The 59,046-nt window shown below is 39.3% G+C and overlaps 4 protein-coding genes and 1 long non-coding RNA gene across 7 annotated transcripts; 3 read left to right on the plus strand and 2 right to left on the minus strand.

Annotated features, from left to right (window-relative positions):
* The first annotated feature begins 6,348 nt into the window (after nt 1–6,348).
* On the plus strand, nt 6,349–12,310 carry LOC115690617 (ERBB-3 BINDING PROTEIN 1). Its single transcript, XM_030617032.2, has 8 exons — nt 6,349–6,512; nt 6,776–6,860; nt 6,992–7,141; nt 7,287–7,440; nt 10,978–11,193; nt 11,290–11,426; nt 11,546–11,637; nt 11,847–12,310. Exons 1-8 carry the CDS (start codon nt 6,422–6,424, stop codon nt 12,098–12,100), a joined length of 1,179 nt encoding a protein of 392 aa, XP_030472892.1. The 5' UTR covers nt 6,349–6,421; the 3' UTR covers nt 12,101–12,310.
* A 9,295-nt stretch (nt 12,311–21,605) lies between these two features.
* Nucleotides 21,606–24,272, plus strand: LOC115692381 (pyruvate decarboxylase 1-like). The gene is made up of 5 exons (XM_030619220.2): nt 21,606–22,250; nt 22,473–23,287; nt 23,396–23,513; nt 23,797–23,985; nt 24,093–24,272. Exons 1-5 carry the CDS (start codon nt 21,609–21,611, stop codon nt 24,270–24,272), a joined length of 1,944 nt encoding a protein of 647 aa, XP_030475080.2. The 5' UTR covers nt 21,606–21,608.
* Nucleotides 24,273–26,361: 2,089 nt separating this feature from the next.
* Nucleotides 26,362–32,382, plus strand: LOC115690654 (BAG family molecular chaperone regulator 4). The gene is made up of 4 exons (XM_030617088.2): nt 26,362–26,844; nt 28,550–28,806; nt 28,916–29,062; nt 31,925–32,382. Exons 1-4 carry the CDS (start codon nt 26,622–26,624, stop codon nt 32,120–32,122), a joined length of 825 nt encoding a protein of 274 aa, XP_030472948.2. The 5' UTR covers nt 26,362–26,621; the 3' UTR covers nt 32,123–32,382.
* Nucleotides 32,031–32,827, minus strand: LOC130139014 (uncharacterized). Its single transcript, XR_008817255.1, has 2 exons — nt 32,718–32,827; nt 32,031–32,589 (listed from the first exon to the last, which is right to left on the minus strand). It is a non-coding gene; the product is annotated as an uncharacterized LOC130139014 (long non-coding RNA).
* A 4,831-nt stretch (nt 32,828–37,658) lies between these two features.
* LOC115690626 (uncharacterized) lies at nt 37,659–40,595 on the minus strand. 3 transcript variants are annotated; one of them, XM_030617059.2, is made up of 6 exons: nt 40,509–40,595; nt 39,984–40,295; nt 39,669–39,745; nt 39,441–39,477; nt 39,231–39,339; nt 37,659–38,361 (listed from the first exon to the last, which is right to left on the minus strand). In XM_030617059.2, the coding sequence occupies exons 2-6, from the start codon at nt 40,273–40,275 to the stop codon at nt 37,782–37,784; spliced, it is 1,095 nt and encodes a 364-aa protein (XP_030472919.1). In that variant the 5' UTR covers nt 40,276–40,295; nt 40,509–40,595; the 3' UTR covers nt 37,659–37,781. The 3 variants fall into 3 exon arrangements, with proteins under 3 accessions (XP_030472919.1, XP_056170750.1, XP_030472903.1); XM_056314775.1 differs by having other exon boundaries at nt 40,449–40,587; XM_030617043.2 differs by having other exon boundaries at nt 39,984–40,354; nt 40,509–40,579.
* Between the last annotated feature and the right edge of the window lie 18,451 nt (nt 40,596–59,046).

Below are 59,046 nucleotides of genomic sequence, written 5' to 3' on the forward strand. Positions count from 1 at the left end.
TTCTTGACTGAAGCAGCAGCGACGTCGTGCGTTGCAAACATCCGGTTCTTGAAAAGCTCGTCCATCCAGCACTCAGTTCGATCAAAAGAATGCACTCTAATGCGATTTAGGATGCCAATCCTCTCCCGCAAATTGTCAAGCAGGTGATACGCAGTGATCCCAGAATGCGATTCGTGATCTTTTTCTATAAATATTTCTCTACTTCTGATGGTTGGAAAGCACTTGAATGTCAAAACATAACGGAGAAAATGTGTGCTCGCCGAATGTTCGCTTAATTGTCTGAATCACTGTTGAAAATTTTCTGTCCTTTACGAGCAATCAATGGCCTGTTTGTGTTCTTGTGCGAAACCTAAGGTGACTGTGAGAGAGAGACTTCACGGTAGGATCACTTTGTTGCAGTTTCAGCACGATGTGTTATCTTGTGGACAAGGACATTGTGGTAACGGTGCATGGAATAGAGGTCACCTGCATGGAGGCAGGCAATATCTGCTCGTGCATCTCACTAACCTTGTTGTACCAAGGCATTTAAGCATTTTAACAAATTAAAACTTATAAAGAACATGATTTATTTTAAGTATAGGTTTTGAAAAACAAGATTACATCTTGAGGTATCAAATTAAAAGTCAACGTAATAATCACTTATGCATGGTTTGTGATTATACGTCTTACCCATCTAAATCGTGATTTTTAAGAGACCATACACAAATTATACTACATTGATCATAGCAAATCTTTGAGTGTGTTTTGCCAAAATTGATCCCGCAACGAAATACTTTTTACCAAAAGTCGTTCTTTGATTTTTAATTAGAGGAGACAAGGTCCAATGGCAACTTCGGACATGAAATATTATAGGTAAATAAGGAAATCAACATCTTCACTTCAGATAGAACTGGACAAATACGAACTGTGCTGGAATTTAATAGACGAATAAGCTTGGAAAATACAGCCACTATAACGGAACCGAACGTAAACAAATCCTGCCGGAATTTAATCGACAATAAAGCTTGAGAACGCGAAGATGTTACATCAGAATTTAATCGACGACATAACACCCACAATAGAGATACACAGCAGAATTTAATCGACGACGCGGATATGAAAACTACAGCTAAAAAACACGTTTGAATTTAATCGACGACGCGAGTCTGGAAACTAAAATTACACTATAGGAAAGTAAAGATAATTGAAAGATTATAGTTTTGTTTGTTTGTGCGGGAGAGTCTATGAAGAGTACAATATGGCTTTGTAAAGCCTACAATCAACGATTGTCAATGATGGTTACGGTTACATCAATAGTTATGTTGTCTCTGCTACCTTAATGGTTTTTTCGACTCCATTACTTTGACATTTGTTTTATTCCACTACGTTGACGGTTACTCCTTTGATTGCTTTATTCCACTACATTGACAGTTACTTCCTTGATTATTGCATTCGAGATTATCAACTCCACTTTTTGTCGATTCCTTCAAGCTATTGATTCATCAAGTTATCGATAATTCTGTCCATAAATTATCAAACTCTATTCTCATTGACTAGTCTATCATATGTTGATAATAACCAAAATTGGTCATTTTTTAGTGCAAACAAATGTCCCATTTAAAAGAATTGAATGATTCATCGATCATTCGATTCTTTTAAATTAGATCATTTAAGAGTCATCATGTTCCCCCTTGTCATCGGCCAATTTGATTTTTTTCTTGCAAAATATTATCTTGGTCAGATTCATCATATGGCTTATATCTTTTCCACGAAAGGCACGTTTTGTGTAAAGTCTTCATGTGGCCCTCTATCTATGTCCTTAAGTAATTGTTCATACATAGATACTCTCGTTACCAATTAAAATAAATTGGCAAAATTTAGGCCTTCTAATTTTTCTTTAAGATTGAATTTTAATTCACTGAAAGCCAAATTTGTGAAATCTTTCTATGAGAGTGAAGTATGACATCTATTTCCAACCTTGTTGAATTGAGCAACTAACTAATCGGCTAACTCATTATTGTATTGATAGATTCTAACCAAATCAGAATGGAGACGTTATCGTTTTATACAATTGAGAATGAAATTGTCTTCCATCTTAGCCCAAGTATGGATTGAATTAGAAGATAAATTCATATACCAAGTAAATGCAGTTTTTGATAAAGACATAGGGAACAACGTAAGTATCAGGAATTCATTTGTTCCTGCCTTTCACATTAGGCAATATTGTTCGATAATCGACTGGTTATCTTCGCCAGCGAAAAGAGCGAAGTCAGGAGTTTTGAATTTTCTTGGGTAAGGTGTAGTATCAACCCAATTAGGATGCGACTTCCTATATATTGGCCTGATCGTTCCTCCGTCGACACCTAATTGTTGTAATACGAGTTTACCACTTGATTAGGATTTGCAAGTTGACATCGTTCCCGCCCCCTAGGTTCATGGTAGATAGGTTGATAGACTTGACCTTCTTGCCCCTTAGGTTTAGGGTTAATAGGATTTTCAAGCCTTTGTAAAATCCTTACTAGTGGTGGGATCACTTGGCCTAAATTGTTTCCATCGTTCAATTGACTAAGAGTTGGAGGAGCATACTCGGAAATCGCCATATTGAGTTGAATCGGTATGAATTGATTCGATGTATTGGGCCTGGAGATGACATCGTTGATTGCATTGACGACCATTGGCCTGATCACATTTGAGACGTGTCTCACTATGTGATTTGCCATCTTATTTCATTGTTCCTTGAGTAACCTCTTCATGGTAGCCAATAATACATGACTTAGCTCCAACTGTCTTCTTTGCTCATCGATGAGTTGTCTTAAGATGTCGACATCTCCACCTTGTTCTTGCTCTGCCATTGGTTGTGCAGTCGATGACTCAAAATGTCTTGTCCTGTCATTATGAGCTGCGATGACAGATTGTTACCGCTAGCATCATTAGGTCAAGTTGATCCATTGTTCTCACCATCGTGTCTCCTTATATCAACCACATTAATCTCATCGAGTGTATCAAAAAGATGTTTCACTGGAATTGATCCGACGACGAAATATGTTTCACTGAAATTGTTCTTTGGTTTTTAATTAGAGAAGACAAGGTCTTATTGCGACTTCGGATAGGAAATATCACAAGTAAATAAGAAATCCACAACTTTACTTCAGATAGAACTGTATAAACACAAACCGTGCCGAAATTAAATTGACGACAAAGCTTGGAAAATATAGCCATTACAACAGAACCATATGTAAATAAACCGTACTGGAATTTAATCAACGACAAAACTTGAGAAAGCAAAGATGCTAAGCCAGAATTTGACCGACGATGTAACACTCATGATAGAGATACACGCCGTAATGTAATCGACGATGCGAGTTTAGAAACTAAAAGTAGAGTGCAAGAAAGTAAAGATAATTGAAGGATTGCATTTTTATTTGTTTGTACAGGGATTCTCCGACGAGTATGATGTGGCTATTCAAAGCCTACAATCAACGGTTATCAATTGAGGTTACATATAGATGTTACAAACAGATGTTACAAATGATTACATCGACGGTTACGTTGTCTCCACTACCTTTATGGTTTCTTCGACTACACTATCTTGACGGTTGCTTTATTCTACCACGTTGACGATTACTTCCTTGACCGTTGCATCCGAAATTGTTGACTCCATTTTTTATCGATTCCTTCACGCTCTAGATTCGTCAAGTTGTGGTAATTCTGTTCATAAATGACCAAACTTTGTTTTTATCGACCAAGTCTATCACATGTCGATAATAACCAAAATTGATCATTCTTTTGGTGCAAACAGAGTGTCTAAATATGCATCTTTAGAAAGTTTCTCTAAGTGGCTGGTAGGTAGGTAAGGTTTCGGAAGTTACTAAGAGGAAGGAGAAATGAGAAACGAAATTCTTTTGAACATGAGCAGGGATGCCAAATGGCACTCAATCTAGTATATATTTAAAGTACGACATGGAAGCCAATATAGCTCAAGGACTGTTGTTAGTCAAGACTAGACAACAAACATTTGAACTTATTCGTAGTTCTTGTTTTTACGTCGACTTGGAGACTAACAAGTGGACCTAGCTTAAGAGCTTAGAGAACCTATCTCTTTTCATGGGTTTTAACTCGTCTTTTCCTACGGCTAGTGTCAAACACCTAAGTTGGACCTCAAGCCAAATCTCAACCAAGCATATGGTGGATGTAAAGACATGAAAATATACCCTCCAATGCAAGATGGTCGTTTCTTAAAATGAAATCTTTTTAATGTAGCTACAAGTGTGTAGTTGTCATGTGCCACCATTGATCTACAGACATCCATTTAGGCCAACTTGAGAAAAGTTGTTCTAGAATTTCACATGAAATTGTCAAATCATTAGAAGTAGACCTTTGTTGTAGACAATGTCCTGATACGCACGTGTTTCCTTGCTATGGGGATGAGTTAATATTGCACACAAGTTCTATCAATGAGCGAAAAAAAGTTGAGAGCGCATGAACGGATGGGCGAACATTTCAGCCAACGTGAACGCGAGGGAGCATGCAAAAAATTGTTAGGTTGATGAAAGATGTGTGTAAAGCAGTACCCAAGCTGTTATAACTCACAATGACTAAGGCCCCCTCTATTTCCAAAAGCTCTCAAATGAATTATTTCCAATAAGACCTTACGACGTGGAAATCTAGGTTTAGTGGAAATCAACGGTTGGTTAATTTTCTCTGGAAGGACGATCATCTTCTTCTTCTAGAGAGGCTGGACACAGCTTATACTAGCAGTCCACATCCCAGTAACAGTGTCCTTTAACTAGGTCTTTAAAGTAGTAAATATGATTACCATTTACGTCAAATGGAGGGCCTATTCGGAGTCTGTCTTCCTCAATTTTTTTTTGTGGTCTTGAACACATTGGACCATAAGAAGAGTAGAGAAAATAGGGCTCGACGCTTCATGAGGACGTGAGCCAAAAAAGTTTTGAGGGTAGATTGTAACGCCCTGCAACATTATCCTGTTGAATTCTGCCGTTGTGAAATGTGATCCAAACGCGAATATTTCAAAATAGGAAAAGCCAGAGAGGTCAAATAGAAATTTAGTAAAATGGGTCGCTTCTCATTCATATACTAAAGCGCAATTTTTTTTTTCTCTTTACACATGCGGGATTAGGATCGTCCAATTATTAAATTTCCTTCTATACAAGCCTTGTAACAAAATGTCTTATAAGTAAAACATATCTCAATTTTAATAGAATTAATATCACAAAAAACCCTAAACTAGTACATCTATGATAAGTTTACCTCAAACTAGTGGTCAAAATCCCTAACTAGTACACACGTGATAAATTTGGCCCCCGTTAGTTTCCGTTAAATTTTACCGTCGAATTGTTGAATTGGATAACACGTGACAGTTGACGGATGTACCAATTCAGGGTTTTACCCCTCAATTTGTCACAGATTTATTGGTTTGTAGTTTTTCTTGGTATTAATCCAATTTAATGAAGGGTAAATTTGTCACAAGTGCAATAATTTGGGGGGTTTTGGTGGCCAAAAAATTAGTTTGGGGTAAATTTGTCGCATGTGTACCAGTTTAGGATTTTTGGTAGTCAAAAAATTAGTTTGGGGTAAATTTGTCACGAATGTACCAGCTTGAGATTTTTCGTGGTATCAATCCATTTTAATAAACCCAAATTGTGATTCTTTAGTTTGCCGATACAATAATGATAACCGGTTCACATTTCCAAATCAAAATATTATCGGGTACAAAGCCCGCTTTAAAAAAAAAAAAAAAGAAGAAAAGTTACGCATTCGCCGTTCGAACAAACGACACGCGCGTTTGGTATTTACTCTCGCAACAAATTCTTCCGTATCCCAAATATCCGATGGCGAATGTGCACGTCATATGCCGGCCCCCCGGCCGCGAACCTAATAAGAATATCTTCAAATTTCCCGAAACTCAAAAACAGCTCGATCGGTTTCAGCACAAGCAAAAATTAAATTAATTTTTTTTTTTCCAAACACCATGCTTCATTTGCTTCCAAAGAGGCCAAAAAAATTAGGCAACAAATCGGGGGGTCGGGACGCGCCCGGAAGTGGGAAAACGAGCCGGTGTTGGAGCGCTTCGGAAACGAGACAAAACCCTAACACACAGAAACACTGTTTTTGCTTTGCGCACACCCCCTACCCCATCTCCTCCTCTCACTATATAAACCCAGCTGATCTCTGCGCCTCTATCCAGAGCACCCCCCGCCGAAAACCCTAATCCCGCTTCCTCCGTTTCTTTCATCTTCTTCTTCTTCTTCTTCTTCTTCTTCCTCGCTTCCGCCGAGTCTCTCTTCCGGTGAGTCTGGCCTTCGGCTGTCGTTCTCGACCCGTCTCTGGGTTAGGCTAATCTTGACTCGTTTTGCATGTGCTCGTGCTGCGGTTTCAGGGGGGGGAAAGAAGGAGGGTCCGTGCTAGCCGCGCCGCAGCGATGTCGGACGACGAGAGGGAGGAGAAGGAGCTGGATCTCACTTCCCCTGATGTCGTCACCAAGTACAAGAGCGCCGCTGAGATCGTCAACAGTCAGTGCCTCTCATTTCGTCTTTTCGTTTCGAGTTGTGTTTTCCCCCTGTGTGGGCGGTTATCACCTGATGTGCCGGTGGGTTTTGAGGACGACGATAAGAGGGCCTGCGTGTTTGTGAGGGATGTTTAGTGTGACTGATGAGGGTCAAACTGTGTTTGGTTTTTCCTTTTTGTTCTCCTTGCGATGGTTACCCTTTTGTCATTCTCGTTTTTTGATACTTACCCTTTTGAAAATTATCTGCGGTACGCTCGATGCTTGCAGAGGCCTTGCAGCTAGTCGTTTCGGAATGTAAACCGAAGGCTAAGGTTGTGGACGTTTGTGAAAAGGGCGACTCCTTTATCAGAGAGTAAGTCTATTCGTTTGAGGTTTTCGCCGAATTCGCTTGTCGTGTATGTCCTTAGTTTCTTTTCACTTCCTCTGCCTCCTTTCGAAAATGGGCAAAATGGTTTCTCAATAAGTGCTTTATTCTATATGCAGGCAAACGGGAAACATGTACAAGAATGTCAAGAAAAAGATCGAAAGGGGTGTTGCGTTTCCAACTTGTATTTCTGTTAACAACACCGTCTGCCATTTTTCTCCCTTGGCGAGTGACGAGACAGTTTTTGAAGAAGGTGATATATTGAAAATGTAAGCTCTATTTACTCTTCTCGAAGCTTCGGCGTTCTAATAATTTTACATTTTTTCTGATATGTTGCTGAATCCTCGAATTGTTGAATCGAAAAGTGTGCCTGTGTTCTTTAACTAATTCGTGTTGGTTTTGATGTTGATACAGTGATATGGGGTGCCATATAGATGGTTTCATTGCTGTAGTGGCGCACACACATGTTCTTCAAGAAGGACCACTAACGGGTCGAGCAGCAGATGTAATTGCTGCGGCAAATACCGCTGCAGAAGTTGCTTTGAGGCTTGTTAGACCGGGAAAAAACGTAAGTCACCTGCTTTTCATGACATGTGTGCATGTAGTTATTCCTTGCACTTTGTTATTAAGTTTTGCTCAGGGAATGCTGAAAAATTTCTGTCTCTACTTTTGTTGTAGTGTCATTAGCCTTGTCTTTGAGTTGATGTGTTGGTTCTTGGCAGCCATTTGTGTAACTGCATCCTGGTTTAGGTCAAACTTATGGTAGGCAATACATGCCTGTCATTTTATGCAACTATGCATTATTTTAACTATGTATTTTATTTTACGAGTCTTATATATAGTGGAGTTTGTGCGGTGAAAATGGAGGGAAATGGTCTGCTAATGACGTGCTATGTGATCCTTATACAACTGTTTTACCCTCATATTTTTTGCCTCCTCTGCTAAGGGCAAGCATGTCGATTTTATGATGATTGATTGAGAGTAGGATCTTGGCTCCATATAATTTGTTTGCCTTGAAATTACAAGTTCTAAAAGATTGCCACTGACAAGTATTATGTTTAAATGACCTGGCAGCTTACAACTCTTGGCTTGGATCTTCAAATGTTGATATATTGAGATGTTTCAATATATTAGCGTAGTTTTGTTTCCAGGCCAGGTTGAATTAAATGCAATCTTTTTGTTTGCACTTTTAGGGTTATTCATACAGTTTTGAAACCTCCTCAATGTCTGCCCGGGCTTATTGTACTTTTTGTAAAGGAAAGTAGGCTTACGATGCCTCTTGGATGATTAAATCCTTTTAATGCAAAATATATTCTGTGATAATTCTGTGCACATTTGGTTTTCTCATATCTCATTCTTTTATTAGAATGAATTATGATAGGATGTCAACTTTATCTTTCTTTTTCGTCAAATGCGTTGCCCCCTAAAGGATGAATCTTTGTAATAAGCTATGGACTAACATCCAAATGAAGCTGTTGTCATAGTTACACTGACAGGGGAATTTCTGTGCACCTTAAGCATGTGTCTTCTTGTTCTGGCTTAGCTAAAATGTACTTTTCATTTTTAGCGGAAGTGTATCCATTGTAAGACTGTTAAACAATCTGTTGACAGCTTACAGGTATTTGAGGAAATTTGTATATATAGAGAGAGATAGATAATGTGGACTACATAACTTTGTTGATTGAATTTTATGGCAACTTTGCCGAGGTGATCAATGACTTCTTGATTTCCTCTTTTTCCCTGTTGCCAATATTATGTGTGGCTGTAGCTGGGATATTTGAGATCGATTGGAATGATATAGATTGATCCATACCCCTCTGGGCCAACATTTTCTCATTGATTAATTAGTTCGGGTTGAATTCGGATTTTGCATTTTTATTTCCAGTTGGGATGATAATTAGGTGCTGCCATTCTGTTCTGCTTTTTTGTGTGATCATACCTTTAACGTGGACTACATAACTCTGTTGATTGAATATTCATGGCAACTTTGCCGAGGTGATCAATGATTTCTTGATTTCCTCTTTTTCCCTGTTGCCAATATTATGTTTGGCCGTAGCTGGGATACTTGAGATTGATTGGAATGATGTAGATCGATCCATACCCCTCTGGGCCAACATTTATCATTGATTAGTTAGTTTGGGTTGCATTCGGATTTTGCATTTTTATTTCCTGTTGGGATGAAGGTTAGTGGCTGCCATTTTGTTCTCCTTTTTGGTGTGATCATACCTTTAATGGGACACATATGCCAACTTCAGCTTAGTGTCGCTGAGATAGTCTCTACTTGATGATGAGTACAATGAATCCGAAATCAAGTCCCTAGACTCCCTGCAATTCCTTGTTTTGTTGATAGTTCTTTTTTAAAGAATCGCTTGCTTTATTCTCTCATGTTTTTTAGTGTCCCAACGTCGCTTTGTATATTTGGAAGCTTTAAATTTTAAATGTTGATGGACGCTGACTATCGGAGCATAGCATCTTGAGCTCTCCCTGTATAGTGGATGCCATTTTCTCCCTCCTAGATTTTTGCATATGTTATTTTCAGTTTCTGCTAACCCGTGGAGGTGTCTACTTTTTCGGGGGAAGCATGGAAAACCCTGGGTGTGCACTGTGTTGGCGGTACCCCTGTGTGATGAATACTTTCAAAAGCTATGGACCAAATATCCACATGATGCTTTTGTCATAGTTACTCTGATGGGAAATCTGCAGCAACCGCTGAATGCCTCTCTCCCTGGCAGTTTAAATGGGGAAGGATGCAAGACAATAGTGTATATCATGCAATCCTTTAGTTGCTAGTTATTCTTGCTGGTCTGCTCTGCCGCAGCAACTTTCTTTTGTAGGGATAGTTAATTCTTAGCTGTCAGTTATAAACACTGTTCACTAGCGCGCATGTGTCTATCAGCAGATTTGTTACTTATTCCCGATTTGTTGGGTACCTGCTCTTTATGATCCATTCCTTGACCAGCCCTTTACATACTTCTTTTTTAGGTTTTGAAGTAGTGGAACACATATTGTTGTTTCCTTTGTGAGATAATCCCTTTTAATCCTTTTGGCTTGCTTCTTGTGCTGGACTTTGAAATCCCTTGAAGGAGATAAATCTAATGTCAACAGTTTGATGATGATGTAATTTCTAATTCTGTGTTATGGGAATATAGTGGTGAGTCATGATATATCAGTATGGGTGATAATCGTGTAGCAATATTTTCTAGAGAAGAAATTCGAAAGAAAGTCATAATGGACATGGGATCCATGTTAAAAGCAAAGTTTGCTTTTCATGCCTCATTCAGTTCAAGTTGAGGAAATCATCTAGACGCTTTGTCCATTTAATATGGTAGCAAATGTTTTAAAGAAACTTGTGACCCAGGTGGCAACTTTACTTTGGATACAATCTTGCTGAGATAGACCATTCTGTATTGGTCTCCTCCATGCATATCTCTCTTAAGGCTGCATTTCATACTGTGAAGTATGTATGTACTAATTTGACACACATTGTGGGAAGCTGTTTGCCTTTAGAATTAGCGAAGAGGCAGATGCATGAGATGCATTTTCATTAAGAGGGTTTCTAGGGATAATAGATAATGTTAGCTGGACCTTTTTTTTAATAGTTACTGTTCAAGAGCCATGATAGTTTGTTTGGAGCTGCTTCTGTAGCGATGGACCTGTTTTGCATGTTCTCCAGAATGTTAATAGAGACCAAGATGGGGAAATTTTGTTGAGGAGCCTAATTATAAGCTTAGATTTTAATTTATTCAAGTGGAGGTAGGTGTTATGCTGGACCATGGCTTTTATTCACTCCATCTTGGTTCTGCAGAATATTCTACAATCAGCATCGTACTTCTAGATTTGATATGAAGTACTGCTCTTACATATTCAACTATTGTTAAACTAGAGCACCCAAAAGAAGTTGGCTTTACGTTGTTTGAATACCAGGAGCTTCATTTGTCATATTATTCTGTAGGAAGTTGCAACAGCATTTATCAAGGAAGCAATCCAATATTTTGTTATTGAAGCAAAAAATTTGTTCCTGTTGTTTTTCTGTATCTTTATTTCAGTCTACATTTAGATTTGTGTTGGAATTTTTAAGTGAATTCTATTTTCTTTCTTATGGCAGAACAAAGATGTAACAGAAGCAATCAATAAAGTTGCAGCTGCATATGACTGCAAGATTGTCGAAGGTGTGCTTAGTCACCAGCTGAAGCAGTTTGTGATAGATGGCAACAAGGTTATCATAAGCGTCTCAAATCCAGACACAAAAGTTGATGAGTTTGAATTTGAGGAGAATGAAGTTTATGCAATAGATATTGTCACAAGTACAGGCGAGGGGAAGGTAAGTTTTCCATCTGCAATACAGTGGATACATGAAAGGTTGCAGTATCTAATCTTCTGCATAGTAGCTTCACCTGATTATGTGTCATGTATGCAGCCTAAACTGTTGGATGAGAAGCAGACGACTGTATATAAGAGAGCTGTGGACAAGAATTATCACTTGAAGATGAAGGCCTCTAGGTTTATTTTCAGTGAAATAAACCAGAAATTTCCCATCCTACCATTCAGTGCAAGGTTGTTTATGCTTTAGAATGCATTTTTTAATGTGCCATGGAAGTTTTGCTGGTATTATTATAATCAGTGTTGGAAGTTCTCTGGTATTATTGTAATCAGTGTTCTCGCTAATTCCTCAGGGCACTAGAAGAGAAAAGGGCCCGGCTGGGATTAGTTGAATGTGTAAATCATGAGCTCTTGCAACCTTATCCTGTACTTCATGAGAAGCCTGGTATGATATCTATATTTCGGGAGGCATTATTGGATATTTCTAGAGTTTATTTCCTAATAGCAGCTGCCAGGTTGATTTAACCTCAAGAGGGAAATGCCCAGTTTATCTAATAATTTCAGTTCATTGAGAGATTGGCATAAATCTTAATGGCACATGTTGCTACCCATTTTACATTGCTCAATTCAGAAACTAAATTGGCTGTTTTGCAGGTGATTTTGTTGCCCGTATCAAATTCACTGTCTTATTAATGCCGAATGGGTCAGATAGGATTACATCCCATTCGCTGCAGGAGCTTCAGCCGACAAAGACGATAGACGATCCCGAGATCAAGGCTTGGTTGGCTTTGGGGACCAAAACCAAGAAGAAAGGTGGAGGGAAGAAGAAGAAAGGTAAGAAAGGTACTGAATCAGCAGAGGCCGAGCCAATGGATGCGACAACAAACGGCGCCCAATCTCAAGAATGATCTCCTTTGTTTTTCGGTTGTTCCTTTTCTCCAATTTTGATACCCTAAACCATGTTAGCATGATTGTGTATTGTGACTTATCATGGCATGCAGTCGAGCTGTTTAAGGGTTGTCGAATTCAACATATTTCATATCGACACTTTTCGACTGCCATCCATCTTTATAAAGGAAGTGACGACGCCTAATGCTGTCTAGTCAGTCTTTCCCAAATCTCATGCGGCCGTTGCATTATGATGCGGTGAAGCTTTACTCTTTAGGTGAGGTTTGGATACTTGAATATTCCCTACGATAATGATAATATACCTTTTTCAATCAATGGCATTATGGCATTGTTCCCGTGTATGGAAGAAATTACAAGCTACTGAGCAACGATTAGAAGATTGCCTGCCAGAGGGTTATAATCAGCTATTCGTATAAATGTTTTTAATGAAATAATTATGCGGAATAGATTGAAAAGGGGTGGCTCATTCTTGCTAACCAAACTGGATGTGAGGTAAAACTGGATTCCACGGAATTGTGCAAGATACGTGCACAATTTTTGAGGTGAGGTAACAAGCTTGTAGTTTAATACTTACAATTGTGATTTTGGTCATTGGCAGAAGATAAGGCATGTTTTTGGAAAAAGTGCCAAAAAAGTTCAAAACCTTTTGCATTTGTGTCAATTTAATCATAAACCTTTTTTTGGTGCCAATTTAGTCCTAAATCTTTTGTATTTGTGCCAATTTAGTTATAAATTTTTTTTTGTGCTAATTCAATCCTAAACTTTTTATATTTATGCCAATTCAGTCCTAAATCTTTTTATCTTTGTGCCAATTTAGTCATTCCGGCCAATTTTCGGCAGATTTTGCTAACGTGGATGCCGGCGGCCAATCACCGGCGTTGACGTGGACAATTTTTAATAATATTTTAATATTTTTTTGAATTTTTATTTATTTTTTCTTTTTTTCCCCTCCCCTCCCTCCCTCCTTCCTCCAGCCGGTTGTCGGACCAGCAACAGACTAGAGGCCACCTCGCCGGCCACTAGCGCGACCTCGCTGGCGACGGCAAAGGCGAGCCTCGCCCAGCCGCCGGCGACGGTGAAGGCGAGCCTCGCCATGGCTGGGTGAGGCACGACCTCGCCGGAGGCTGCGCCAACGAGGGCGAACCTACGACGAGGGCTCGAGCCTTGTCGGTGGCTGGGCGAGGCATGACCTCGCCAGATCCGGCGAGGTCGTGCCTCACCTAGCCTTAGTGAGGGTTGCCTTCGCCGTCACCGGTGAGGGCGAGCCTCGCTGGCCGGTCACCGGTCTAGCGACTGGCTAGAGGAAGGAGGGAGGGGAGGGAAAAAAAAAGAAAAAAAGAAATAAAAATTCAAAAAAATATTAAAATATTATTAGAAGTTATTCACATCAGCGCTAGTGACCGGCTAACGTTCACGTCAGTAAAATCCGGCCAAAATTGACCGGAAAGACTGAATTGACACAAAGACAAAAAGGTTTAGGACTGAATTGACACCAATGCAAAAGGTTTAGGACTTAATTGACACCAAAAAAAGGTTTAGGACTAAATTAGCACAAATGCAAAAGGTTTAGGACTTTTTTGACACTTTTTCCCATGTTTTCTGGTAGTTCTCCTTTTTCCTATAATTTGAAGATAAGAGCGTAGATGACCGGTTATCTGAAGGTCCACAGAATATCATGCAAACTTCATAGACCTGCTAAAATCAACTATGCTAACAGTGTACAACAGCTAACAACAAATACAGAGGATTCATTCCTATTTTGACTGTACAACTGTTATTACAAGCAAAGATAATATACAAATCAAAAAAATATAATTAAGGCAATCGATTGGCCTCCAAAAATGTTGTACCGCCGTATGTGAGGTTGCAAATCAGCGTGAGGATCTTGAGAATGACCTATACGCCTCTGACGCTTAAGTGCCTTTTGGAATTTTTGGGCCATGAACAGTTTGGTTTAGAACATTCTTACCCGACCATTTGGTAAGAACGGGTATTGCTATGATACTGATCGTCGTATCATACCATGCAACATTACGACGCACCCATCACAAAGAACAAGAAGTCGTATGATGCGTTTTTTCGGTTTTCCAAATACACCAGCTGACAGCAGCAAAGATACCCCCAGGACTCTTCCAGGTTTCTCTAAAGCGGTGGATTCATTTGCAAGATGAGTGTGCAATTTATTCTCCAGTCGCCACTAGCAAGTTGATGTAGCGAAGATGGTGATGATAAGAGCAACATCCGAAATTAGCAGAGTTAGTATTATGACAGAGTGAATCTTTGGCTATATAGATATAAAACCCAATTATGAACACTAACAACTCAGTTAGCATTACTAGTCGAATGCGCACCAAATTTATCTGCACTGTCGATTGTGTGAGTCGCATGGTGAGGCCCACATGATGAATAGTTGATATGACGTCGATCCACATAGATTATAGACCATGAAAGAATTATTGTACCGTCTCTAAATCATGTGGACCAAATTCATTAGCACTGTCAATCATGTGGGCTCTATAGAGAATCTACCTAATTGGTAACTTCTCAAAGCAAAAGATTGATTGGTCTACATGGTCTGTGCACCACACAATAACTTCCTGAAGAAAAAATTATTACATGGTCTAATCAAGTCCGTCTAATTGTCATGATTTATAGATCATGTAGCAACTTTTCAAAATAAACAAAAAAATTACATGATCTGTTGATCATGTAAACTAAGTCCATCCATGCCGCTGATTATGTGAGCCCCATACCGAGATCCACACAACCAATAATTCGGATGATATTGATCCGCATGGTAAATGCAATTTCTTCTTCCCTTCAAAGGTTAAAAACGCTGTCCCACTCATGTACTGGTTGAGCCAGTTCAGTACCATGATTACTCCGTGATCAATGGTTTGCAACTTTGCATGTCGTCTCACCAATAATAGGACATGACCCGTGACAATTCATGAATTGGGAATCATGCGTCACACCGGCATCTTTCCGCAAACGTTGGCTTTTCTAATGGTTCAAATCGCGACGCTTTTCACAATTATAGCGTTCGATAAAGTTGCATTAGTGAAAAAAGAAAGAAGAAAGAAAAAAAGCTTTCTGAGAGGCAAGAGCGTGTTGGAGCTTGGAGGCGAGAGCGACAAACGAGAGAACGAGCGTGAATGGTCGAGAGCTTTCCGAGGAGGGAAAACAAGAAAAACGACGGATGTGTCATGTTATATGAGAGAAAGGAGAGGTATGGGAGAAGGTGGATTGTGAACAGGAGGGCAAAACAGCACTTCAGTCATCAATCGTTAGTTTCAGACTACATTCTAAGTGGAAAAATGGAGATATGGCTTTCGATAGTTTCCGTGAGTTTTATTTAATTTTTAATGAGTGATTGACGATAAATAATCTTAGGGTTAATATTACGAAAAATCTTAAATTGGTATATCTATGACAAATTTATCCAAAATTAATTTTTTGATCACGAAAAATCCCAAACTGGTATACTCGTGACAAATTTTTACCCACCGTTAATTTCGGTTAAATTTTACCGTCAAATTATTGAGTTGGATGACACGTGGCAATTGACGAGTGTACTGATTTAGAGTTTAACCCTCCGTTTGTCATACGTGTACCCGTTTTGTGGTATTAATCTAATTTAATGAGGGATAAATTTATCACAAATGTACCAGTTTGAGATTTTTGGTGGTAAAAAAATCAGTTTGGGTGTACCATTTTGGGATTTTCTGTGATCAAAATATTAGTTTGGGGTAAGTGGAGTTAGTATAATTAGGGGTGAGCATGGTATGGGTAGGCAATTCCCACCCTAAAATTGAGAACTGCCTACTAAGAATCGGTTTAGAAAAATTAAAACCGGGAACTATCCGTTGGTTCCATGGATCCACTTGAGAACTGGACCGTCGGTCCTGTTCCTGAGTGGATTCATGGAGCCGATCCCACTAGTCAAGGATGGAGATGGAAAGACGGAGACGGAGATAGAGAGTCGGAGACAGTGAGGTGAGCATCGACTGAGAAAAGTGAGAGAGTGAGAGTGAGCGTGAGGCGAAAGCGAAAGGAGGTATTTTTCGGCTCAATGTGAGGTTGTGAACTTCGAGCAAGTTAGGTTTAGTTTAAGGATTTCGGATTTTTATTTTTTTTTAAAAAAAATTAAAACTTAAATAAATATATTATATTTATTATTATATTACCGGTCCGGTGCGGGTGGGCGAGTGAGCGGGCGGTTCCACGCTTAGAACCGGACCGGGAACTAGACCGGTTTCCTTAGGAACCATCGATTTCTGGGCGGTCCGGGCAGTTTTCGATTCTTTTGTACACCCCTATGTATAATGAAGGTTTCACATTAATCGAATTTGTAAATGGATCTCATAATACTTTTGCATTATCTATTCGCTGAATTCAAATCGAATGAAAGTTGTTGCGGACCAAGGATTGAATAGACGAATCTAGCGTTTCAAGAGTGACTCAAGAGGTAATGACCTCGTGAATTTTTAGATATCACTGCCGTATAACTTTAACTAGAATTAAATTCGGCGGCGTCTATATTTATAACTTATCCGTCAGAGAAACGCCATTTAATGAGGAACGCAGGAAAAGCTACTCTCGTCGTGGCTCCGTTTGTTTCGCACAAAATATAACATTTCTAGAAACGAGTTTTCAAGGATGTCATTTCCAAGAAATAACAATGTTTTTTTATGTTTGGCTGAAACCTGAAAGCAAATTGAAAATTTTTTTTTGTCGTTTGATAATGAAAATATGATTTAATTTTCTTAATTAGATATATACTATTCGGGTGCTAGTTACTTGCGTATGGGCAGTCGTAGATTCGATCTCGGGCGTGGGATCTCGAGCTCGGTCATCAGGGTCCCGAGCTTGACCTTGATGGAACTGGGTGCAAGCACTGGGGTCTCGAGCCTGGCCTTGTTGGACACGGGCCCGGGCACTAGTGTCGAGATCCCAGGTCTGCCCTTGATGGACTTGATCCTGGGTGCAGGCTCAGGCGCCGGGGATCTGGTCCTGGGCACATGCACCTGAGTCCCAAGCCTTGGCCTTAATGGACTAAGGCTTAGGCGCGAGGGATTTAGGCATGGGCATTGGGGACTCGAGCTTGGGCGTTAGGGACCTAGGAGCACTAGGGTCCTAGGCTTGGCCTAGATGAACTCGCACCCTGGCATGGCTATTTAGATATAAAACCCAATTATCACACTAAAAACTCAGTTAGCATTACTGCTCGAACATAATCTATAGATCATGTGCACCGAATTCATCTGCACTGTCTCGATTGCGTGAGTCACATAGTAAGACCCACATGATTAATAATCAATTTGATGTCGATCTTTAGACCCATGTCCGCTTCCAAGGGCTCGGGAATGAGCGTTGAGGCTCCCATATCCAAACGCAGAGTTTTTATCCAAGCGCCGATATCTAGTCATGCATTGAAAAAAGATGCCTGATTTTTTAAAGAAGAAATTATTTTCCTGAATTTAAGCATAAAGCATCCGTTGATTAGGAAAATATTTTCTATTGACTTATTTGCTTAAGTGATCCATACACCGTAAAAAGAGAAAAATATTTTGCGTGAAACAAACAAACGGAGCTTGTCTTATTATTAGGATGTCCGGTGCTTAATCAAAATCTCTAGTTATTAATGCAAGACGTAACTGTTCCAACCAAATTGGTCTAAGTCCACCTTGTTCTTTTTATTTCCTCTGTAACGAGCGTCCAATGACATGCAGTTCCTTCTTTTGTCAACGTCACTGCGCTTAGAGTAGCACTTCCATTTGCTCCATTAACTAAAACCTAATTACGACGCTCAAAACTAGATTAGCATCATGAGTCGGACAGGGATGTTAATGAGTAGGTGCAAAGGTGAAAATTGCGATCCCCACTTCATGCAGTGATCGACTTGGTTTAGATTCAAATTGGGATAATGACACAAACAGTCTCTGAACTTTGACCCAATGTGCAATTTGATCCCTGAACTTTTAATTTGTTCAATGTAGTCCCTGAACTTTAGCCTAATGTTCAATTTGGTCATTGAACTTTTAATTTGTTCAATGTGGTCCCTGAACTTTTATCACATGTTCAATTTAGTCCATGAACTATATGAAAATGTTCAATATAGTCCTTGCACTTGAATTAATAGAAGGACTACATTGAACATTTTCAAATAGTTCAGGGACTAAATTGAACACATACTAAAAGTTCAGGGACCACGTTGAACAAATTAAAAGTTCAGGGACCAAATTGAATATCAGGCTAAAGTTCAGGGACTTCATTGAATAAATTAAAAGTTCAGGGACCAAATTGCACCTTGGGTCAAAGTTCAGGGATTGTGTCATTTTTCCATTCAAATTAAAGAGAACACGGAGTACACAAGTTGGCTCTGTCGTATGTATGATATTTATCCTCGCTCGCACTTGTGATATTGCCCATCAAGCTTCGAGAAATTACCGCATGGATGGAGTATATGTACAAAACTGAATTTGTACCGCTGAAAGTGATGGATTCGATGTGGGTCAAACCTTGAATCTCACTAGATCTGATGGACCAATTTTAGTCTTTACTCAATAATTTACCATCGAGTTTAGATTAAGTGTAAGGCTAGGAAGCACGGACACTCTCCGGGGGCCTCCGTGTCGTGTCGGACACTTCGGACACCGATACTCGTCCGACACTCTTTATTTATTTATTTTTGGATTTGAATCAAATTAATTTGATTGAAATAATCATAAAAATGATAATTTATTATGTATATATAAAAATATATAATAAATATACAGCGTGTTTCAACGTGTCGGATCTCTCTATTTTCTGAGAAATGATGTGTTGACGTATCGTGTCGTATCGTGTCGTGTCGTGTCGCATGTCTCGTGTCTCGTGTTAGTGCTACTTAGGTGTAAGGTTGTTCATAAAATAGTTCGTCATTTGGTAGTTGGTGTTTTAAGGAGCAATTAGGGGTTAGGAATCGGTTTGGCTGGTTTGTTTTTAGGCCAATTCCTGTTTACAAGACTAGTTCGGTTCTTGATTCCCAAGGTTGAAAACGCCGACCGACTCTCAACCTCTTTTCAACCTTCCTTTATTTAAAAGAAAATTGTACTAAACAATAATTATGGTAAAATTACCAAAAAAAAGTCTTAAACCTATTGTAATTGTGCCAATTCGGCCATAAATCCTTTTTTTTGGCCAATTGAGTCTTAACATTTTGCATTTATGCTAATTCAGTCCATCTGGCCAATTTTGGCTAGAAATCACTAACATAGACATCAACCATCCTACATGGCGTGGTGGACACTGATGTGAACAATTTTTAATAATATTTTAATATTTTTTCCAATTTTTTATAAATTTTTTAATATTTTTTTTCCTTTTCTTTCTTCCTCTTGCTGGTCACCGGACCTCCGTGATCGGCCAGAGGTAAGGACGAGCCTCATCCAGCCACTGGCGAGATTGAGAAAGTGAGCGAAAATGGCTGTGAGATTGAGCCACGTAGCTTTGAGGATCATAGGCGGCAACGGCATCGTTGCGCGCACTGTCTCCTCCTCTCTCCACCTTCGCTCTAGCATGGGCCTCCCTGTTGGCAAGCACATCGGCCCCTTCAAGCTCGTAAGCGATTTCATCTTGCTCATAGAAACCCTAATCCACCATCTTCGTTCTCGTATCTGCATCTTGGAAATGTCGTGCGAGTGAAATGCAATCGATGTGATCATTTTCGGCATTTTCTGAAATCATTTTCGATTGTTGATTTGCTGTTTTAGGTGCCTGTGAACGACGAGCTCGTTTGGGACAACAAGATCGTAGTTGTCGAGCCCTGCATTGATCGTATCCCCGATACTATTGGAAAGGTTGGAGAGGTTTTTTTGTTCTTTTGATTGATTCATCGATGAAAAACTGTGTGACATAGTTCCCCGAGGCTCGCCCTCGACAGTGGCCAGCGAGGTCACCTCTAGCCAATCGCCGAGGTTTGGAGACAGGCTAGAGGAAGAAGGGAAGGAAAAAAAAAAGAAAAAAAAGAAAAAAATCGAAAAATATTAATTTATAATAAAAAAATTGTTGACGTCAATGTCGGCCGCGCCACATAGGATAGCCAGTGTGCATGTCAGCAATTTCTAGTCAAAATCGGTCGGATGGATTATATTGGCACAAATGTGAAAGGTTTATGATTCAATTGGCAAAAAAAAAATGTTTAGGACTGAATCGACACAATTACAATTTGTTTAAGACTTTTTGGGTAATTTTTCCCAATAAATGTCCACGTGAACAATTTAACCAAAGTAGGATTTGTGTTTAATAGACATTTATTTTTATATTTTATATCAAATAAAGATTTTTAGTCCTTAACAAAAAGAAGAAGAAGAAGATTCTATCATTTCCCGAAAAAAGCCTAGGACTGGCCTGGAATCACCAGCTGAGGAGTTCTCATGTTGGCTTAGGAACCTAAAACTCATAGGTGATTTATTGGGTTCTTGATTCTAGCCACGAATTAAACCACTTAAGAACTGATTATCCTAAATAATGGATATCACAATTAGGTAAATTTATGGTGAAGTCGAAGGTAATTTTAGGTTTATCGATTAAGTGCACCTATTGCATTTATTGCCCTTAGATCATATCTGAGGGGGATCAGATCGTCTACCCTATTGGTGTATTCGTTTAGCGTCCCATCTATCAAAACCATCAGTGTAGATATCAATTAGAACGGTGAATTTTATTGCTATTCTATCATTGCTAACACTCATTGAATCACCAATAAGGGAAACAAGTAGGGTAGAGAGGATCCAAGGGCTGTAGTTTCGCAGGGTGCACTCGATCGACTCACATGAAAAAGTCCTCACGACACCATGCTACTTGTACATATAGGTCGGCTCAAATTTAGATTTCCCACAATTAGGGGTGAACAGTTTTGGGTTCGTCTAGAAACCACAACTTACCCGTTGGAACAAATTTATCATTTTTTGAAACTTGAAACCTACCCTATTGGAGGTTCAGGTTATAGGGTCTACCCATGTTTGCATGTATTATTAATTGAACGATTACAATGAATTATTGCATTTAATGACCATCACTTGCTGCTATAATAAACTAACCACAACTTATATTTAGATACACACAAAATATAAAGCATTAACAAAGTAAAGGTCTCAATCATAAAATAGAAGCTCATATTAGTGGTTCTAGATTATATATTCATCATCGGATGCCATGAAATATCGCAGGATCATGCGAAAATATAGATCAAGAAAAACACAAAAACTTTTACCGTGTTCTTGGTTCTAGGTTCCATCTATCTAGAACTTGGAACTTACTCATCGAAACAGATTCCTCAAATTTTTGGAACTTGAAATCTAACCTTCATATTCTGAAACCTGGAATCCACCCGTCGAAATAAGTTCCGGTTCTAAGTTTTACATGGAACTATGCTCATCCCTACCGCCCATGAGTTCTTTAGTTACTACGGATCTTGTTCCTTTGAAATAGAATCTCACATCCCTCTTACAAACTTGCGCCAAGATGGCAATGTCATCGTTAACACCGCCTTGTTTCCTCTCGATCACATCCTCGAGCCAACGCCACCGGAAAACCGCCCACCTTACTCCGAAGTCAGCAAAAATTCATAGTGCAACAAACCTGGACGACAATATTGGCTCGCTCGAGACGTGCAAGCCCCCATGCAACCGCGTGAGCAGCCCTCCCAATGTCGTCGCCTCCGTCATCCAGCCCTCCCACTCCACCATGGCCCTTGGCCCCTCAAAGGCCACCCTTGGCCGCCATCTGGCGCGCCGGCTCGTTCAGATCGGCGTGGACGACGTGTTCTCCGTCCCGGGGGACTTCAACCTAACGCTCCTCGATCACCTCCTCGCTGAGCCGGGCCTCAACCTCATCGGCTGCTGCAACGAGCTGAACGCTGGATACGCAGCCGATGGCTACGCGCGGTCCCGGGGTGTGGGCGCCTGTGTGGTGACGTTCACCGTCGGCGGGCTCAGCATCGTGAACGCGATAGCCGGTGCGTACAGCGAGAACCTGCCGCTCATCTGCATTGTCGGTGGGCCCAACTCCAACGACTACGGCAGCAACCGGGTCCTCCATCACACCATCGGCTTGCCCGATTTCACCCAAGAACTGCGGTGTTTTCAGACTCTCACTTGCCATCAGGTTCGTTCGCAGGAATCAAGCACTTGGGCACTCACATTGCCCATGCTCTTCTTTTTCTTTCCTCGTGCTGTGTTTTCCTTACAAATCGCTGCACTCAATTTCAGTTTTTAGTGGGTCCATTATCGTTTTGAGGGGTCAGGGCAGATTGCATTGTTCAGAGGGTTGAATATGTTCTTCGTCAACGTGAATAATATTTAAACTTCTTTTTCTTTAACTCTATAGGCGGTGGTGAATAACCTTGAAGATGCACATGAACAAATCGACACTGCAATCTTTACGGCTCTGAAAGAGAGCAAGCCTGTGTACATCAGCATCAGCTGCAACTTAGCTGCGATCCCTCACCCTACTTTCAGCCGCAAGCCCATCCCCTTTTCGATCTCTCCCACGTTGAGCAATCAAATGGTTTTGGAGGCCGCGGTGGAGGCGGCCGCCGAGTTCCTGAACAAGGCGGTGAAGCCCATCATGGTCGGCGGGCCCAATCTCCGCGTTGCGAAGGCATGTGACGCCTTTGTCAAACTGGCTGATGTCTGCGGTTACGCCCTCGCGGTGATGCCCTCTGCCAAAGGTCTCGTCCCTGAGCACCACCCCCGCTTCATCGGGACGTACTGGGGTATGGTGAGCACCGCGTTCTGCGCGGAGATCGTGGAGTCTGCCGATGCGTACTTGTTCGCAGGGCCCATCTTCAATGACCTTAGCTCTGTTGGGCACTCTCTCCTTATCAAGAAGGAGAAGGCGATCATAGTGCAGCCCGATCGGGTCGTGATCGCGAACGGCCCCTCGTTCGGGTTTGTCCGGATGAATGATTTCCTAGAGACACTTGCCAAGCGACTTAACCGAAACACAACGGCTTATGAGAACTACAACCGAATGTACGTTCCTGAGGGGCGTCCTCCCAAACGTGAGCCTAAGGAGCCACTGAGGGTCAATGTTCTGTTCCAACATATTCAGAACATGCTGTCGAGCAAAACTACTGTGATCGCCGAGGCAGGAGATCTTTGGTTCAACTGCCAGAAACTTAAATTGCCCAAGGGTTGTGGGTAAGCAAAGCAAGCATTCTTTCGCTATGATACTTCAAGTCTTCAACGTGTTATATCAGAATGTTATATTACTAGCTAAATGGCTTTCAATGTGTCTGTGTTTTGCAGTTGCGAGCATCAAATGCAGTATGCATCAATTGGTTGGTCCGTCGGAGTGACTCTTGGATACGCTGCGGGTGCGCCTAATAAGCGGGTGGTCACTTGCATTGGCGACGGGAGCTTCCAGGTATAATACCGCTTTCCTAGTCATTGTGGTGGTTGTTCATGTTCAGCCAAGGTTTGAGATATCTTCTCTTCGGAAGTTATTGATAGAAAGCTTTATCTAGTTCAAATTTTGAAGACATTCTTCACATGATCATCATCTACTATAATGAATCGATACTCCTTTTGCTTTACCGTCGATCCACAGAAACCATGTAGTTAATTGGCTGATGGGGTCAGGGACCATTTGTACAACCTGCAATACCATTATTCGGTACGCTGACTTTCATTATTTTGATGTCGAATAGATGACTGCACAGGATGTCTCGACGATGCTGCGATGCGGACAGAAGAGCATCATCTTCCTGATAAACAACGGCGGATACACCACCGAGGCCGGGATTCACGATGGACCCTACAACGTAATCAAGAACTGGAACTACACTGGCTTGGTTGATGCTATCCACAACGGGGAGGGCAAGTGCTGGACAACGAAGGTGATGGAGCTTGTTATTATACCACTCAGACTCCATTTCCCGTGCCACATCGGCCTGTCGGGAGATCATGGAAAGAAAAAAAAGACCTCATTGCTCTTGTCTTGCAGGTCTGCTGCGAGGAGGAACTCGCGGAGGCGATTGAGACCGCGACCGGGCCCGAGAAAGATTGCTTGTGCTTCATCGAGGTGATTGTGCACAGGGACGACACGAGCAAAGAGTTGCTGCAGTTCGGCTCCAGAGTCGCAGCTGCCAATAGCCGCGCGCACATTCCTCGCGGCACCATTTGATCTCCTTCTATGCTTGCCCTGGAAATTGCCGTATTGTTTATTAGCAAGGCGTTTGCACATTTTCCAGTTAGTAATGTTATTTTCATGATGCGAGTTTGGTTCTTCAGAGTACGTTTTATACTCTCTTGGCATTAATTGCTGAAAAATCAGAGAAAAGAGAAAAAAATAAGAGAAAATAAAATTGTTTGGATGAAAATGCCATTGACCACCTAGAATATTTAGTTGGCAGGCGACCGGCGAGGTAAGGCCCTTATACAAAATCATCATGGCTACTTCAAATCCTTATTTGAGAATAACATAACCACTTTAGGATCTTATTTGATACAAAATTCAATTCATGCCTTTATTAGAGAAAATGAGAGTATTTCAGGTTTTTATTTGAAATTTTTCCTAGAAAATGGTGTGTGACCCAGTAACAAAAAGCGAAAAAAACAAAAGAAGTGAAGAGATGGGGAACAGTGCGAATGGCTGGATAAAATTACCGCATGAACCACTTCCTTTCTAAGGTTAATACTATAAAAACCCATAAATTGGTACACTTGTAATAATTTTACCCTTTGCTAGAATTGCTTGATTGGATGACACGTAACAGTTGACAGGCGTATTAGTTCAGAGTTTTTCCCCTTTGTTTGTTACAAGTTTATCAATTCGTGATTTTTCGTGGTATTAATCTAATTTAACGGAAGGTAAATTTGTTATAAGTGTTTTAGTCTGGGGTTTTTATGGTCAAAAAATTAGTTTGGAAGTAAATTTATCACATATGTACCAATTTGAGATTTTTTATGTTATTAACCCTTCTTTCTATGCTAGAAGATTGCCCCCGCCATGCACAAGGCAATATATGTTAAAGTAAGCAACGTTGTATTAACTATTTTCATTAACAAAGAATGTCCAAAGAAGCAAAACATAAGGTACCAAAACATCGAGAGAACTCGTATGGTACTTTTTCTACTTTCAAGAAGTCTCCGAAGACTTCAATGATCTTCCAATCGAGTTGTGTTAACGGCAATCGCGTCATGATCAGCGGAATCGGATAAATAAATTGGGCCAGTGCCCCGGAGCGGAGGGCGCCGTGCCGGGCACGGCCCCTTGTTCGCGTTGGGCCCGGCATGGCCGGTGTTTAGGTGGAACACTTCTTAAAAGAATTCATGTACCGATGAGGCTATAGTCTAATAGATGCCATTTTTTTGTCTACTACAGAAAGGCAAATGCATCAGTATTCTCGCGCACAAGAATGACGAATATGAATTCAAATCCCCAGACTCCTTGCTTAATTTTGTTTTCAAAATTTTTCTTGGCAAAATGTTGTGAAAAAAAGAAGAAGCCACGAATGCAATAAAATAAATATTACAACAGGTGCTCGTTGCAAATTATTTTTATTGTAACGAATAAGTTAACGTAACCAACCCCAGTGGCCACCCTTCCTTTCTTGGGAAGGAGGAAGTGGGTAATTCGATTCTCCACGTTCTCAAAAGGGGTTAGAGGCGGGACGTTTAGTTTCAAATATGAGTTTCGATTCTCACTCTCTTAAAAAAAACGCATGTAAAAAATCCGAGAATTAACATAATATATGAAAAAACCCACGTTGAGGAAGGGTGTGCGTTCTGGACCTTGTGTCTTTGGTATAGAAGAATAATTCTAGATTTTATTTACGAAATATAATCAAAATCTAAAGCTTTTAATTGCAAAAAAAAATCAATTTTATTTATTTATTTAGAGATAAGTGCATTAAAAGTCTTAAAATTTATTACAATTGAGCCCTTAAAATTTCAAAAAGTGCAATTAAGTACTAAAACTTGTCAACAAGTGTAATCAAGTCTTGAAACTTTCAAAAAGCACAATCAAATCCTAAAACTTGTCAAATTGGTTCAATCATGCCGCGCCGTCGATTGCACTCTTTGAAAGTTTCAAAACTCGATTGTACTCTCGTGACAAGTTTTAGGAGTCGACTGCATTTCCTGAAAGTACTCTCGTAACAAGTTTTAACACTTCGAGCGCGCGTAATCCCTAATTTTTTTAATATTTATTTTCTTATTTAAAATTTGGTCGTATTTCGAAAAAAAACCCCTCCTCGTTGTGTTTTGTCTACTCACCATTGTCTTTGACCTTTGGAAGGAAGGAGCTGCTTCTGGGGTCTTGGGGTTAACCTCTGTCATCATCATCGTCGTACTTAAACGAGCGTGCGCTCTGTCGATAGGCCGAACCTACCCTGTTCCCTCGCTTCAGTGGCCTTTGCTTTCGCAGCAATCTTGATTGCGCCTGCTCCTTGTTCAACTCCGGAAAGACAGTCCCCAGAAGAAGAAGAAGAAGAAGAAAATTTGAACTCACGGGGAGGATATCGAAGCGGGAATGAAGTCGGGTCGGCCTCGGAGAGAAGCGGCGGAGGTGGGTCCGGAGAAGAACAAGAACGAGGTAGATTGGGAGATGAGGCCGTGCGGCATGCTCGTGCAGAGAAGGGAGGAGGACGACGCCGCTTGCAATGGGGCCGGCGGAAATGGGCCGACGATCAAGATCAACGTATCGTATGGCTCGTCCCAGCACGAGATCTTTGTGCCCTCTCGCTCTACCTTCGGTATTCATCTCTTCTCGCTTCGCGGTTTTCCCCTTCTTTTGTTTTGTTATTCTTTTGCTCTATCTGGGTGTGGTTCTTGAGACTCGAATTTCTTGATTTTTTCGGTTCTGTTTTCAAATTCTTGGCAATGCTGTAGTGATTTACTAATGATATGTGAGTGTTAGGTTTTGGGTTATTTCGGGTGTTCTGCTGTAGTGATGTTTGTCCAAATGTTTGCCTAAGTAGTCAATGCGGGAGTTCAGCTTTCATGTGCTTTTTGCTTTGTAGGTTTTGTTGTGTCTGGTGCCTGTAATCGGTTCTATATCAGAGTTCTCTCGTTCTTGCTTATGTGCGTGTGTTATATAGTACATGGGCAATTTTGTATGGTTAATGCTTCCCTTTCTTTCTTGTGGCTGCTCAAATTGTGTTTTACTGGCGTAATGTATGTGAAAATTGATAGGATGAGCTGGCCCATTAGACTGGGCCAAATGTACAAGTCAGATTTTCCACCACTGGCTTATGTGTATTCTTTCTATTAAAGAAGTTACGGTGGATTTGTTGAGAGGAACAATACAATCGCAACTGCGAGAGTGGAGGAAGAAAAATAGGAGAGATTGTAATTCCAACCTGTTTATGTTGTTACAGTCATGAGCCTGGGTTATGATTGAACTTATTACCTTTAGGATCCTAGGTTATTATTGATAGGCATCTTTACATGAGAAATCCCAATGCCTGTATGTCAAGTTCGTCATGGCAAGAAAAGTGAAGTCCTCTTTTCATACAGTAGATGATATATATGATCTTCTTACAATAAATCTTCCTTCAACTAGTATAATAATGGCTGAACATAGGACATTGGTGTCATCCGATGTGTGCCACTATTAAAGCACTCTCACGATCATTCTCAATAGAGTAGATATGTTTAGAGCTTTATTTTAGGAAAACCATATCTGCATGATCAATTTTACAACACTTGAAATCCCAATCCCTGTATTTCAAGTTCTTTAGTATTACAAAAGTGAAGTCCTCTTTGCGTATGGTAGTCAATATATGATAGGAAAAATTCACCTTTTCTTCCTTGTACTTTCTCGCCTATTCTAATCAAGTCCCTGTACTTTTAATTTATCTAATATAATGAATCTACTTTCACAAATTTTCTAATCAAGTCTCTCTGACACAAAATCCCATTAAATTTAGTTGATGTGAATGTCGGACAATGCCAAAGTATGATGTGCATAAAATATGCGGATTCCCACATGGACGTGTGGAAAAATTAGCCAATGATGTGAATAAAGTTAAGTCAATACGGACACCCACATGGACATCCACATTGAAAAAAATTTATCCATATCATATCATGACGTTGTTCGACGGCCACATCAGCTGAATTTGGTTGGATTTGGTGTTGGACGGACTTAATTTGGCAAATTGAAGGTCAAGAGACTTGATTAGAAAGAACTTGAAAGTACAAGAACAAAAGGTAGAATTTTGCCTACATGATATCTTGAACTTAATGTTCGTTCAAGTAGTATAATAATAGCTGAACATGGGACATTGGTGTCGTTCCATGTGTTCCACTGTTATAGCACTCTCATAATCCTCTCTACTGAGTAGGTGCTGTTGGAGGTTTATCTTGGGAAAACTATATCTGCGTATCCAATTTGCAACATTCATTCGCTCCTACTTTTATGCCTCAACTTATGCTCCAGTTGGCTCTTCAATGCAGGGGAAATGAAACAAATTGTTGCTAACAGAATTGGCTTGGACCCTGTAGAGCAGAGACTTTTGTTTAGGGGTAAAGAGCAGGAGGATGAAGAGTGTTTGCACCTTGCAGGCATAAAGGAAAACTCCAAGGTTGTGGTTTTGGAGGATCCAGCTAGTAAAGAGAAGAACCTTGACCAATCCCAGGAGAGTGAAGAGGTCTCCATAGCATCTGAAGCTGTTGCTGGCGTCAGAGCAGAAGTTGATAAACTCTCTAAAAGGGTAACTTCTCCCACCTTTGTAATTGCTTGCTTTGTCCTTTTCTTGGTTGATTAGTCTAGCCGCTTGGCTAATTAAGTGGAGATTCAGTTGATGTTTTTGGTAATTTCAGGTAGCTGAGCTTGAAGTGCTTGTGCATGATGGCACAAAAGTAGAAGAGAAGAAATTTGTGGAGCCTACAGAGTTGCTCATGAGGCAGTTGCTGAAATTGGATGGTATTGAGGCTCAAGGAGAGGCTAGGGTGCAGAGGAAGGCTGAGGTTTGTATCAATGAATTGTTGGTTTAGAGGTTCATGCCTTTAAAATTTGCTTCTGTACCAGGATAGAGCATCGAGTTGCATGGAAACCATGTTGATGATAGTCTTCTGCAAGCAATACTAGTATAATCACTAAATCTGACATGCAGTGTTTTTCACATCAAGTGTGAAAACTAAATTGTGTAATAGATTACCTTGGACTGTTTAAGCATGCCTTAATTTTTTACTGCACCAAGTGATTAATATTTCTATGAGCAAATTGCAGCTGTGAAGTGGTAGAAATTACTTGGAAGCATAGGTATAGGGATGTTAGGCCCTGCTTCATGTTCAGTTCTGTTCACAGGGATAGTCACAGAGCTTTATTTGCTTGGTGTCAATCAGGGAATTAACTGCTTGTTTTGTCCATATAGGGAATTGACATGTGAAAGAGGTAGTGTTGCTAAGAAGGGCATTTAAAAACTGAAAGAAAAAGAATCAGGATATTATATAGGGGTTCAATTAAAATTCTTGCTGTTTTCTTCATATTTTTATTTAGGAAGTCATTGTTTGTGGTGCATTTATTAGTTTACTCTTATAAGAGATAAAGTTCCAGGTAAATAGATGATATTGTGAAAAAAAGATGATATAGGGTTCTTGAGAAGGCATAGGGGCTGAAACTTACCGCTAACATATCACTTTTGGTGTATTTGATGGCCATACATGAATGTCAATGTGATAGATTTCCTTTAAGGATCATTAGTATCTTTGCAATTGAAACTAGACTTTTTTGAATTGAGAATTTAGTTAAATTAAAATCAGCAGTTTGACCTATGTGAATGGTGACATCAAGTGGATGTTTGAAAAAAAATATGTATTTGTGCTTGGCAAGCGAGCTTATACAGGAAAGAGATCTAAGAAGTACTGAGTAAAGGGATTGAATTTGTTTAGGTGTGGCTCTGTGGGTGTTTGGTGTTGCTTTTGCCTTTTACATAAATTTTTTTTCTTAGACTTTAGAATTTCAAATCACTCTGTTATTTAATGCAAAGCACCACAAATCTTTAAAAATACACAAATAACATCATTTTAAGTGACCTTAACTCTCATAATAAATTTTCTTATACTTTCGATTAATTTTTGTTTTTGGCTGGAAATTTCTGCTTCAAGCCAAACCAAAATTTCTTGTTCGTCCTTTTGTAAAAGGTGCTAGATGTCATTTCATAATATTTCAGTTGTTGGTCAATTGGGGAGGTAATTGTTTAGCTCTATAAGCTGTCAGCGATAAACTTTTTTTCTTGGGTTTTATTTAAGAGTGGGAGAGTCAACATTTGCGTATTTAACCTGAGTGGCTGTTAGAGTGCTTTTACCTGGGATTGTATGGTTGCATTAAATGAGTTGATTTTTGTTCTTCTATATGAGGGCCAAGAATTGTTAAATCATTGTAATGTCTAATCAAAGTTGCTATTTCTACTTGTAGTGTAGTGATTAGGCATGGACTTGCATTGCAACTTTTAACTGAAATATCTGCCATCTGGATATCCCATTTGAATTCATTCTCCTATTAAAAGAGCACGTCACCTGGTGTCATCACATCTGAATGATGCATCTTCTTGAAATGTCCTCGCCGACCTTCAGAAAGCCCCTTTCCTTTTCCTTTGTTTCCTTTGCCAGGATATTATTGTCTTTTCACCTTTTTTCTTCATAGTAGAAATCATAATGAAGTGGACCTGTTACTGGTTTGCCTTGTTATAGTTTGCCTCTTAATTTTATCATTTTGCATTCTCAAGCTACTGTAAAAGACGGAAAAAAAGTGGATAGGACAAGTGAGTAAAATGTTACTTGGGGTTTCCTGTTAATAAGTTTGTCTTCTCCCCGACGAGGAGGCTTGATTATCCACCTCTCTCTCTTTTCCCCTAGTCAATAAAAAGTAATGAGGAGACTTGAAGTAAGATGGACTTTACACCATGTAGTATTCTTAACCTAAAAAGCTTTTAAATTTCATATTAGTAGTTTCAATGTTATCTGTGTTGCTGTGCTGACATACCTTGCTTGCTCCCCTGGGGTTCCGATGGGTTTGAGGGAGCACACATGGATGCTGGATGGTTTAAGCTGATGTGGAAATAAATGTCCTCCTTTCTTAATCTGTGCAGGATTTCATCATGCTTCTAATAACTTAATTGCTCTTGCAGGTTGTTGTTTTGTGTAATATTCTCCCAAGTCATTTTATCTTAACAATTATGAAGTGTTTGGATGGGGAACCGGCTGAAATGTTTAGCTATTCTATAGTGATAGAGTAGAGGGGTTGCTGACTAAGGATAGAGATAAGATAGCCAAAATGCGCTATTATTCTCAATTATCTCCACCACTGTTGCTGCTGCATGTCGCCATCGATGGTGGTTGTCAACGTGAGGTCACTTGTGGTGGTGTGGTCGATTGCCAAAGGTGGGTTGGCACTTGCCAGCGAGGGGTGGCAGCAATGGTAGCTTGCCAGTGGGCAGTGGAAGGTAGTCGCTGGTCACTGATGGAGGTGGGGTGGTGGTTGCAGGTGGGAGTCCCACCACCAGGTTTGGAGAGGGAGGGGTTTTCGTGAATATCATAGTTTATCTAGTATAACAGGTGCATAATTGCTCTCAAGTGGCCCCATTAGGCAATAGCTGTTACAATTTTGAATATGGTGCAATATCTGCTGCATAGTAGCTATTCTTGCAAATAAACTACTTAATTTGAGATCGACATGTACTATATTAAACGTTAAGGTGAACAAATGTGGAGTTAATGTCCTGTATTCATGCATTGTGCTTTCAAGGCTGTGCTAGCATTTGTCTGACTTGCATTCATTGTGCTTTCAATGACAATTGCCTCTTTTCTGACTTCAATTTCCTTGGACAGGTGTGTCGGGTGCAGGGTCTAGTGGATCAATTGGACAGTTTGAAGGCAAGAAATGTCAATCCATTTAGCGACAGAAGTAATGCGGTTTCCATAACAACGAATTGGCAGACATTCAAGTCAGGAGTAGGAAGCTTGAATGCCCCTCCTCCCGTGTCATCTTCAACAGAAGTTACTTGTGATTGGGAGCAGTTCGATTAAGATATCCTTGTTGGTTAATGCAACGAAGGGGAGCCGAAGTTATACTGCGTGTACAACCATCTGAATTAGTTTTAGACTTTTAGTTTAATTACGTTTCTTTTTTGGGGTGTTTTGAGTTGCTCCTTTTGTGGTGGTGTCTTTATACTTAAAAAAGCAAACTCTCTCTGCTGGATCAATGATTGGGATCTGCACAATATGTTTGTAAATTTATGATATTTGTACTTATTTAGCGTAGTTAATAGATTATTCGTTTTTCACTATTTGTGTTACATTCCTTGCACACTGACTTAAGTATATTGCTTGCTGCTAGCGTGATCTTATTCTATCTAGGGTTTTTGCTGCATCACTGTTTGGTGGAGGCATGGGTTGATTATCTTGGAGCTGCATTAGATTAAGCCTGATTATATAACCTTCCTCTGACATTGTCCAGGAGCTTCAACACCCTATCGACTGAGTCAATGCTTGGACTTACCTAGTACTCCGACCTTTACGGGCTTGCAGGTGGAAGAGCACACCCCAGCTAAGTTCGTACAAGATGCCCATCACGTCACAGGTGAATTTCATGAACTGCAAAAGGAAAATGTTTATTCTTAACGGTATTAACAACAATGGCCATGGGCTGGAAGGTTGAGATGTTGCTCTGGTTTATTCTTACGAGCGTGCCAGGGGAAAGCTAATGGTGTATTGACAGGTCAATGAGAGCGGCCAAGTCCTATTTTTGCTCCGGAAGGGGACAAACAAGCTCCTGACGACAGCGTGACCCATACCAAGTTTCGTTGTCCTCCCCGAGTCACAGCTTCAGGTCGTTGCGTCTAATGTTTCAATGAACCACGGGAATTTACAGCTGTTATAGGTGCATATTTTCCCATTGAGACCTTAATTTACGGGTTGATGCACGGGTAACTGCATCAGCAGCATCAAGAGAACATTGGTTCTAGACGAAAGAATAGGCCGGATACTTTTGAATTGCTGTGTGCTGGATTCTCATCTCAGACCCATTTAAACGTACGGTTCGTTCATGGAGGCTTGATCTTTGCCATCTCTGGAAGAGGATAGACTGCTTTCCATTGCCGGTATTTCTTAAGCTTTACTGATGGGTCATGCCATGCACTTAGGCTAGTGCGACAACTTACTGAACTGCGATGAAGCACTGCTTCGGATCTTCTTTGACTGCAAGCCATAGCTAAACCTGGTTTCCCGTGCTTCAAACATGCATGTATCACTTTGGAGCATGACTGATATGCTCTAATGTATAATTTGGAGAGAAAATTCAAATCTAAAGTTTAGTGTGCATGTCAGTGTGAGATGGCAGTAATCTGTCGTTGGAAGTTCCATATTTAATTGATGGTGTTCGGACCATATCATATGAACTCAGACGCAAAGGTGGACCGTAATCGAGTGAATTGCTTAACTTTGTCGATTTGGAGGCTCGATCTAGATTCTAGAGTTTGACAACGCCGTTGTATTCGAATAGTTCCACGGGCACCGGGGACAAGGATTTTGGGTGCGTTGGGAGAGAATTTCCAAAGTCTTTTGGGCCTCCAAAGGCCCATGTGCCAAAATTGAGGCATTTGGTAACATAATTTCGAATACCCTTGAGCAAAAGCGAGCATTTCCAATGAATTCTAATCTAATGAAACTCCCTTTTAATATTAGCTTTTAGCATTTTCAAAAATGCTACTTCAGGGGTGTGAATTTTTTTCCTTAATTTTGCTCTTATTAATATTTTCGTATTCTTGCCTTGCCCTCCAATGTTCATAGTCTCTCTTTCACTAACATGGTAGCTCCGTACGTGTCTAGGTCGTTGGCCTCTGGTCGACGGTCATCCAGGGTTGGCGGTCAACGGTTTCGGCTGTCTCAAGTGAGATCTGGAGGGTTGTTGGTCTGTCTCAAGTCAAGGGTCGTTGAGGGTTGCGCGAGCTAGCTAAGGGTTGCCCAACGAGGTTCACCGAGGGTCGCCGAGGGTCACTCGGTCGATGCTCACGTGAGGCTCTTTGATGCTCGCCTCTAGCTTCTAGCTTGCATGAGGCTCGCCAGATCCACATGAGTTTTGGCCTTTCTCTCTATTTTTTTTTACTTTAAATTTGCTTAACAAAAGATGCATCAAAAGCCAATTATTCAACCGCTGTTTGTTTTAGACAGATACATCTTGAGTCGAAGAACTTTGGGAAAATGCAGCTCTCCCAAGAGTCCTTGTGGAAAAGTTACATGGTTTTCAAGCCTTTTCATGGTTGATTGCATCTTATCTAGGGGTGGGTGGCTCCAGGTTCCACTTGAAACCTGAAACCTACCCATGGGAACGTGTTCATCATTTTTTGAAATCTGGAACTTATCCTATATATCTTGGAACCTAGAACTTATTCTGTCACATGTTCCAGGGTCGGTTTCAGAGTCTATCTAGGTTTCACGTGTATTATTAATTGAATAATTGTAATGAATCATCACTTTTAATGACCACCACTTGCTGCTATGATCCACTGATCATAACTTATATTTAGACACACAAAGAATATGAAACATTAACAATTCATAAAATGAAAGCTCAAACTAGTAGTTTCATATTATACACTCATCATCTAACACCATGGAATACCGCAAGATCACACGAAGACATAAACCAAGAAAAAACATAAAAAACTTGTTTAGGGTTTCAGGTTCCACCTACTTAGAACCTGGAATTTATCCATCGAAACAGGTTCCTCAATTTTTGAAACCTGGAACCTACCCTACATACCTTGAAACCTGGAACCTATAGGTTTCCACTAGTCAAGTTTCAGGTTCTACCCTGAAACCATGCTCACCCCTAATCTTATCTAGACTTACATATTTCTCGAAGTTAGAAGAAACAAATTAAGAATTGCTCGATCATCTTTCACTTGAATGAATGTAACATTACTAGCTAGACTTTCTACTTTTCAAATCAAGTAGTTCCAAATAAAATAAAAAAAATAGTCAATCTTACATTACCAAAAAGAGTTACATGTTCTCTTTTGGATGCAACTCAATGCAGAATGGTTAGTCTTGTAGGCATAAATCTTAACACCAGTTTGTCTAACAATATTACCATAGTCGAGTTCAATGAAATACATATATTATTATAATTCAGGGGCACGAGCACGAAGGTCCGATTATTTGGAGGCCCAAGAAACATCCTGGGCCCGTTTGGTTCAACTTTTCAAATGCTATTTGGGGGAATGCAAATACCTTTAGGTTAAAGTCTCTTGGGGAAATGCAAGTGGCGTTTGGTAAAAAATCATTTGTAAAGCTATTTTGGCCTAAGTAGTGTTGGGTAATTTTTTTTTTGCAAAAGGGCTTTGGGAATTATCTTTTTTATTAAAAAATAAAACCTATCCTACCCTTTGCCGGAGCCGGTGAAGTCCTACCGCCGTCGGAGCCGGTGAAGGCCTACGGTTGCCGGTGAGCTAGATCTGGCGTCGGCGGTTGTCACCCGAGGTTGGGCGACCCCCGGCGAACTAGATCTGCCGCCGGCGGTTGTTGCCCGAGGCCAGGCGACCCTCGGCGAGGGTTGCGCAACCACCCAAGCGGCCATCGCCTGGGTCGCCTGGGCGGTCGTGCGACCTCAGGCGGTCGTCGCTTGGGTCATGCGACCTCGCCGGCCTGATCCAATGTCGGCCGCCCTCACCGGCCTCCCTCACCGGCCGCCCTCGCGAAGAAGATGAACAGTACCAAGAGTGGGCAAAATCGGAATAAGCCAAAATAAATGAGGGTAGTTTGGGGATAAAAAATTTGGGTTCAGCATTTTGGGAAGGGGCTTTCGAGGCCGAAAGCCCATTCCTAAAGCTGAACCAAACGGGCCCCTGTAAAATCCATAAATCGGTTAATGCATGCTTTGGGCCTATATAAGTGGCTCCGATTTAGAGCAGTTTGCATGCCGATAATGAGATTTGAACGAATGACCTTCATTTCGTAAATTGAAAATTTCCCAATCCCGTTGTCAATTCCGCCAATTGGGGTTGATAAAATATTCGTCAAGGAAGACTATTGTTGGGGGGAAAAGGGAATATATTCTTGTCACCTCATTTCACGCAATGCTGCATGCGTACAGAGAGAAGATATAAATAGGTATGTAAGGTTTGGCTTGACAATAATATGATTTTTTTATGTTTGGTTGGCAGTGACACTGATATCCTTTTTTGCTGTGTGAGAAAAGAAGACCACGTGACAACTTTGTCCCGACCTGCCAATAATCTCTGAAGGTTTTTTTAGGGTTGATGAAGAGTCCAGAGATGGCAAGAAGCCAAGAACCCAAGGACGCCTTCAATCATCAAATTGTCATTTGGCTTTTGGACTAAAGTCAACAAAACGAAACTTCATCTTAACAGAACAATAGACGAATGCGAGATATGCGTGGCTGTGATCGACTCGATCCATGATGATTGGGTCTATCCATAACTTGTTTCTTGTAATGATAGTTTTGTTTTGTGGATGTTGGTTTGTGAAAGACAAAAACCACTTAAAAACAGGGTAAAAACATACAAGCTAGAAAAGAAAATAGCATTTCAGCGAAAACCTCCAACCAGTGGATCCACTTCTAAGTCATTCCTATTATATCATTGGCATCATGCAAGTCGCTACAGGATGCATCAGGAGGTACACACGCACATACAGCTATATATATACATACATAGATACGTGCAAACACACACTGCATTCTTACATAGTTGTGTGCCAAACTGTCTGATTCTCAGTGGGTGAGTCGTACTTTAATATTACATCTCTCTTGACAAATTTATCTAGGTAATAGGGTTGGGGACAGAATATTGTTTTTCAAATCTAACTATAACTTGGCTGAAAAAAAAACTCAAAAAATAAATATCACGTGGAGTGGATGAAGCCTTAGTACCTATAAATCTTCCCATCTGTTTTTGCTGTAATTAATAATCCAGTCTCTAGCTAGTGTCCAACTTCTGAATCATGGACTTGCGGTTAATTACTATGATGGTTAACTGGCATCTAAAAGCTTACTTTCGACAGATCCACAGAACCTCTTTTTTGAGCTTGTCCTCGTGCTTCTCGTGTAGCCATGGTTATCTGGAAGCTGACCGATCTGATATTTTATGTCTGAAGAGTATCCAGATTTGTCTGTTTTTTTTTTTTTTTTTGCAATTTTTTTTGATGCCTCTGTACATATAAATGTAAATCATCCAAAGATACACGTTCCAGGACTATATTCTTATTCATTTGGTCTTCTACTCTAGCTAACTGTTCATTTCAAGTGTTCAACCAAGTGCATGAGTGTTTAATAGGGATAAGAGTGAACTTCACAGCTGAAATTTGATGCCTTTGAAGTATGTACTTTAGGTGTCTGGTTTGAACTGTTAATATTGGCTAAATTGCCTTCTGAATAATTTATGTGCATTGAACCAAGTGATTGTACTTGTTTAGAGAGCTAGTCAGGCATTTGCAGTGATCCTGCTAGATTATCCTCGCAAGACAACCCCGTGAGGAAGAAACGAAAGAAAAGAAAAGAAAGAAAAGAAAAGGATAAAACAGCTGGTTTATGTAGAGGAAATCAAGAGTAAAACTATATCACCTCAAATATATAGTCGCTAAAAGTACAAATTTATAGAGACAAACATGAGTTACTTCATCATTACTCCGGATAAGTACCTCGAGATCTCACTTAGAATGGTCTCATTCATAGAGTCAGATCAAGAGTACTTGCCCTTCCAATACCACGTTCTTTAATTTCATTACTTTCTTCATTCAATTTCCTATGTTTTGATGCTCTTGCAGAACATAGAGACAAAGACAAACTACTATCAACATCGTTCGCCTCCTCTGAACTCCCATGTCCCTCGTCATGGGCATGATTCACCTGAAGAGAGAGATTTAGGTCGATGTCGCGACCGTTGACCTTCCTCTTCATTTCAGAAGTGATACTCTTGTAGAAATTTCCATTTTCTCCACCTTCGGCTCGTTGTGCGATGCGCGGATGCTCAATTTGGCTCATTCTGCTTTCGATATTTTTCCAGGTTTCTTGATTGTGGGAATATATGTATGGATACTTGACTTCTTGTTGGTTGGTCCAGTTGGGTTGGCGGCTAAAGGAGGAAGCACCCAGCAAGAAATTAGACCAAATGCCATTTTTGCTGCCGAATAATTTCTCAGCAACTCTCCCATATAATCCGGGTCTGGTTTCGTCCCTTGAGCTCCAACCTGAGAAGGGATTGTTATGCATTTGGTATTCGCCAGCTCTCCAACAGGGATCTCCGTATCTTTTAGAAGTACAAAACAGACACATGATAGAGAGATCAGATTAGCAGAGAGGTCTTCATACATATACACATATAATTATCGAAGATTATATCGTTGATGTTTAGCTTAATTGAGAATAGATAATGAAGGAGCTTCATAATGTATGCAGTCAGTTGTCAAGAAATTTTCCATTAGTGGTGAAAATAGAACGATGTTATGTGCTTAAAGTATCTAATAAATAAATATTTAAATCTTTACAATAAGATTATCCCACTGCATTGCTTATTGAAAAGGAAAAATAGCAATGTTATATTTCGTTTAGCAAGTAGAAGAGCATTGAACCTCGACGCCTCTTTTTACTTGTCAATGAACAAGCATAACTCCACTCTAAACCCTTCCTTAACTTACTAAATCTAGAAAAGGTTACGTTTCATTCCACTTGATATGGTTAAGCATCTGAACTTCACTAAATAAGTGAGCATTTTCCCCAAAATTTTCAAAAGAATTTGTAAATGCCATTGTAAGAAAGTTACATTTTCATGAGTCTAGCGCATGCCCTTGCGTTGGTTGTTGTGCAAGGCACCCGCAATTCTAGGGGAGTTTTTCCTCAATCGAAGAGGTGCTTAAACTTGTAGGTTGAAGCACCATAATACTCGAATTAAAAATTGTTGGGGCTAAATTGATTAACAATTCCATTACCAATTTATGACAGTATTTTTCTCCCATACCAATGATCCAGGGATATAATCAGATTCAAACTTTTTTCTAACCAATATAAAATAAAAACTTCGAATACATGGATTAAACCTCGGTTTGATTTTAATAAATCTTAGATATTTAGAAGGAATGATGGTGGTAATTCCACATAAATGGAGATGGATTTGATTACCTGAAATTTGAAGTTTGGCCGCTAAATCCTTGAAGCATTGGCAGTTGACTGAGTTTATAGACATTATTGTTCTCACCACATCCCACAAGATGTCTATGATCCGCCAGCACTGAACAAGAAAAGCAGAAGTCAGGATATCCCAAAGAGGAGAAACCCTAATCTCGTCCCTCGCAATGAAAAGAAAGGACCATAGGTGAAATTGGATATTACCTTGACCGTTTTCATCCATCTTTTTGTTTCTATACATCTGATCAGACATTCAAAAGAGAAAGGTTAGAGAAAAATGAATTATCAAAGCAGGAATTGGAACTGAAACTGAATTGGCCAGGTAGGTAGCTGGAAAATGCACCTAAAACCTAATTGAACAAAGTTATGTGCATGTGAAGATCAAGACATATAACTTGATGATAAATCGAAGACCTGGGGAAAGAAAATAACCTGAAGATGACTCTTCACATGAGCAATGCTAAGGCCTTTCATGTTCATCAACTGAAGAACCAGCTTTGGTGTCGCTCCTATGAACGTAGGAAAAAATGGAAATTCAATTAGATCAATCCATTTACTAATCTATGTTTCAATACGGTACCAACGACGAGTTAAAAACATAAATCATCTTCATTTGGTAAAGGATTCGAAAGAAAAGAAAAACAATGACAAAATTACCGACAATTTTGCCTATGATTTGTCTACGTGTTGATTTAGCCAAAAAAAAGGAAAAAAAAAAAGACAGTAGGAAAAAGAAAAGAAACTCACTGTCTTGACCACCAAGCCTTTCGACAGCATGAATAAAGCGGAGGTGAAGCTCAGGTGTCCAGCGAAGCCTTGGCATCTTGGATCTGACATACGGACGCACCGACGGCTTCTTCTGATGATGACGACGACCATCATGACTCATCTCTTCCACGGTGCTGTTGCTGGAGCTCCCGCCGTTCGGGGCCTTACTTTCGTCTTCATTGTCATCGCTCTCGCCCTCCTCCTCATGCTGGTAGGATGACCGACACTCCACCGAACACTCCATACGGCTCTCTCCCTCTATCTCCTTCATCTTTCGGTCTTTGTGTGACCCTGTTCAAAGCCCGGAGTCAATCAGATCTCGAAACTGTTTCTTGCAGCATCGGTCATCGCTGCTTGGGAGCAGAAACACAAAAAGGAAGAGAAACCCTTCAATTCAACATGGAGAATTTTGGGAGGGACAAATATCTAGCTTCAAGAAATGACCTTGAAGATGAGCTTATTAGCTCTGTGAAGAAGAAGAAGAAGAAGAAGGGAGATGGAAACCCTAGAGTTTGTAGATCTTGACAGGGGGGAGATAGAAATGACCCTGTGTCGTCTCTCCCTTCATCTCTAGGGGCGAGTAAACAACTACTGACCTAAATAATTAATCGGAGACAAGACTTGATTTAGTACATATGAATGCATGCATATCGTTCATGTGCATGGGTGCATGGCATGGTGATGCGAGAAAATGCACAACCAGTAGGAAGAGTCCAAAGCTTTCAAAGCTCCAACTTTAGCATATGATAAGCATTTCTTAACAAGCCCACGCTATTAATAATTGGTTTGAGAATAGTGAATCCTCAATTCCATCTATACTATTCAGAAAAAAGAAACAAAATCAACCTTAAATTTATGTACTCTAAGTAGAAAATAAAAGGATTAATACCACGAAAAACCCTAAACTTGTACACTTGGGACAAATTTACCCAAAACTAATTTTTTGACCACAAAAAATCCCAAACTGGTACACCCGGGACAAATTTACCCTTCGTTAGTTTCCGTTAGATTTTACTGTCAAATTTCTGAATTGAATGACATGTGACAGTTGACGGGTGTACTAGTTTGGGGTTTTACCCTCCGTTTGTCACAAACATAATAGTTTGTGATTTTTCATGATGTTAATCTAATTTAACGAAGGGTAAATTTGTCACAAATGCACCATTTGGGGTTTTTGGTGGTCAAAAAATTAGTTTGAGGTAAATTTGCTATAGATATACTGGTTTTGGATTTTTGGTAATAAAAAAATTAATTTTGGTAAATTTGTCACATGCATACCATTTTAGGGTTTTTCGTGGTATTAACACAAAATAAAAACAAAAGGTGTAATTTTGGGATATTCCATTGTCCACTTCCAACAACTGAGTGTGAAAGTTCAATATTTTATCCGTCGTATCAGTTTGGTTTTTTTTTTTTTTTTTGGGTCGGACGGTGGCTTGCATTTTTAAGAACTTTATCTTTCCTTGGGTAAGAAGATGCTTTGGAACTCTTCTGCCTCCCCTTCAGTTCCTTTCCTCATCAATTTTAAAAGGTTTCCTCAGTAGCCCTCTTATGAAGAGTTTCGGAAATCCTAATATTAACCATCCTCACATTTACAATTTCAACACTTTACACACTCTATTTTCGAAAGGCTAGGCTCAGCTCGCGCTTTTTCTATCTCAAATATGGCCAGAGATACCCTACCATTTTGAATGGATGACATTATCCCTTACAGGTTCCACTTTAGCATGAGGTTGGAGCTTAAAAATTTTCAATTACAATTCTACCTGCAATATAAAGGCTAAGGTTAAATGTAGGGTCCATTCTTGGTTTAAGCTTATTTCTTGCCTTCTATCTCTTCTTTTTAATTTGGTTTATTCATCTTTTTTTTTTTTCCCATTTGGGACAAATGTAGTGACCCTTTTTTCCTAGAAAAAATAGTTTATTTGGCAAATAGTCAACTAGTTATTATGTTACCGAGTTGTATATTTTTTGTGATTTTGTTCTAGGAAGCCGTTATTCTAAAAATAATCCATAAGGGTGAAGAGAATCGTCAACAATTTTCAATAAATATAGTTGATTTAATTAGGACTTTACTATATTTCATTATGTTATAGTTCGTCTATAATTTTTAATGAATATAGTTGATTTAATTAGGACTTTACTATATTTCATTATGTTATAGTTCGTCTATTTTAACTTGTCAACTTTCATGTTATTTTGTATAGTTGATTTAATTAGGACTTTACTATATTTTATTATGTTATAGTTAGTCTATTTTAACTTGTCAACTTTCATGTTATTTTGTGAATCCAATAGTCCAAATTTTAATAGATTTTTCATGATATCACTACACAAATTTTAATAGATATTTCACAGCAAAAATTAACAACATGACAAAGTTAAGTACATTAAAAAATCTAAATATTGATTATTATCTTGTAGATTCAAAAGAAAAGGCTCCCTAAAACATCATTCCATAGTGAGTGTACTACAAAAAAAATAAAATAATGAAAAATGAGTAAAATTCTAAATTTAAATGAAAATTTTTAATTGCTAAGAATTCAAAATATTAAATTATATAGTCTTACATGCTGTTTTTAGACTTTTCCTACTTATACATGTAGTTGTAAGGATCAAAGTCTCTAGATTAATAACAGTAGATATGAACTGTATGTATGGGTTGGGGTTGATCCCTAATTTTCTATACAATGACTAACTAAGCAAGTCGTCAAAATTGAATGTCAACCGTCGTAATTGATTATGTTTATCATATCACTAATAAACTTAGTCTACACAATATATTCTCCGCTAGTACAAGTAAGATGGCCAAGGTCTTTAATACCCCACCACCCTATTGGTTAGTGTAACTCAACTCATATTTGATGGGCTGAATCGTTACATGAATTAATTATATTCAGTAAATGGGTTTAGAATGGAAAATGTCAACATAATGTGGGTGTTAAATGGGTTTACCACTTACTTATATCTAACTCACCTTTATGACTCTCTTTTCACTCTCTTTCGCCCTCACTCGATCTTGCGCTTGCTCACATCGTGCTCTTACCTCAGTTTGAGTATGAGTTTTCTTAAATATGGTCAAATACGGAAGTGTTTTAACAATATAAGTCAGGTCGGGTATGAGTTGGGTCGGGTATGGGTCACTGGATTTGTATTGCATGAAAATGGGTCATTTTGGATTAGACCATTTTTGACCCAATCCATACGTTTACTATTTTGCAGAATAACGTTGCTCGACACGCATGCATGATGCAATGCGGTCGCCAATGTGGACCTCAGATCGAAATGGGAAAACCAAAATCGCCTTCCCATCGAGAATCACGGGGGATGTTTCCATTAATATAATTTTAGGGTTTCACGCTACGTCATCGTGAGCCACAATTCAAGGCTTACAGAGAATATTCAATATCGTGAAACTTTGGTTTTGTTATTGAAAATCTTAATATTTTTAACACTATTTGTTCGTTGTATAATTCTGATGATATCCTTGACCAACTTTGTTGCCCTATATATACTCCACCCAGTAAGTAAAAGATTGACTACATGTCCTCGCGTCACCATCATATCATAATATCCTAAAAATGCTGTGCTAATTAAAGTTTAACTTGAACATGACCCGATTATTAATCATTTCAGAACTTTGAAAACCAATCACGATTTGTTTATTATAAGAGTTACACAACACAACATGTTTGATTCGCTTAAAATACGAACGTATACATAAACACGTACATTTTGTTCAAACGTACATGAGAATATCTAAATATGTCTAAACGTATCATGTTGACACAGATAACAGATTTTACCTATATAACTCAGCGCATCAATATGACATTATTAAAAGGGGTTAACCTGCATTCATAAGACATTTGTTATTCGTGTATAAACCGATTGACCCAATTATGATTTTCACACGATTAGCCTTGACATGGACACGTTTAGTTATGTGTCTTGTACGTATTGGGTAAACGGATTGTGTCAATTTTGTGAGCCTTACTCCTCAGTCCGTTTGAAGAAATCACGCACGCTGAGACCAGAGTCGTAGAAATTTCTTTTTAGGGACCCATCTGAATGGTACGATGGAAAGTTTCTTTTTTATTTTTTTATTTTATTATCGAGGTGTATGATTATAATGAGCTGGGCACCTGGAGGGGAATTACCATAACAATTCACAGCTATGACCTCCTATTTACTTTCGAGTTTTTCAAGGTAGGAATCGAACCGACAACCATTGATTCTTGAGCCGAAAGCGTGAAAAGGCCCTTACCATCCGGTCAATCCTAGGATGAGTCGAAAGTTTAATTCCAAAACGCATATTAGTTGCCGGTTAATGTGTGATTTGTATTCTTTTGAGCTCTTTCGAATTTTATAAGCGTAAATGGTACAATACTATGAACAGAACTTAAGCAACAATCTTCTTAATCACAATACATCACGGAAATCATTTTCCGATGCACTCGTTTTCTCATAAGCCCTTACTTGAAAAGAAAACCATGAATATTTCAATTTATGATCAGAGTCACGAGAGAGAAGAATTGTGCTATTCGTTAATTTGCATTGTGGTGGGATTAAGATTTTTCAAATTAAAGGCTACATTGGTTCAGTTGGGATGTTGCGTGCGCAATAATTCGATTCAATAAATTTCTAGAACAATGGCAAGGCAAAAGGAACCCTTTTTACAAGCTGTATGAGACCTGTCGCGTTCTTTGCACGTGTGGAGGCATTGGTATTTAGTGATGAACCAGAAAAGCGGCTTTACAGGATAAAAGCATCACTTAACTCGTGGTGCACCCCTTTTATCAGTCCAAGTCATTCACAGGTGTCCCGGCTAACTTCTCCTCACTTGAACATCTCTTTTTTGCTTCTGAATTTGGGATTTTGGCAATTTGAGAACAATAAATAGGTCAACTCGATTCACGCTGTCGAGATCGTGACATTGTGCCTCACCATTTGCGGATGCATCTGAACGTCGTTTCTCGTGTGATCCCAAACTCCTTAGCATTCTTCATCTACCACTTGGCCCAAGTTCGCCAGAAATTGCCCTCTCCTCCTCTTCTTTTATTCTCTATCCTATAAATTTCGTAGAAAGATCCATCTCCCATTGTATAAAACCGAGATGGAAAAGACAATCAATTATCACGTGTACATAGCCCGGCAGAAATTTTGTAGAACACATCATAGTCTTTATCTCGTCTAGACTTCCTCTCTCATGTTCCCTCATGATCATAATCTATCAACTCGGAATATCAAGATTACTTGCACATTGGAATGTTTATTGCAATAATAGCCAATTCAAAGGTTTAACATATTCGATGGAGAGAGATATAAGTATATAAAACTTATTATCATAATGTATTTGAGCGAGTCGGGATATACCTTGACATCCCCTCTTATGTGCAAGTAGAAATAAAGAATGACGGGGCAAGTGTTTTTTATGTAGAATAGAAAAATAGGGGATCGAGAAAAAAAAAAAAGAAACCAAATTGGAAATCGATCAAACAAGGGTGTTAATGATGTGGAACTTGACTATAATATTGTGCTAGAAAGTCCAAGTTAAAATTCTAAACTATCAGTAGGAGGGAGTCTACATGTGTATATAAATGCAAAGCATGTCCCCGATATGTTTATATTTCTAGCTACATAAAGATATTCTCATAACTCTTAGTTCCTCGGCAGTTTGAAGTTGATCGTTTTGGTGAAAAGTACTACCTCCTCTAGATTGAAACCCTCTGTGGCCTTCTTCACTTACAATCACGATGGATAGGAATTCTTCTAGCGAAAACATAAGGGGTTTTCTCATTAGAAAATTATTATTCTCTGAAAAGATTCACTCCAGCTCTTATTGGCCTGTGAAGTCAACTCCCAACAGTGGCTGCATTCCATTTTTCTCTCGCAAATGCATTGTTTATTCTGTAGTTTAATTATTTGCATGAGAAATCGTGAAGCTATTATTGCGGATCTACCATTATTTGAGAATGAGTATGTCTGTCCTTTGCGAGCGTCTGCTTGTCATAAACTATTGATAAACGTTCGTCATGCATGTTGCTGGATAGCTCTATGCATGTCATTATTGCATGCCATGCATGTAATAACATCATGCTATCCATTCATGCCGTCTACTTAGATGCGTGATACATACGTGGAATTTCGACGCTTGAACTTAAAAAAGAAATCTTGACTCGAGGACAAATTGGGGTAGTTCAGGACTTAATTTTTTGTTTATCAACCAAGGTAAGAACCACACCCATAGTTCTAGCACGGTTTTTGCGTCTCATCTTCAGTGTTATTGTTTTCAGTCTGGTTTATAATGCTTTGACGATGATGTTTTGTTTCTGGGCATAAGGTTAGAATCTATTTTCACCACATTCGCATTTGAAATTAATATACGTGCAAAAAATTCCGGGAAAAGAGACTTATGTCTTCTGTGGAAATTTCTGGGATGTAGAAGTTTCATGGGATAATTGTCGGCCACGAAAATGGCACACCCCGGAACACCATAAATAGAAGCTGAAACATATAAATGGAGAAGTTATCGATTCACGCACTTACTTTGGAATCCATCGAACTTTACATGGAACTGGCGACGGTTTCCGAACACGAACTCAAGTGCTTCTCCCCTATTCCCTTCGCCGGAATACTGGTCTAATGAGATTGCCACTCACGAAAAGAAATTCTTCTCTAGATCCGTATGTGAGTCAGATTGTGCATTATCAGGTTAGAGGAGGGACTTGAGCACTATTTATAGAGTTTTCGGCCACGGGCCCTCTTATCACGGGCCGGGCCGTACTCAACCCACACTAGCTAGTCCCACATTATATTTATTAAAAACTCATATATCTTACCATTATTAGACTAAATTAATACAATTAATCTCAATTAATGAAGCCCACATTAGGAAATTCTTACAATAATTACCAAAAAATTCTTAAACCTACTGCATCTATGCCAATTCAGTTCTTAATTTTTCAATTTGACAAATTAGTCATAAATCTTTTAACGGTTTGATAATGTAGTTTATCCGGCCAATTTTGGCCGAAAATTCCTAACGTGGACACCGGCTGTCCTACATGGCACGGCCAGCACTGACGTAGACAAATTTTCAATTTTTTCAATTTTTTATTTTATTTTTCCTTTTCTTCTCTTTTCCTTATGTTCTTTTTTTTTTCACTATGGCCAATGAGGGTCACTGTAGCTTGCCGGCCAATAGGCGACTGCCAAGCTCTCGCCGACCGTTGGCAAGGGTTACGGTCCTCGCCCAGATCTAGGTGAGGCAATCGTGGTTGCAAGCAAGGTCGCCTGGGCGACGACTTGCCCAGACCATTGTGGTGGTGAGCCTTGATTGCCTCGCCTAGATCTGGACAAGGGTCGTGACCCTCACCAACAGCCAATCCGGCGCTCGCCTAGTGGCCGACCCAATGGCCAATGAGCTCTACGACCTTCATTGGTCATAGTGAAAGAAAAAGGAAAAGAAGAAAAAGAGAAATAAATAAATAAAGTTCGAAAAAAGACATTAAAATTTTAAAAATTATTTACATCAGCCCTAGTTGTACCACGTTATGCAACTCACGTTAGATGGTTGACGTTCACATCAGCGATTTCTGGCCAAAATTGGTCGGATGTACTACACTGGAAAATTAAAAAGGTTTAGTACTAAATTATCCAAATTGAAATGTATAACATTGAATTGGTAAAAGTGCAATATGTTTATGACTTTTTGGTAATTTTTCCGAAGTTTCGTTCACCGGGGAAAATTCTATACCAATTGCATACGAAGCCAACTAATTTGTTCACATAATATAAATTATTGTTGTGCGTAAGAGTTAAATTATAGTTGATGATGAATAGGTGTTTTTAGCAAACAAGCTCTCACTAGTACAACATGCCAGCCTAATTCTCTTAATTTATGGAGGCAAACTAAAGAGGATGTGAAACTTAAACTGATTAATCCATGAAGTTAAAATTTTAGTTTGGGTGGGGGAACCCACAAATAACTTTTTAAGTCCATCTATCTTTATGTCATTTTAAACTGGAGAAAACACAATTAATAATCATTTAAGGAAAATGCTAAGTTTATTAAGATTGGCTTACGAATTAGTTTAAACGTCCACTCATAGTCTGCCATTTCAGTAAATAAATCAATTTTGTAGATTAGTATTAACATATCTTACATTGCTCTCAATTAACTGATTTACCTCCATTGATGCACAAATAAGAGAATCAAGCTTAGTTGCAACCTACCCTACACAGGTAATGAGAAACTTGATATAGATTCGTGCACCGGGAATATGTGACCGTCTAATTCAGCATGGGTCTTACTAGAGGAAAATTATTGTATGATCCAGGTGCAAGTGAGCCCAACTCACATACATCGCTACGACTAACGCAAGATCTATATGATCTAACGGTGCATGTGCATTGGACTTACATGCACAAGGATCATGTAATAATGGTTCCTTACTAAGTTTAAACTTCGCTAATCTAAACTTTTTTTTTTCCTTTCTAGTAGCTCACCCCCTATTGAAAATTCACTTGCATTATCGATCGAATTCAAAATGTCAATTTGAAGACCAAGTCCTCACATTGACAAGCTTACCCTCTTAGATAAACTTAAGTGACCATTAGAATAACGATTTCCGGTAGAAACTGTTCGCCTCCAATTAGGGCAAGAGCTAATAAACCTAGCTCATGTTCCCCGTGAAACGAACTGATGTGATTAGATTTATTTAAAGTCAAAAGTTTTTTGGCCAAAGCTGTGAAGTCAAATTTAGATGTGCAGATGTTAGGATTACAATGAAGTGATTGATGGGCCAATAACACTTGTCATGTAGGGGACATCAGTTAGCTATCTCCGGTCTGTTTTGGAGGCAAGTACTATTCTCTAGTTAAAATACATGTGATAAAGGCAGAATTCTATCGTGAAGTGTCCAAAAACACTGGATTTTTTTCTATACCGGTTAGCTTCAAAAGTGTTTGTAAGTGGCAAAAATCTGTTGGAGAACATATTGATCTGTGACATTTTTTCAAATAACTTGTCGGTACTTATCGACATTTTTATAAAATTAGAAACTTTTGTTAGTTTGCAAATTAGAACCTTTCATACTAACTTTTGTAAATAAGAATTGATAAACAATAAGAAAATCTTTTTTCGGTTAAAGATAAGAGAAGTTGGTATTTTAAGAAACCGAATAAACATTAGTGAGTAACTCAAATAGGAGTTAGTAATGTATAATTAGTTGGAAACTTGGATCAAATCGTTGGCAGTCACTCTAATTGAGATTGATAATCTCTACAAGAGTTGGTGAAATTGAAAAAGCTGGCAAGCAAAGCAAATAAAAGTTGTAACTCCAAAGAAAATTGGTACATTAAACAAAATTAGGTAAACTTGGTAATGAACAACTCAGATGAGAGTTGGTAACCCGAAACTATATATTTGGTAATTTGATCGGAGAATAATGATAGGTCACTCACATAAAGTATGGCAATTACAATATTAGGGGATAAATTTAAGAACTTGGTAAGAAATGAATAAAAATTTGAAAATGATGAGAGAAATTTTCTATCGGAGGTAAGATAATTTTCTCTTTAAAAATCATATAAAGCTTGGTAATTAACTTAAATAGGAGTTAGTAATGCAAAACTTGTTGTCACTTAATCGGATAAGAGTTTGAAATAACTCCAACTAAGGTTGGTAATTTTTTTTATGGTGGCAATAAATTTAATGAGTTGGTAAGTAAGGCAAATGAAAATTGGCAACTCGATAGAAAAATTGGGAACTTTCTTAAAAAAAAAGTCAAGTAATCATTTGGTAAGCAACTCAAATGACACTTGGCATACCATAACCTAGTTGGAAACCTAAGGGAAGAAAAACCGGTAAGTTTCACTAATAAAGGTTAGTAAATTCATATAAGAGTTGATACAACAAAGGGATTTGTAAGAGAGACAAATAAAAATTTGCAAAAAATCAAAAATTTTAATAAATTAAAATTAAATGAGCGATGGTTATTAATTCAAATGAGAGCTGGTAACTTAAAACTAATGGCTATTCAATCGAAAAAAAAGTTGGTAAGTCACCTATATAAAGATTGGTAAATTCATATAGGAGTTGGTACATTTGAGGCAATGATAAAAACGGACAAATAAAAACCAGCTAAAGATAAGAACGGTTGATAATCCATAAATTGTGATAGTAATTTCATACGAATGTCAGTAAGTTATTAATAAATTATCGAAAAATTATGTGATTGGTAATTTCTTTTGCTGATGATTATTTGGCACTCCAGCATGTAAAAAAATTCGTATTTTTTGGATATATTTTTTGGAATGAAACTGCATAATAATCTACAATGGCAGTGGGAAGAAGCTGTTGGGTTGGGCTCCTGCAAGGTCGGTTTCGATGATGGGTGCTGGGCAGTGGGTTGGAGCTTGGAGGAGATGGAGTAGGGGTGGGAGGTGAAAGGGGGATAGTGAGGGATTTGATCATATTTGGTTAGGTCTTGGAGGAAAAAAAAATGTGTCGCGATCTCGTAATGGAGATAGGCGATCGGACTACAAATGGTTGCGGAGTATCCGGATCCGGTTAGACAGAGACAAAAAAATATACAAGTTGACTCGCCTTTCTATATCTTTTTAACCAGAATAGACTTAAAGAGCTGATGATGTTGATGTGAGTATAATAACATTAATGCTGTGTCATTAGTCACGAGGCTTGTTATGAAAATAAAACCCCATTCGCTCTAATTCTCGATCCGATTCGACGATGCGGTGTGGTTTTCCACTCGAACCTCATTTAGTGCCATTTTACCACAAGCTACTCAATTACATGAATGGCTTGCTTGCATCCACTCCAACATTTTCCAACCATTAAGATCAAGAAGAACATCTGAAAGTCAGATCGAATAAATATCTATCAAATTTCTGAAGGTACAAAGAATGTCCCCTCCAATTAATTGAAAATTCACGACATACCATCATGGTTTACCTAATCACCGGGGTCTACCTCAATAGCCACCTTTCCTACTTGGGAAAGAGGGATAGTGAGTTTCCCACATTTTCAGGAGGGTTAGGTAGGGACGTTTAGTTTCAGATGTGAATTTCGACTCCCATGCTCTGCAAAGAGGTAGGGCAAAAGTCTGAGAGTAAATTGAGAGTTAGAGCATGGCTGACAAAAAAAAAAAATCATGGTTTACCCTAAAAACCAAAGGTGGGCCCACTAGTGATAGCGAAAAATACATATAAAAAAAGAAATTAATTTTAAATTACAAATTAAAAAAGAAATTTACTAAATATTTTAATTTGTCTTTCTTTAAGTTGGCCTGGTCCAACTTCAAAGTCTTTGATCCTGTGGGTAATGTGTATTGTCTATCGCCGTTAGAGAGGGACCAAAGAAGAAAAATTCTGCGCCAAAAAAATAAACAATGATCGAGCAGCAGCCTTCGTAACGTATGCGTGGCCGGAAGACCACGCATTATTAAAATTTACAACCCCATAATGATAATTATAAATATTCATGTCAAAGGTATAAACATGTCTCCCCTTCAGACATTGGGCGTGACCCACTTGGGAAGTAGCCACTTACCGATTTGTCTCTTGCCCCGTTTTTCTATGCCGAATTATTGAATGCATGTACCAATTTCACACAAGAAGTCGTGCATTGGACTTGCTTGGAAGGTTCGCAGCTCTTTCAAAGACGAGCCGTTGATTACGATTAAGGGAGGATTATTAGATTATTAGGGTTAGATGATTGTGTTGTCTTCCATGGCATTCACTCCTTGTAAGTTACATGATTCACATATGTTATACCTGCGGACTTCGTCAATGTATTGTAATCCTAATTCTTTTCTTGACATGCATTCTAGGAGTGAACATGGTTCAAAGGTAGAACCTGAAACTTAAAAACCGGATTGATGGGAATCTGTCTGGTTCTAGGTTTTAGGGTATGTTTCGGGTTCCAAAAATTGAGAAACTTGTTTTGACGGGTAAGTTCCAGGTTCTAGAAGGTGGAACCTAGAACAAGTTTTTGTATTTTTCTTGATTTATGTCTTCGCACAATCTCGTGGTATTCCCTGATGTCCGATAATGAGCACATAATCTAGAAACATTAGTTTAAGCTTCCATTTTATGATTGAAACATTTATTTTGTTAATGTTTCATGTTTTTTGTCTATTTAAATACAAGTTGTGATCAGTGGATTATAGCAGCAAGTGATGATCATTAAAGGTGACGATGCAATCGTTTAATTAATAATACAGGTGGAACCTTATAGACCCTAGAACTTACCCTCAAACCTATGACAGGGTTTCAGATTTTAGGGTAGGTTCTAGGTTCCAAAATATGAGAAACCTATTCCAATGGGTAGGTTCCAGGTTTCGAGTGAAATCTGTACAGAACTTGGAACCTATAACCGTTCATCCCTAATGCATGCCCTCGAAACCCCCCACCCCCCCCCCCACCAAACTAAGGTTGATTAAAAATTTAATCTCTTATCATAATTTTGGGAAAAAGTGTTCAAAAAGTCATAAACCTAGTGCACTTTTATCAATTTAGTCTTAAATATTTTAATCGTGCCAATTGAGTTCTAAACATTTTCACCTTTTGTTAATCAAGTACATCCGATCAATTTTGATAGGAAATCGCTGAAGTGGACGCCGGCTGATCTACGTGATAAGATCAGCGTTGAGGCCTGACAACCGGCTAGAGGAAGAAGGAAAAAGAAAAAAAAGAAAGAAAATAAAAAGAAAATAAAAAATTTAGAAAAATATTAAGATGTTATTAAAAATTATCTACGTCGACGCTGACCGTGCCACATAAAACGGCCGGTGTCCATATTAGCGACTTCCACCAAAATTGGCATAATGGACTTAATTAGCAAATAGTGAAAATGTTTAGAATTCAATTGGTATGATATAAAGATTTAGGACAAAATATATTCAATCGAAAACTAGAATTATAACTCTCCTTACTGAATTTGTTTAAAGATTCACATGGCCTCGCGCAGCACATCAAAACATCTTCCTGACTAGTTCTCGATCACACCATGAATATATAAATATCTATATAAGAGAAGTGAAATAGAATAAGAAGTCTACAACTCAGCATGGACCAGGGTCATATAGTATAACAATATATATGTACATGGACCCTCTACAGCAAGAGATTGCATAATTAAACCTTCTTCTTGTCCCTCCTCGCGCGTTGTCATCTCTCGGTAATGCGATGGATAGATTCCATATCTTAGAAAATGGGTCGAATTTCGATTTTTTATTTTCGAATTGCGTAATGGTCATTCATATTCTATAGAAGTTGCATTGACTAGTTCACATCCTGTAAATTGATTTATGATTTCCTCGACCAATATTTTGGGTGCCACGTCGTTCTCCCTTTCTTGCACTCTTCCTAGTCAATGTGGAAATCATGGAAAACGACGTTAGGAAGAAGGAAAAATGAAGGAAAATTGTAAGCATTGAAAGGGTCTAAAGTCGTAGCCATGCGGACACCGTTTGACCAATGCACACACAGGTCCTGAATTCCACCACCATTGACCTTTCACATGTTGTTTGGTAATGTTGTTTGTTTGAAGAAAAATTGTTTTTTGAATTTCCAGTGTATAGATGATGGAAAATTAATTGACTTATGAAAAACGTTTTCATGAATGGTTTTAGCGGGCATTGCTCATTTAGTTCACACTGTTGATAATGCAATGTGCTTTGTCCGTGTCATCTAGAAGACTCTTCTCCTATCCTATATTTGGGAGGTGGAAATAAATTTATTATATAGAAATATATTGTAGTCAATGAAATTTTTTATGGCAAAACTTGATTTCTTTTATTACGGAAAATTTAATTGAAAATCACCGATTAAACATTATTTTCAATTCATTGGATGTGATTAATACTATTTCCAATTTTCTAAAGAGACCTGTTTATTTACACTTTTTTTATGGTCGAAGTTTATTTACACTTAAGTAAAAGGAAAAAGTAATTTTTAACTTTCCCCGTCAAAATACAAACTATTATTCAAGTTTAGAAAAACTAATTCGTTTCAACATTTGTGTGTTGTAAAAGTTTCATAAGTTTTAGATATAAAAAATGTAACTATGTGTGAGACGCAAAATTTTGATTAGCACAAAAAAAAAAGTGAAAGTCAATCTAAATAGATTGCCCTGCAAAATTAACTTGGGTTGTAGATTTAAAAATGCTTTGGTAATTGATTTGCAAGAAATTATCTACTGGGACTATGTTAGGAGTTAGGACTTTCAAATGACAAAAGGGGTTACTTTATTGGCTTCGTTTGTTTCACGAAAAATAATTATTTGAGAAATATTTTTTTAAATGATCACTTATATTCCTTACAAAAATAAATGAACAAAAAATATTTTTATCGTCCATGAAAATGTTTAGATATACATTATTATCGATAATGAAAATATTTTGTATTGATTAATTATTTCAAACCATACAAGCGTATATTTTTAGGAAACTATTTTCTGAATCCATTAATTTTCCATTTTCTACTCGTGATTTATATTTTACATGAGATCGAGCCACAAAATCAAGATAAATCACACATGAATATCGGAATGTCAAACTTCCATGGATTCACATCCATCAACTTATTGTGACAAAGGATTGACTTACTTCTTGTTTTGCCGGAATTTTTTCCACGACGAAATATCTTTCAACAAGTTGTTCTTCACCTTTTAATTAAAGGAGATCAGGGTCCTGCACTGACTCTAGATAGGAAATATCTAGGCGACTAAAGGAATCAACAACTTTATACATAATGGGACTGTACGGACGCAAACCGTGCCGGAGTTTAATCAACGACATGACTTGGGAGATGCAGACTTGATGGTGTAACCAGATCTTATCACACTATGCCGGAATTGAATCAACGACACAGCTTGAGAACACAAACAAACACACTATGCTATAATTTAATCGATGACGTAGCACCCGGAAAGGCTGGGATAGAGATTGCACGCCGAAATTTAATCGACGACGTGAATTGAAAAGCTACGAAAGTGCATGTAGGAAAGTAAACAAAAGATAGTAAATTGTTCAATTTTGTTTGGGGGTTCTAGTTGATGACAACTGGTGGTATTTATAATGATCTAGTGATAAATGCTTTCAGGCGGTTTTCAACGGTTTCTTTTGCGCCTCTAAGGTCCAAAAATCTAGCGCCTGATGCAATTTCTGAACAGTTATTTCTTTGCACTAGCTATTCCATGACCCGTAACCGTCCCATCCGCTTGTGCTTGGATGATGACTTGTAATTGCTCTTCGATGACTATCTCACGATCTTGTCTTCCAAATCATGTCCCATTATCTTATTTTCAAATGGTAATTGTTCCCTCCAAACATGCACATCCATTCCTCTTCAAATTCAACTGCTTTGTTTTGTAGTTGTGCTTCTGTACTCTTTAAGCGAATCCCTACCGGTTATCCTAATGTTTTCCAATTGCTTCATCACGAATTGGTAACTATACCCCTATGCTTCTCGTGCTTCCAAAGAGCTCAAATGGCATTCTGTTGTCTGCCCATTACCAATGTCTATGTCAATCGTCGCTAGTAGCTCGTTATCATGCATCAATAACTGAATACGTGTCACTAATGTGTACCGATACCGATCGATAAAATATCAATCTCTACGATAGTCAATAAGATGTGTGTGGTAATACTCACGTGTTACTCATGTAACTGCCCATGCTCACGTGTCAAGTATGTGCTTACTCATGTCGACGATCCGATTTATTTTGGTGTAAACACGAACCCACCAATAAAATCGTTGCTATCATGATGAAACAAATCCGTAAGTATGGCAAAGTTAGTTACATATTACAGGAATTGGAAAGAAAGGGGGACCGAAGCAAGGCCCAGTCCATTCTCAAAGTGATATTGTAGCCCAGATGTGGGCACGACCAATCGGTTGAGAAAAACCCAAAGTATGCAGACGATAACATCAAGCATCATGAAACTTTTTAAGGGAGGGAAAATGGAGAAGAAGTCAACGAAAAATGTGGAAATGAGCAATGCCCGCTAAAACCGGTCTATAAGATTAATGCGCAATAAATCGAAAGCGAAAAGCATGTCGTCATCTGACGCTCAACATTGCTCACTGTGACTTTGGTATCGTTGCAGGCAGGCCCACCCAAGCCCGTCGCCGGCACAGCATCGTTTGCTGTAGTCACGGCTCATGCACATCCACGGGATATCGAAATGCACTGTGCTAGTTCGAGGTTGCTTGAAAACCAATCTACTAGAACGACAATCCGGACATGGGATCAACATATTGTGCATAAACCATGAAAATGGTGTGTGGTACTATTTCATTGAAAAGAAACTAGCTCCTTTAATCTCAGTAACGCACATGAGTAGATTACATGAGGGCCTGAGTGCTCCCAGTATACTATAAGTTTTCATCTTCTTTGTTACCTCATCAACTTCAACCAAATAGACAGCTGAGGTCCCTTATCTTTTCAGCTGTTCTAGATAAGTACATAGTTGACCTACCTTTTTATGAGATGCTCTAGACGAGAGTGGGACCGAACCAGTTACTGATTCCATCGTTCAGCCTGGACTTTTCGTACAAGTCTCAAGTGAATTCTTTTGAATCAACTCAATCGGTCACCTTTTGCAACCTCTAGCGTCTGCTAGCTTACTAACTACCGCCCCTCTTGGGAACTATAATTCAGAGACCCCAAACTGAGAGATGAAGAAGCTGGCCCGAATACCACCTAGCCGCGAACATTGACGTCCGGGGAAAGATCGCTGGGAAAAGCATCGCTTCCATCTAGAAGACGAGTCACTTGCCTCGTACTAGGCCTGCGACACGATTTGCGCACAAAACAGCCCGAGCTTTAGCACCAACTCCACCTCCTCGACCACATAGCATCTTCGCAGTTTTCCATCAGCAGCTTCAACTTTAGAATCATCCGACCAACACCTCTTAACCCAATCAACCAACAGGATCCGATGATTTATGATATGATTTGTATTGAGTTCGGAGAAAACGAAGCAAATGGTCATCCTATTTATTCCTTCGATAGACTTTTCATGCCCAGCCGCTCATTGACTTTCCGTCGATTAGGGCCTGAGCTTGTCTTAAAACGACATTCCTTCGAGGCCCAATCTCGTAGGGTTATCTTGCTTAAACAAGTATCCACTCCATCGGATAAATGAATTTTTGCAGCCTAAGAAATTTGTGAAAATAAGGTTTCATTCTTTTGCCTTTGACTTGTTACATTAGAATTGTATTTTAGTATAATAATTATCCCGTTCTCCTGGAGCAGAAGAGGAATAACTATAGTTTACCTTAATGTAAATGTACTAAAACCTTACTTTTGCAATATTAAGGCAATCACCAAAGGCGTCAATCATCTAACTTGAGTATAAAAACCGTTACCTCGTATATGCAAATTGTGAAAGAAAAAACTATTGTTTCCATAGACTTCACAAACTTCTTCTTATAATAGATGAAAAAAAAATACTTTGTTTTCCAAAGTTATGATTTTTATTCAAAAAGCAAAACTAATTCAAACATAGATTCAAATCTTGATTTTGCATATCATGTTACATGGCACATGCCATTTTTACATACCGCGTTGTTTTCCAGCATCGTTTGAATATGTCTCGGTACATGTCATGTCATCCACACATGTGATCTTTCGTATGTCATGCCATTCATGTCATGTCATTTTGCATGCATCATTATGTCTTGTCAAACCCACCATCTCATACCTCATAACCCACGTCACAAAGTATATGCATTGCATATTTTTGTAAATTGCTCTTTTAGATGCCGATAGAATCCCTCCAGTTCGAAAGATGATGCAATGGAATTCATTCCATTGCAATAAATTAATACGACGACAACTCATCTTTAGGCGAATTGGAAGACCTAAGTTGTTGTCAATTTCTCTCTCTTTCTTTTCTTCTTTTTCCCTTTCTCTTTTTTCCATTTATGCCCCTCACTCTCACTCATCGTCACTGGCTATCACGCCTCCTGACTGGAGAAAATATTAGGTGGTCCGGGACATCCACGTCAGCGTGGTCCCGAACCACTCATGAAGCGCCACGTGGTCCACGTGGCGCTTGTGGGGCCGACTCGTTAAGAGGAACTTTTTGCACAAAAAATTAATATTATTTCTCTCTCATTAGCCATTAGCCCTGCACGCTAATTGCTCCTCTCTTCAAATTTTTGCCTCTTTTCTCTCTCTTCATTAATTGCTGGCCTTCTTCTCCCTTCGTTCGCACGAAAGCCCTCTCGCTCCCTCTCTTCAATTATATGACACTCTCTCTCCTCTCTCTTCTGCATCTTCTGAGAAGTAGAAGAAGCCCGCTCTCTTTTTTTCCAAAATACTTTCCCCGCCTCTCTCTCCCTCTCTCCCTCTCTCGCTAACAAGAGCCCCGCGGTCGCATCCCGAGCCCAGACCCAGCGCCTCGGCACGGCGCCTCCGCCTCTGCATCCGCCGTCGCCTCCAGAGCCACTCCCTCTTTGTCGCTTCGAAGAGCCCTCGTCGATGGCATCCCGTGCTCATATCCGACTGCGGAGCCCAGACTCGGCGCCTCCGGCACGTCGCCTCCGCCTCCGCATACGCCGTCGCCTCTAGGAGCCACTCCTCCTCTCTCTCGCTCCCAAGAGCCTCTTCCGGTCGCATCTTGAGCTCAGCTCCGCCTCCGCCATCCCCTGCCGATTGTCGCTGCCGGGTCTCAAGCTCATACCCGCCTCCGGCACATCGCCTCAGCCTCCGCCCTCCTTTTGCATTATTCTCTTAGATTTCCCGAGCAGAGGGCCCGAGATTTGGAAAATCCCGTCGTGTAATTGTGTAATAGTTTGAGGTTGATCCTCATGATCATTTTGGTTTTTGCGAGGAATTCTCAGTTTCTTTTGATGGTTTATGTCGTGCTCTTGTTCGTCGGAATGTGATACTTTGAAGAGAGAAGATATATTTGCGCAGTTCTTGTTTCTGGGCTTTTTTCTCTTATCAAGGTTTGTTCTACTTGTCATTGCCATCTTATTTTCAAGTTTGATCTTTAATATTGAA

The sequence above is a fragment of the Syzygium oleosum genome, unplaced genomic scaffold (assembly GCF_021117445.2).
Source record: "Syzygium oleosum isolate NSW1041296 unplaced genomic scaffold, Sole_v2.1 Sole_v2.09, whole genome shotgun sequence".
Taxonomy (NCBI): Eukaryota; Viridiplantae; Streptophyta; class Magnoliopsida; order Myrtales; family Myrtaceae; genus Syzygium; species Syzygium oleosum.

What these genes read in the sequence shown, in the direction of transcription:
- LOC115690617 (XM_030617032.2), top strand. Translation starts at nt 6,422, where the DNA reads ATGTCGGACGACGAGAGGGAGGAGAAGGAGCTGGATCTCACTTCCCCT. An exon ending in TTGTTAGACCGGGAAAAAAC is followed by an intron (nt 7,441 to 10,977) that starts GTAAGTCACCTG and finishes TTCTTATGGCAG; the next exon opens with AACAAAGATGTAACAGAAGC. An exon ending in TGTACTTCATGAGAAGCCTG is followed by an intron (nt 11,638 to 11,846) that starts GTATGATATCTA and finishes GCTGTTTTGCAG; the next exon opens with GTGATTTTGTTGCCCGTATC.
- LOC115692381 (XM_030619220.2), top strand. Translation starts at nt 21,609, where the DNA reads ATGGCAATGTCATCGTTAACACCGCCTTGTTTCCTCTCGATCACATCC. An exon ending in AAATTGCCCAAGGGTTGTGG is followed by an intron (nt 23,288 to 23,395) that starts GTAAGCAAAGCA and finishes TGTGTTTTGCAG; the next exon opens with TTGCGAGCATCAAATGCAGT. An exon ending in TTGGCGACGGGAGCTTCCAG is followed by an intron (nt 23,514 to 23,796) that starts GTATAATACCGC and finishes GATGTCGAATAG; the next exon opens with ATGACTGCACAGGATGTCTC.
- LOC115690654 (XM_030617088.2), top strand. Translation starts at nt 26,622, where the DNA reads ATGAAGTCGGGTCGGCCTCGGAGAGAAGCGGCGGAGGTGGGTCCGGAG. An exon ending in TTGATAAACTCTCTAAAAGG is followed by an intron (nt 28,807 to 28,915) that starts GTAACTTCTCCC and finishes TGGTAATTTCAG; the next exon opens with GTAGCTGAGCTTGAAGTGCT. An exon ending in GGGTGCAGAGGAAGGCTGAG is followed by an intron (nt 29,063 to 31,924) that starts GTTTGTATCAAT and finishes TTCCTTGGACAG; the next exon opens with GTGTGTCGGGTGCAGGGTCT.
- LOC115690626 (XM_030617059.2), bottom strand. Translation starts at nt 40,275, where the DNA reads ATGAAGGAGATAGAGGGAGAGAGCCGTATGGAGTGTTCGGTGGAGTGT. An exon ending in ATGTGAAGAGTCATCTTCAG is followed by an intron (nt 39,478 to 39,668) that starts GTTATTTTCTTT and finishes ATGTCTGATCAG; the next exon opens with ATGTATAGAAACAAAAAGAT. An exon ending in GATGGATGAAAACGGTCAAG is followed by an intron (nt 39,340 to 39,440) that starts GTAATATCCAAT and finishes TTTCTTGTTCAG; the next exon opens with TGCTGGCGGATCATAGACAT.